At 39.7% G+C, this 72,089-nt stretch overlaps 1 protein-coding gene across 1 annotated transcript; it reads right to left on the reverse strand.

Moving 5' to 3' along the window:
* Positions 1–7,535: 7,535 nt before the first annotated feature.
* SLC27A6 (solute carrier family 27 member 6) lies at positions 7,536–58,902 on the reverse strand. Its single transcript, XM_054714935.1, has 10 exons — positions 57,747–58,902; positions 46,032–46,235; positions 41,170–41,328; positions 39,496–39,620; positions 24,735–24,929; positions 17,656–17,746; positions 14,477–14,675; positions 13,169–13,266; positions 11,839–11,969; positions 7,536–8,123 (listed from the first exon to the last, which is right to left on the reverse strand). Exons 1-10 carry the CDS (start codon positions 58,225–58,227, stop codon positions 7,947–7,949), a joined length of 1,860 nt encoding a protein of 619 aa, XP_054570910.1. The 5' UTR covers positions 58,228–58,902; the 3' UTR covers positions 7,536–7,946.
* Positions 58,903–72,089: the final 13,187 nt, after the last annotated feature.

Consider the following 72,089-nt stretch of genomic DNA (forward strand, 5'->3'; position numbering starts at 1 on the left):
AATTTTACCTCAGGAAAAAGTAAAACAAAACACAAACCCAGAGAACATGTCCTCATCATACTCTCCCCTTGTTATTGAAGATTTTCTGTTGTAAACCTCAGATGTTGCCAAATAGCATGAGAGGGAGTTTTCTTTCTCTCTTTTTCTTAAGTTGATATTTTTATATTGTTATTAAAGAATTACTCGTGTTTTTGCTAGAAAATGATTCATTTGACTACAAAACCCTATTTGATCTAAATGTCTTTTCATGTTTTCATATAGCACACAATTAGGTCAAGTATGTCTTCTTTTTGGATTTAAAGAGGCTAGGAATTTATTTTAATGCAAATAATAAACAATGGATCAATCATAGATTTTTAAAAGTTTAATAGTTGGTTGGCTTATCAATCATCAAAATATTTGAGTAATGCAGGATTAACAGGAGTAGTTTTTTTAAATGGAAGATTTATTTATTTTTATTTTTAAAAATTTTATGGAATTTATTGGGGTGACATTGGTTAATAAAATTATATAGGTTTCAGGTGTACAGTTCAATTATATGTCATCTGTACATTGAACATGAGTAATTTTGATTATTATCTGTGACATAAACTGATTAGTTCCTATTTCTCCCTTATTCATTTCCTTGATAACATAAAAAAACTGCTCTTTTTGTTTGTAAACTCAGTCTGGTAGAAATTTATTCATTATATTATTGCTCTTTTGGCATAAGCTTTCAGGTACCATCTTCAATATTTTAGCTTGTTTGCATGAGAATACTACAGCCCTTAATATATATGGAGAATTTAATTTTTCACTATATCATTGACAATTTATAAAACAGAAAATGGCAATTTTTTGACTCAGATGTCCACTTCAGATAATAATATGTTCAAGGAATAGCACAAAAAAGAGCTACGGTGGAAAAGACAGTGAATGAGTTACCTATTTCCTTTCCCAAATCTGGAAATGTGCTTTCACTGTCTTTTCCTTATTCAGAATTTTGGTTTCTTGATTTAATTTGACATTTAATCCATGTACACGATTCAACTCAAATCCTTCTAGAGATAGAAGCATTGCTGTATGGTTACCATCTGTGTGCTCTGTCCTCTTTCAACAGGGAGGCGACAGGGTTGAAAGTGTGAATGGGTTATCCAGTCAAAATACCTGACCTTGTGGACAGTGCTGGCTCCTCTCCTCAGAGTACTGTAGAAAGCCATAATCACCTTCGTCCCCAGCCTCTCTCAAGAGACAAAGGGCTCTCTGAGGCCAGGGTGCATAACAATCATTTGTGCAGCTTTTACTATTCAGATTCTCAAGTGCTTCCTAGCTCTACTGAATCAGAAACTCTGGATGTGAGACCCGGGAGCTTGCATTTTTAACAACTCTCCCAGGATTCTGAACTCTGGCTATGTATTACAGCCTGTTTTTCAAATTCTCATTCTTTAACTATCCCTGCTGCCCAGACTTTCCTCTGGACTCTCTTGGAACCCAGGTATGTATACACCAAATTCCCTATAAATCCTTAGTGTCTTATCAAACCCATCTGCCAATATCTGCCTGATTGGAAACCTGGCTCTCCCTCGAGGCGACCACTTCCCCTTTTGTCCACTAAAGCAGAGGCTGGAAACTCTCCTGTACCCCAAATATTGTGGTCAAGAGGTTGTGCACCTGTACCTCATAGTCCCTTCTGTATTATGCTTCCTTGTCCTGTGATATTGCTTTAACATCCTCATATCTTGGTGCCTCCACCTCAACCTCTGAAGACTTTAAGGGCTTACGGCTTCCTTCTCTTTCCAGTTCATGTCATCAGTCAATATCAATCTCCAATTGATTTCTCAGTTATTCTCCACTATATCATAACTTTCCCTGTCTTCCATTCCTCACCCACCCCACTACATTCAGCTGATGGCTCTCCTCATACTTGAGAACCTATAAGTCACCAGAGGGGAACACTGGCTTCAGGCACTGGTGGGGTCCCTCAGCCTGTCCTGCAGGGATCAGGCTGAAACCCACTCTCCGACATCCCCCAAGGGGTCCCAGATTGTGAGAGGGTGCAGGCCAGGTTGAGGGACCCTACCGGTGCACTATCCGGGCCTGGGAGGGACCACAGGAAGGCTCCAGGGCGTGTCCGGCCCATCTCGCTCAGTCCCAATAGGCTGGACCCCAGCAGCAAGCTAACCTACTAGTCAGAGCGTCTGCCCCCTGGTGGTCAGTGTGCATCATAGTGACTGATCCCTTTTCTCTTTTGCATTTAACCTCTCCTCGCTACTGGATTATTTTCCTCAGCAAATAAATAGGTTCTGTTATTTTCCATACTTAAAAATACTTCCCTTTTCTATAACTAAACAAGGTGATTTTAAAGTTTGTGTGGAAAAATAAAAAGGCAAAAATATCTAAGATAACTTTGAAAAAGGAAGAGCTATGAGGTTAAAACTATAAACTCTCAGCAATTTAAGCCATGTAATTGGCTCATAAATAGACAGATACCAATGGAAAATGGTCCAAAGGTTAAAACAAGGACAATAATTTAGTAAACAATAAAAGTGACATCAGAGTACAAAGATAACATTTTAAATAAATGGTCTTGAGATAACAAAATTACCACCAGGAAAGATACAGTTAAATTAATACTGCACATGACATATGAGGATAACCTCTAGATACATGAAATATTTTAATGTAAAAAAATTCCCATAAGAACACTGAAAGAAAATATAAACCAATTTCTTTATAGTACAAAGAGGCTAAACTTTCCAGCTTAAATAAAAATTCACAAACCAAAGAGGAAAGATAAAAATATTTGACTACATAAAAGAAGGAAAGGAAGGAAAAGAAAGAAAAAAATTTTTGAAAAGTTAGAATGGAAGAGAAAGAGAGGAGACAGAGAAAGCAGGTGGAAAAAAGGAGGGGAGAGAAATGGAAAGGAGGAGAGGAGAGGAGAGGGAAGGAGAGGAGAAGAGAAGAAGAGAAGAAAAAGTCTGCTTGGGGAAAAAAAAACTACAAAATAAATTAAAAATGAAAAAGTTGGGGAGAGAATATTTGTACTCACATCACAGATAAGGGATAATCTCTTAAATAAAAATCTCTCATGAAACATAAATAAGACAGAAAAGAAAAGACAATGGTAATAAGCACAAATAGTTCAGAGAAAATAATTCAAGTTTATAAAAATGTCCAACTTTATTCATAACTAGAGGCCCGGTGCACGAAATTCGTACACTTGAGCGGGGGTCCCTCAGCCTGGCCTGTGCCCTCTCGCAGTCCGGGAGCCCTGGGGGGATGTCCGACTGATGGCTTAGTGGGCCTAAGCCGTCAGTTGGACATCTTTAGCATTGCCACGGAGGTGGGAGAAGCTCCCACCACTGCTGCTGTGCTCGCCAGCCGTGAGCCCAGCTTCTGGCTGAGCGGCGCTCCCCCTGTGGGAGCGCACTGACCACCAGGGGGCAGCTCCTGTGATGAGTGTCTGCCTCCTGGTGGTCAGTGTGCATCATAGTGACTGGTCATTCCACCATTTGGTCATTTGCATATTAGCCTTTTATTATGTAGGATACGCTGTAGATGAGGCCCCCTAGAACCATAAGAAATGCAAAAATTTCACTGTTAACTCATTCTCGAATTGCCCCCATTTAAAATCAAAATGCCCCCCCTGGGAGGCGTGTGCTGCACCTTGGGAACCAGTGGGCATGACACTGTTCCTCTCTGAGCTTCATTCCTGAATACATACGCATATACCATGGGAATTATAATCTCTTCTCCGCCTGCCTCACTGGATTGCCATGAGGAAGTTCTGAGCTAATAAACCTAGAAATGTTTCATCAAGTAAGTGATGTCTAAACAGGAAGGAATTGTTATTTTTAAGTCCATGGGTACCCTCGCAGGTAGCAGGTGCTGATTAGGGGAGGAGGGCATGATTGTTTCCTGGGACTGGAGCTATGGAAGCTTTGCAGAGGGTTCTGCAGGCCTCGGAGGGGCGGGCTCTGGCCAGCATCCCTGTAGCGGTGGTCGTCCCTGGAGGCACTGGCAGGCGGCAGGGAGTTAGGGGGGCGCTGAAGGGGAAGTAACTGTCAAACCTTCCCGCTTGGCGCCATTTTTTAACCCTTTGCACTCACTTGCTTTTTTCTCGATTCCTTTATTCTACTCGGGATTTAATTTTTTAAATACCCCAGATTTTACAAAGCATGGCAATAGAATAAAAAAACTGGAGTTTCTTTTCATACAAACTTATTTATTTGGATTTTTTATATTTCAAATTATTGATACATTCAATACAATTCGACATACGAGCTGCTACCGATGCTAACCGTGTCGAGTCACACTCGACATCCGAGTGCAAAAGGTTAAATTGTATGTGGCTGTTTTGCAGCTATACCTGCTCAGGGCGGGGCTCCAATCTCCTGGAGTGGGGTGGGGGCCAGGCCAGGGCGGGGCCAGGCCAGGGAGGAGCCAGGTGGGCTAGGAGGGCGGGTTTAGGCGCACCCCCAGTGAGGTTCAGTGTGCTTCCTCTGCGGAGATGGTGCTGCTGCTGGGGGGGGGAGGGGGGGGGAGAGGGGAGCGGTGAGGAAGGGTCTGACCCTGGGGGGCCGCTCAGGCCTGCCTCCACCCTCTGGAGTTGTAGGGAGGAGAGGTGTGCCCAGCCCCAGCGGAGGGGGCCCTGGGTGCCTTGGGGTGCTGACGGATGGTCACCAGCATGCTATTGTTGTGGGCGTCCCTGGTGAGAGTGGCGGGGGAAGAGATCCGGGAGTGGGAGGTGCGGGCTGCAGCTACCCCCGAGGCTGGGTCTTCTCCCCATCTGGTCAGCCTCCCCGTCCCCCTGGGGGGTGCGGGGACTGGGGTAGGGTGTCCGTGCAGGGGGATTGGAAGAGATCCCCGTGGCTGCTCCCTCTTCCTTCTTTGCAGTCGGGGCTCCTGTCAGGCACTGTCCTCAGACCCCCGGGAACTTGGCTCCGGCCGCCTGCCCCCTGCTGTGTGCCCATCAATATGCAAATTGGTCGTTATGGGGACACCTTCATGGACAAATTAGCATATTACCTCTTTATATGTATGGATAAGAGAAACAAATACTAAAAGTACACTTAGCTTCTATTTTCACTTATCAGATTGGCAAGATTCAGGTTTCACAACAGTTGGCAAGGGACTAAGGAAACAGGCGCTCATATATGGCTGGTAAGAATGTAAAATTATGTAGCCCACAGGGATCGGGTTAGCTGTATCTATCTACATCACAGAAACAGGCCCAGCCCTCTCATTTCCGGGAAGTTATTCAACAGCTGCACCGGGACAGTTACCAGATAAATATTTTCAAGGTCATGGATTTGGGCACTATCTGTCGTAGCACAATATTGGAAACAATCCAAGATTGCATTAATAGGGGGCTACTTAAAGTGATACATGCAGCAAAAACTACTATAAAAATTAGGAAGCTCTCCATATACATTATTAAATGGAACACTTCAGGTACAGAATAGTATTTTATATGCTTAAAATATGCACAGAAATGAAAACATGTATTCTTATTTACTGTATCTTCACAAAGAAACACTGAAAGTTTCCCCAGGAAATGAATAAAGTAAAAAGTGTTTATCAAGGGTAGGAGACAGTCAGTATGCAACCAAGACTTACCAATGTATCTTTTCATCTTGTCTTATTTATATGTTACTTTATTTAAGTCAAGATGGTTTGTGTAAAAACAAAATATAAATAAAATATTTAAATTCTCTCTCTACTCTGCATTTGCCTCAAGGTTTTTATTTCTCTGTCCCTGTTAGTGCAAAATTTCATAAAAGAATTACCTCCACTTGCTCACCCATCACTCACTCTTCAACCTGCGGGATTGCTCTTGCTGCCTCCCCACCAGTCAAACACTGCTCTGGCCGAGGTCATTAATAACATCCATTTTGACAAAGCTATGCAACACTTTCTGACCTTATCATTCTACACTACTGACTACCTCCTTGATGGGTCGGTGACACTATGGTGCTCATTTTCCTCCTACTTCTCTGATTACTCCTGTTTCCGCTTCTCCCTGAGCTCTCACTGTAGTTTTCCTCACACTGGTCCTAGGCTCTCTGGGCTGGTCACGGGTCATCTTTTATTCTGCTACTAGAAGTTCTCCTCAAACTCCTGAACTCTAAATATCGTATTTATGTGGCACCAACATTTTGTCTCTGACGCAGACCATCCACTGAACTCTAGCATCCCATATTCACAAGTTTAGGTATACACTTGGCTATCGGTGGCTATCTCCATGTTAACCTGGACAACGCAGACTTGATTCCCACTATCCTCACCTCCCAAATACTTATTGTTCCCCAGTTACCTTCATTTCAGTAAATAAAATCACTACCCACTTAGTTGTTTAAATAGAAACCTAAGAGGTAGTTCACTTCCTTTCTCTTAACTCCTTATCCAATCTATTATTAAATCTAGTCAATTATACTTAGAGACTATATCTTGAATCTGTATACTTGTGGTTTTTTTTTTTTTTTTATCACTACTCCAATTTTATCTCTCGCATGCACTACAATAATAGTATATCAGTCAGGGTTCTCCAAAGAAACAGAATCAATAAGATTATCTATCTTTAAAAGGAACTGGCTCATACGATTGAAAGGACTGGCAAGTCAGAAATCTCTAGGGTAAGCTATGAAATACACATCTATACAATACATTCACAGCAACATCTGGACTAATGTTTGCCCAAACAACTAGACACACCATAGCCTACACATAAAACTCACCAAAACGAGTAATTCTAATTAGTTTCTTATTTCCACATTAACCTCATTTCCCAATCTGATTCCCACACAACACTTGGCATAATCCTTCTAATCGAGTCTCTTCCATGATTAAACTATTTCCATCGCTGCTCATTGCACTTGAAATAAAATCCAAACACTTTGCCTACAGGTTCATCTTCCAGCCGAATTTTCTCCTCTGCATTTACTACGCTCCAGCCACTTGGAGTACTGGCCTCCTCTCTGTTCACCCAGCATGCCAAATTCTTTCCTATGCTAGGAAATATTTAAATTCTGCATATAGTTCTCAGATGTGATACGGATTTGTGAAGGAATAAGTAACAAATAATCCCCTCCTGTGGAAGGTAGCTCACTTTGTTAAGAGTCATTCTCATGGTTCCAGCTTGAAGCAAACACTGGGGCCTGGTGCTTCCAGATTGAGGTAAGTACAGTTGTGCTAATTACACTGTCCTTGTAGGACATTTCCCATTTAACCACTCACAAACCTGCCATGCTCAGTGCCCATTCTGCCTCTGATCTTAGTGTCAATACCTGTTATTCTAGTCTATTCTTTCCATGTATTATTAATGGTTTCTACAGCTCTAGTTGATTTTATTGTGAATTTGATCCTGTTTATATATCTTCAAAAATCCCTAAATCCTTTGGACTTACCTGTTTTCCTGCTTTGAAGTTTTATATTTCTTCTACCATTTTAATGTGAGCTTAATATGAGGAAGATGGGAGTGCATGCATTTAGTCGGTCAGGTTCCTTTGACTGTAAATTTATCATTCAAAACATCAGAACAGAACCTCAAAACATATTAATGAAGATGGTTTTATTGAATTACAGGACAGGGCACATAAAAATTAAATATTTGAGTAATTTAACAATTATTCAAAACTAGAAACTTTAAATGTTAAAAAGTACATTTTTTAGTAAGTATCTAGACAATAGCTAATTATTTATTATTTAAGAATTTTGTGATTAAGGCAAGTATTTAGTTAGGCACTGAATCCCCATATTCCCCATATAGGTAAAAAAGATAATTAATTAAATTTTGTTATTAAAGCAAATTAAAGTTCTTAATTAAAGAAAAGCTATTGCATAATAAGGAAATACCGCCCAGGCTTAATGTCAGTTCCTTTCCTCCATTTCATGCTGAAGAACCACATACTCTCCTCTCACCTCTCCTAAGAAAGCATTTGAAAACGCTGTATATAAAAGAAACCTTAAAGTTTGATCTCACCTAACATTATTTGATCATAAAGTTCTTTGGTCAATGGAACATAAGTTTTTTTCAAGTTATCCATGAAGTAAAGTGGATCAGAAATTTTCAATGGACTAAATCCTTCTTGCACCAACTGAAACTTCTTTGGTTTGAATGTCCCTGTTGTTTCCATCTTTTCCTATAAAGCAGTTACCAGGATTAGTAGAATAATTTAATATTATATATAACACAAAAGTAACATGTTTAACAATACAGACTATAAGAGAGTTACAACATTTTCATACCCAATGGCCATCTCTATTTACTACTAATAATATAACATTAGAAATAAAAAATTTGGCCTCTAAACATTTAAATCTTTAGCTTGATTTAGCTGTGAACTTTATTCAACATATAAAAACTATGAACATAGTCAATAACTGATTACAACGGATTATAAATATGTCTAAGACACATAGGTTTATCTCTTCAATCACTGCCAATACAATTATGTACAGAGAACGCTATAAACACGAAGATAAAGGATGTAAAAGACAGGTATCTGTTCCATAAGGCAGGTTACTATAAGAATCAGGGGGAGTAGAGAATGATCTAAAACTTGAGTTTCCAAGCTGTACACTGAGGTGCACTGTGGTACCTAAGTGAATTTCTAGGGTCTCCACGGAATATTTTAACATTTCAAAATAAACCCAGTGACATCTGTCAGTCACCACTTGGAAACAACTAGCTCAGTATTAGTTTGTGTTACATTCATTTCCGTAATGTCTTATCTTTGTGAAACAGAGTTTTCAGTGGAGCTGTGATAGAAAGCAAACCCAAATCAACATGTAACATGGAATTAGGCTGGGCTTGTTCAGTCCAATCTAATTCCAAAGTTTGAGGAGTTGTGCAATACCAAACTTACACATCTTTATTTCTGTGGTTATTTGAAAATGAAATGAAAGTATTTTTCTTTCACTTTATGTGTATTATTTTTTTTCAAATGGCAACTAATTTGTTAGACCCAAATACTTATTAATTTGTTTTGGCCTAACCTCTGAATAAACAAATGTTTAGGTATTTTTTTTTGGTCCAAGAGTCTCATAAAATAATTACTGAGACACTAAAGATACCACGAATCTAGAAAGTTTAAGGAGCTCTGCTTTAAGGGACTTAGAGGAGATATGAGTGAATCTCTGGCAGTTTCAAGCATGGAGGAGCAACCTTGTTTTAAATCAGATGACAGGTGGAGGTCCATAGGAAGTTCTATGAGTAACCTGGTCGCTTTGATTTATACTTCTAAACAAATTCTAGACTCAACGTCTCTTTGAACCTCCTTCCCTGATCTCATGCATTCTCTCCCCTCTCCTACCCAACACTGTCTTCCCAGAATCTTTGATTACTTCCTAAGGATACATTTCTGGAAATAAAATTGCTAAGGTAAAATATATGCAAATTCTAATAGTCTGATCACATATTTAGCACATTGTTTCCTAGAGAGGTTATAACAATTAGTGTTTCAAAATGAAAGGATCAATTTAATTTCTTCCCGGCCATACTAAATAATGAAACATTTAAATTTTTCTTGTAAATTTATTGGCAAGAGAATTCTTTTAAAATTTGTGCTAACCATATTTTTAATAAAATAATTGTTTTATTCATTTTGTCAGAAGTTACTTATTATTTTGCTTATATCAGATCATAATTCATTTATTAAGTAAATATTTTGACAACTAAGTGTCATGCATTATTCTAACTATAGTAAACACTGTAATAAACATAACAGTCATGGCCCAAGTACTTTTAGGTGCTTAATGATGCTAAAATATTTTCTAAATTTGTATAACACTGATATAGTCTTCTAGAGTAGTCCTATGCCAAAATACTTCTTCTGTTTAATAACAATGAATTTAAGTAGTCCCAGGAGAAAATGTTTAAAATATTATGATTTCTCAACTTCCTATTTCATTAAAATACATTGCTTCTAGTGAGATAGGGAGGGTTAGGAGGGAGCTGGGTGTGGTCATAAAAGGACAACATGGAAGGATCCCTGTGTATTGAAATTGTTCATATCCTGGCTGTGGTCATTGATGCATAAAGCTACACAGCTGATAAAAGTGTATGGAACTTAAGACTGAAGGGGTTAAGAACAAGCCTCCCAAAGGTATGCCACTTTGGCATGTGAATTATTTTGAAGGCAAATGAGACCCTGAGGACTCATGAGAAAATTTATATCTCCCTTAAAGAACTTAAATTAGGGGCCTTGCCCATAGTAAGTTATCACCAGAAATAACATTTTATGACCTATCTATATGGCAGGGCAAATTTCTAACTACTGAATGCCTGCTCTTCCTATTGTCCCGGAAACGACCTTCCTCCTCTGTGAAGCCCCAATGCACCTTACCTCATCCTGAGCTCAGAATGCCACACGTCCCTCATTCTAACTTTCTGTCGCTGAAGCTCTCATGTACGTGGGGCCTCTGACGCTCTCAGGTATGTGGGGTTCCCAGATGTATGTATGCATAAAATTTGGTTATTTTCTCTTGGTAATCTGTCTTATGTCAATTTAATTAGACCAGCTGGAAGAACCTAGGCTAGAGGAACATTTCTTCATCCCCCACAACACACACACACGCACACACACACATACACCTCCCCCCACACATGCACATGCACATACACCCACCCACACAACACACACACACGCACACACACACACATGCACACTAGTACAAGTAAAACAGAAAAGTTTAAAAAGATGGGCAAATTGTATCAATGTCAATATCAGTTTTGAAAAATGTTACCATCGGAGGAAACCAAGTAAACAGTACACAGGATCTTTTCTGTATTATTTCTTACAACTGCATGTGAATCAATTAAAAATGTGTTATTTCTGCTTCATATTTACTTACCTTTAGTATTTCAGATGATATGAAAATAATCTGAGATGATGTATGTAAAAGCTCTTAAAAGAAAAATATCATGTAAATGGAATATGTATTTATGACAGGTCAGATGATATGTCTCATTGGCCAAGCACTGCCTTGACCATAAGGATTACTCAGCAAATGCTTTAAAAATAAATATGACCCCATCTATCATGCTATTAGAAATATAATAGCAATATGACAAATGTACCCAGAAAAATTCTGTGATTGGATGTTGAGAGATGATGAGTACTAGCTTTGGGAAATTTCATTTAAAGCACAATATTAAATAGATGAATGGCTGATGAAATGAGCAAGCAAAATTACCCAGTAGCTGAATAAATGTGTTTTTATTTTTATTGTGTTTTAGTCTAGTTACCGAACAAGAGAAAGAGCCCATTTCTCAAAACAAATAAGTGCAGAATGCCTCCAAAATATAAAATCCCAGAGGGGTTTTGTGGCAATCCTTATAGCCATGTCATTGCTTGGCCAATGGGACATGTCATAAATACGTATTTCATTTATATGATATTTTGGACAGAATGAGGACAAAGATTAAAAGCAAAACTGCTTAAAGCCAATTCCCTTTAAGTTCTGTACACCTCCTATAGACACCTTGAGGTCAGCTTGGTGGAACCCCATTTTAGGCACATAGCACCAAGTGTCCTCAGAAGGCACGTGTGAGATGTGGTTCTCGGCTTGCCGCCGTCTCTGGGACCATCATTTTTTGCTCTGAGATCTTGACTCAACAGGGAGGGAGCAATTCTACAACTGGGACAAAGACAAAGACAGCCTAGCATTTCATCACGCTCCCCCTTCTATAAGTAAGTGTCAAATGTGGCATAACTTAACATGCCGCGGCTTTTCATCGCTCTTCAAATTCTCTAATATAAATAAAATGCACATATTAGCTAAAAGACAAAATCTTATTTTATAATTAATCTCCTGGATGCCTGGTTTTTAAATTTAATGGGTAAGTAAAATTACCTGAATTCTTAAAAATCGTGGGCAGGCGTAAGCTGGTAGAAATGTTACAACTTGTTCATAAACTTTTTCCAAGTCTAAAGACTTATTTGGTTTTAAAGTAATAGAGGCCATTCCTGTTTTTCCTTCACAATCTGAAAAAGAAGTTGGAAATAGAGTCCATTTACAAGTACTAGGCGCATTTTAAAAATAGTCCTGCATACTAATTGTTGTAAAGGGAGACATTACACTTATTGCAGCAATGACAATGCGACAGTAACGTAAATGAGTGGGTCCTTCCCTGAGCATACGATATACTCTCTAGAAATAATTTAGGAACAAGGAAGTGCAGAGTCTAATCCTAAATATCTACACTACAATAATGAAATAGATGGAATGGAAAATACCATAAATGACCCATAATTTGCATCTTACCACCACTAATATAAAATATTAAGAAGAAATATGTATTAAGAAGAGAAATGTCCATAATAAGCATCAATGCAAAAAATAAAGGGCATGTCTTTATTTAGAGGCTGGTATTGTCCTAACTACATCCACAGATCGCTTCCTGCGTATCATGCCACCCATAGATGTTTCCAGGGGACTAGAGTCTCCCGCAGCATTTCTCCAGCACCCAGTGGCTGGCTATTAGAGTAAACACCCCTTCCTCTGCGCCCCTATACACACTCTCACCCCTACCCCTACATCCCCATGCACGTACAAACATTAGTTAGACAATTCTGTCATTAGTAAAAAAAAAAAAAAAAGACAGTGACGAGGAGTCCCGTGATTTCAAGTTGGTCACTTCTATTTGCCATTTCCACCATCACGATACAGTCCTCACATGCATATTTATAAAGATAAATGAGGCCAAAGAATTTAAAAATAATTTTTAAAAGGTTCAACTTAACTACAAGTCAGTGTTCTTAAACATTTAAACTAGAACATGTTTCTGTTTAGTGGCATGTATAAACTCCAGTCTCAAAGAGAAAAATAATAGACTGTTGAAAAGCAGTGAGTCACTGACCCGAGTGTTTGAGCTCTGCTTAAAAATAAACACATATATTAAAATTCAATGGGGAAAAAAATCAACCCACACTAAAATAAAAAGCAAAAATCATAAAAATTTCAATGGGTACCTTTCCCCTGATGTGGCCATGAAGTTGGTTAGCTTGCTCTAGGGCATTATTTGCCATGACAAGACTGAGATAACTATCAAAAATATATATATATATATATATATATATATATATATAAAATGTTGAATTAGTAAGAAATGTTGAATTGCAAAACTAAAAAAAGTTGGCAGTTCTCTCTGAGAATCCTTCCCAAACCCAAAATATATTCATACCTGGCACCGCCACACCATATACGTTTGATTCTTGTATGAAATCCAACATTCCAATAATATCAGCAACCTCCGTGGTTGCAATGTTTTCTCCTTTCCATCTAAATAAAACACAAGTTCCAGTTAGTACACCTATATCTGAAGAATTAGGTGCCCACTTTTAGTTTTAGTGCCTTGCACTTGGCTCTGTGCAAACACCTAGTAACGAAAAATAATGGCAGTTTTCAAAACAAAATACATATTCTAAGGAAGCACTTTGTTGATAATTCAGTATCTATTTTTTAGTTAAAATTACTTTATGTCTCATTGGTATAAATTGCTTACTGTAAAATGTTTTTTACAATATGTCATAAAAATAAAAACATGATAATCCTTTTTATTTTGTAATATAATAACAGTTAAGTAGAAAATGTCCCCTATCTCTAATGACAGATAGAAAACACTGAAAGGAAAGCTATGGTTGCCTTTCACTGTACTGAACCCTTTTGATTTCTAGGGATTAATCCCTTTGGCTCTTTCAGTGCATCTGAATAGATATTTTATTCTAATTAAAATAAATTTTAATTGATTTCAGGGGGGAAGGGAGAGGTAGAGATAGTTAGAAACATCAATGATGAGAGAGAATAATTGATCAGTTGCCTCCTGCATGCCTGACACTGGGAATCGAGCCCACAACCTGGGCATGTGCCCTGACCAGGAATTAAACCATGACCTACAGGTTCAGAGGCTGACGTTCAACTACTAAATCATGCCAGCAGGGCTTAAAATAATTTTAAATAGTGTGAGCTCCTAACTTGGTACAAGAAAGTGAGGAAGTATAATTCATTTATTCATTCAAGCAATTTTTGAATGTCTATTGTCTGTCCTTCACTGTTCTATAGTCATTGATTAGGAAAGTAAAATGTCATAAGCCTAAAATAACCGTAAGTATTAAGAAAGGAAATCTAGAAAGGGAAATGTTGCTGTTTCATTATTTTTATCACTAGGTCAAGAAGTAGACCATATTTGACCAAATTGGTTTTAACCCTACCATTTAGACTTCATATCTGTGTACCTGTTTTATGTTCTAAGAAAAAGGAGCTTACTAATTTGGACCAAATGGATTCATTAAAATAATTATTAAAATTGACATTAAAATCTAACTTATATTTCAATCTAGAAACAGGCGGCTGATAGATTTTTGAATGGGGAGACATGGTTGAGTCTGCCCTGAAGGTAAAGAGCATGTGGTCTATAATGCTCCCAGAGAGCCCTGCTCAGAGCACAGCTCACAATCACAGCACAGGCAGTGTAAGCGATGATGTCTCATACCTGAAAGTGTCTCCAATACGGTCATAAAAATAGAGAAAATTCTCGTGATCTTGGACCATTAAATCTCCTGTGTTAAAGTAAACATCTCCCTTCTTGAAAACATCACATAGCAATTTCTTTTCAGTGTGCTTTTTATTCCCAACATAACCAAAGAAGGGATTCTTTTCATTCACTCGGGAAATGAGAAGTCCAGGTTCTCCTGTGAGAGAAAGGCATCTTCAGTGATCTGATTAAAACTGTTATTATACACACCATGCACGCACCTAATTGACATCTGACCAACACAATAGTGTTGCCTATCTGCCTTTCCTCTGAACTCATTTTATTATGTTTAACATCATTTGCTCTGGGTGCTCAGAGTACAACCAGCACATCTTTTCACTGACTGCCACAAATGCAAATTACTTTGGGAAAACTAACAAAAAGGAAATGGAATGTGAGGAAAGTGTATTAAATTTATTTTACATCCTGGCTGGATAGAACAGTGGCTACTTTTCTTTTGGATTATGCAGATTTTACCACTGCTAATAATGGAAATTCTATAAATAACAACCATAATAATAATTTTAAAAAGGCGATGATAACAGCAATATTTACTGGGCACTTACTATGTAGCAAGCCCCAAAACTGCCATTTCATTTATTCTTTACAGAAATGCTTTGAAATTAATAATTATAATCCCTATTTCACAGGGAAGAAACTAGGGGCCAGAGTCCAACAGATAGACAGGAATGAACCTAGTACTCAAATGATGTTTGCAACCAGGTTTTTGTATAATACTATCTCTGATATAATTAATATGTTATTAGAAGTTTAGGAAAATGTTTTATTCCTCTGGCATGTTAGTCTGGTAACCCTCGATGGGCAAGAGATGAAACATGAAATTTTTTAGTTTTACTTTAGACACATCATCAAAAGTAATTTTTCAATAACATTTATTCCAATGAATCCAGATTTTGGCCAGCAATCTGCAAGGTGAGAAACTACTTCCAAGAGAAGGGTGGAAGGCAAGGAGAGCAGCAATCACTGCCCCAGACAATTTCAAGGCTATCGGTGACTTGTTTTGCTCCTTGTGAAGCGAGTGAACGTCTTTGTGATGAGTTAAATGGGTTAAATTCCAGCTTTTTTTTTTTTTTTTAAACTTTCTATTCAACTGCCAATTACTCCTATTCCTTCTGGACATTCTGGCTTCTAAAGGCTCACAAACCAGTGGCCAAAACAAGCCTGCTTTGCTACAGCAGAGGCCCCTCATGGTCACTGTCATTACCAACCCCATCATCATCATCATCTCTATCATTATCATCGTCATAATCAACTTCATTATTACACTTATTGAGCAATTTCTGGGTACCAGTCACTATTCTGAACACTTTACATATGTATCCCACTGGATTCTCATCACAAACCTGTAAGACAGGCCCTCCTATAATCTTCATTTTACAGTTGAAAAAACGGAGGAAGAAAAAGTAATTTGCCCAGTGTCACACGCAGCCAATCGTGGGGGTTGGAATTTTTAACCAGGACACCCTGACTCCAAAGCCTCTTCTCATTGCATATTCCATCAGTCTGCATTCCCTATAATTCAGAATTTTCAAGCCTCACCTTTCCCTCAAATTTTATGTTGTTTTTCTTTTTCAGGACACAAGTGACAGTTTCTTCCCTAAGAAATCAATTATTGCAAATGCTTGAAAGGTCATAGTGTATTCTTATCTGTCATTTACAGGCAATTTATGCAAGACACAATGCCTTAATGGGAAAAGAAAATATTTAGTAACCTTTAATTAGAACTGCAAAATAGTAATAAGCAGTTCTGGGATTCAAGTTCCAATATCAGATATTACTGCAATTGTAAAAAATACAATAAAAAAGAAACCACACACTAACTAGCAAGGTGTGTTGAAATGAAGTTCCTTAGAAATGGCTTTTCTTTTGAATACTATCTATAGAATTCATTTAGGGAAATATATTTGATAAATATACTCAGGCTTGAAATTCAGAGGATTGGGAAATCTGTGTTTTTAATAGATAAGGTTTATATTTTTTTCTTTACTTTCAGCTGCCAGGAAAAACAAAACAAAACAAAAATCAGTTTTGCAGCATTTACCTCCACATCTGAAGTAAAGATTTAAAGGAAATCATCTCTGAAACGTAGTTTAAACATATTCTGAGGCAGTAAAATGTGAGTTTGGCCTGATTTATTCAGTCTGGTCCGCTAAACAATTTTAAGTGCACATCTCTACATTTAATTTTCTAGATTGATGACATGCAGCAGCAAGTTAATTGGGGCACTTGCTTTCATTAAAATTTCTAACTAAAGCCCTAGTCGGTTTGGCTCGGTGGATAGAGCACTGGCCTGTGGACTGAAGGGTCCCGGGTTCGATTCCCGGTCAAGGGCACATACCTCGGTTGCAGGTTTGATCCCCATCCCTGGTCGGGGCATTGGCAGGAGGCAACCAATTGACGTCTCTCTCTCATATTGATGTTTCTCTCTCTCTGTTTCTCCCCCTCCCTTCCATTCTCTCTAAAAATCAATGGGAAAATATCCTCTGGTGAGGATTAACAAAACGAAACAAAAATTTCTAACTAAAAATTATAAGAAAGTCTTACCTTGGTGGAGGAGGAGGAGTGAAAGGGAGAAGAGAAGGGGAGAGGGTGACAAGCACATGCCTGGCCCTCTGGAGGGCTGTGCACACATCATCTCCAATAGCGGAAAACAACAAATGCACGAAATAAGTGTTGTCACCTCTACTCTACATATGAAGAAAATGAGACGCAGACAGGCTGGGTGACCTTCCCAAAGCAGTACAGTTTCTAAGTGTGAAAGCCCAGATTTAAATTAAAGTCTGCCTGATTTCCCACTGCACCTAGAATGTTAAATTAAGTCATTCATTTTAATGTTGGTGATATAGGACATTGGACATATGCCACTGTCACAAAACAGAAGTAAATGGTCGGTTAAGAAAAACATGAGGCCAACAGTAATCCCTTTTAAATTTAGCATCTGAGAGATTCATTTGTGGCCTCTAACATCTAATAATTAAACCATTCTACCTACATTGAAATTCCAGTTAAGTCATATTACCTATTAGAAATAATCATTCTTTCTTTTCTAAATTTAAATTTAAAAGGAAATTCAGAAACCTTGCCTGAGGTGACATCTTCAAATATAAGAATCTTACCTTTTTTTACGTGACTACACCAGCCCTGCTCATTTCTAATGGGCTCATCTTTCTGGAAATCATACTTTATCAAGTCAAAAGTGAAAAAAAACTGCAAAGACAAAACCAAACGAAAACAAGACTTAGTTATTTGTGCAGTGACATCTATGGGTAGAAGATTTTGTTGAAACAGTGAATTACAATGTGGATTTATTAAAACACAGACTCTTTACTGATGCAAAATTAAATATTTGAACATCAAAATTGAAGGTATTAGTAAACAGCACTCATGTGCTGGCATTTACTTCCATTTCTTTCTTGTTGCCCATTACACCTTGGCAAACATTCCTAACTTTAATCCTGAATGAGAGAATGCAAGTGATCCCTGCACTCAACTACATGCTCGGCTAACTACAGGGAGGAGGACCGCTGCCCTGCCTTCTCCTTTTTGCAGTCATTCAAAACATCCCTTGAAGGGGAAAGTTTTAATAGAACTAAAATGTAAACTATGTGAATATAAGGAGCTTATTGTCTATTTTTAATTTACAATCCCTTGAAAAGGGACAGGTGCCCAGAAAATACTTGTTATCTGACACTTTGATCTTTCCCCCAAGCCTTTCACCTAATGTCCCTAATGCAACACTCAGTACTTGTGTGCACTACTGTGGTGTGAGATGGCAAATTTGTTGGAACATCCTGATCACATTGGGTATCAAGCTTATTGGACAACTTTCCTTGTCCCCGAATATTTACAGCTGCCCCCCTCCTGAAATGGTCATTATTACCATGTCATGCTGATTCATAGATCCACTAAAATCTGACCTGGGAGAGAGAACTACAGATTGGTTCAATCCAAACCCCCTCATTTTATAGTTAATAAAATTGAGGTTTTTCCTGATTAATTAAATAAGCAATCTTATTAAGCTGAACTAGAAAATAGTAAACTAAAATAGAGGAAATAAAATGAATTTAGAAAAAATAGAAAGGAAGGACAAATAGGAGAGAGAGAAAAAGGAGGAGGGCTAGAAGGATGTGAGAAATGAACAAATCCTATATAATAAAAGGCTAATATGCAAATCAACTGAACAACCAGTCACTATGATGCGCACTGACCACCAGAGGGCAGATGCTTAACACAGGAGCTTCCCCCTGGTGGTCAGTGCACTCCCAAAGGGGGAATGCTGCTCAGCTAGAAGCCAGGCTCATGGTTGGTGAGTGCAGTGGTGGTGGTGGGAGCCTCTCCCGCCTCTGTGGCAGTGCTAAGGATGTCCAACTTCTGGCTTGAGTGGGCATAAGCCGTCAGTCGGACATCCGCTGGGGGCTCCCGGACTGCAAGAAAATGCAGGTCGGGCTGAGGGACCGCCGCGAGTGCACGAATTTCATGCACTGGGCCTCTAGTCCTATATAATAAAAGACTAATATGCAAATAGACCAAATGGCAGAACAACTGAAACAACTGAACAACCAGTCACTATGATGTGTGCTGACCACCAGGGGGCATGTGTGGAACATGGTGGGCATTGGCCATGGTGGGATGGTGGAGCAAATGAGTGGGAGTGCCAGACAAAGGCAGGGCGCTGGTTGCTATCATCGGGGCAAGCCTCTGGTGGTTACTGAAAATTCTTTGCTCCCGCATGCCACAGTCCTGCCGGGTGCTTGCACCTGCTGCCGATGCTGGCCTCGCTCGCTCCTGCTGCCAGCACTGGAGCCATTGCTTGCACCTGCTGCCAGTGCCTGGCGTTGGTCCCGATCACTAGGTGCCAGTCCTGATCACTCAGTGCCATCAGCGGTTGTGAGCAGCAGTTGCCAGCCCTGATTGCCCCTGAGGGTTTCTCCACCTCCCCCTGCTCCTGAGGGGCGATCGGGGCAGCAGCCGCTGCACACACCCACTGATGGGGCTGGCCCTGCTTGCACCCGCTGCTGGTGCTGGCCCCATTGCTCCAAGTGGGAACGACGCTATTAGCGCGTGGGAGTGGCGGTGGTGGGAGCGGGGAGGCTGGCAGAAAGGGGGCTGGAGGTTGCAGCAGGAGGGGCCAGGTAGGGGTGCGGAGGACCTGCCCCTGTGCCTACCACAGCCTCTCGGCCCACAGTTCCTTTCAAGGTGCATGAATTCATGCACTAGGCCCCTAGTCTAGAATAAGAGGGAAAAGATGAGTGAGATTAATAGTATTATTTTTATCAAAGACTAAACATTAATATCTCTGGTTTTTAATCTTAGTAAAATCAGCATGTAACTAGAATCATAATTCATTATTTGAATTAAAATATAAATGAGAACAACTAATATTGACTTACTGTACACCAGCCATTGTGCTAAGGAATTAAGAGCAGTTTTTAATTTAATCATTAAATCACCCTATAAAGTAGAAATTAGTATTATCCTATTTTAAGATGAGGTCCAATGAAAGAGGTTGCAAAGCAAAACATATTGTTATTCCAGACATAAAGATTCTTTATTAAAATGCAAGCTTGCATCTTGTTGGTCTTTGTCTGTAATTGAGTAACTGGATATTGGCCACTTGCCTAATGACTGGTAATAAGGAAGATTCCAGAAGTTCCAGAACTGCATTTGTCAATTTGGCCAAATAAGAACAGAGCCCTGTTCATTATCCAATCTCTTCTATCCTGTTTTAATATGCTTTCTATTTTGAAAAATTTGCCCAGCAACTGGTGTTATTAGCTTTAGTGTTATTTCTTTTAAATTAATTTGGCAACTACCTGCATGGGTGACATTCACTCCACACCAAATCACTGTTCAATGTGCCTGTTGTCAGATACAGGGGACTTGATGGTCAGAAATTGGGTAATTTCATGATATAAATGAAATTTAAATATATCACAGCATCTTCTAGAAGTCGCCAGGATCAGAGCATTAAGTCTCAGCCAGAGGGATTTTTATATTTCCCTTGCCTTCAAGAGGCTCCACACGTTACAAAAAATGGCTGTTATAACACAAATAAAAAAATAGGTGCCACACTTTATTTCCTAAGTAAATATGCACATGTACATTTTCACCCTACACTATGTGTATCCTTTGCTTTTTCTGCCTCAACATATCCAATGGTTCTTTAATTTACGTTTGATATTTTCACCAGGATATATTTTTCAGATGACCATTCTGTACCATATCCCTCTTACCCCTGGAATAAAATGTGCTCTTTTGCTAATGATTCAAATCGTTATTTTAAGGAAGTTTTCTTCTATTAGGTTTCAAATAATTATTATCTCTTTGATTTTTTTTTTCTTGCAGGAACACAAGTTAAGCATATATCAAGTCATTGTTTTCAAAATCTATCTTGTTAATTTATTTTATATTATTACTAGAGGCCTGAGGGCACAGGATCTGTGCACTGGTGGGGGGCATGGCCTGCAGGGATCCGCCCGCTGTGGGGGCGCTGCTCATCCCGGTCTGCCAAAAGGCTGTGGACCCGCCCTCTGAGCGGCTGCTCCCTGGTCCAGCATCTTCCATGGAGCTGGAGCACTCACCTCTCCAGGGGACCCGGTCGGTCGGGGCCGGGCCCAGGGACAATAGCACTGAGAGGCGGCAGAGTAGGCCTCAGTCCCATGGTCACGAACCTGCCTCCAAGCCTCCGGGGTCAGTTCTGCGAGCCTGGTGGCGGTCCTGCGTGGCCTGTGGGCATCCGGAGGAGGCAGCAGGGAGTGAAGAGGAGGAGCCTGGGGTGAGGAGGTGATGATCGCAGCCTGGGTTCCTGCCTGTTGGCCCAGGGTTTGAGGAGGGAGCAGCCATTCATCCCAGTCAGCCAAGCGGCATGCCCACTGTGGTAGTGCACTGACCACCAGGGGGCAGACGCTCAACACAGGAGCTTCCCCTGGTGGTCAGTGCACGTCATAGCAACTGGTCGACCGGTTGTTCTGGTCGTTACGCCGTTTGGTTGCTAGGCTTTTATTATATAGGATATGAATACTCTTTTTATTGTTTGTGTGACCCCTTAATCCCATTCATCTTGCTCCCTAACAATGTTTACAGTCCTGTTTACTTTTAAGTCCTTTTATGTGGTGTTAATCTCTTTAATATTTTCATTTTTTTTCTTTATTGATTTTTTTTTTGAGCTAAGTATGCCTATTTTCCAACTCCTTTTGTTAATTTATGTTTTCCTTGAAATTTCATCTGCTTTAAGCTCTTTATTTTTAAGGAGAATATTAATGCAATTTTTGAACCTATAGAAAATTGTTTTTCTAAAATTTTCTTGGCCATTTTGTTTCATATAAATTTTGGGAGAGTTTGTTCTAGGTCTGTGAAATATGCTGCTGGTATTTTAATGGGGACTGCATTGAATCTATAGATTGTTTTAGGCAGTATGGACATTTTAATGATGTTGATTCTACTAATCTATGAACACGGTATACTCTTCCACTTGTTTATATCTTCCTCTATCTCTTTTTTTCAATGTCCTGTAGTTTTCCGAGTATACGTCTTTTACCTCCTTAGTTAAGTTTATTCCTCGGTATCTTAACTTTTTTGTTGCAGTGGTAAATGGGATTTTTTTTTTTTTACTTTCTCTTTCTGTGAGTTCATTTTTAGTTCCGGGCCGTTTTGGAGGACTTATTATTTTGATGTTCATATTTTTTTCAGTTGCCTTTTAATTTAGATTCATTCCCCACCTCCTTTTCAAATTTTATTTCCCCTAGGGATTTCATATTTGTTCCTTCCCCTGGTGTAGAAAAGAAGGCAGTCCATAACTTTTACTTGAGTTTGTTTTTTTAAATGAGTTGTCACCAAATTTTTTATATTGTTTGCTTTGGGAGCATATGCGGGACACATATCCCTTCAGTCTCATGCATTTAAATAATAAGTATAGCATACAAGAAGGACATTTGGTTCATAGGAACTCTGTGTTGCTGCTTTATCTTTTTCTTTCACTTATAAAATCCCATTTCCATTGAGAGGCTGATTCCTCTCTGAGACACACTTATCAAATCTCTCTACACAATTATGAAAGAGTTACTGGTCTTATTTTTTCTGATCGCCTGCTATGTAACAAAACAATATGTGAATGAAGTGATAAAAGACAGAATTCATGTAATATTAGGTACTTTATTTTCATTTCCAAACTGGAAAAAAAACCCTAAATAAATGGAAAAACAGAAGTTTTCTAAATAAATTGGAGACAATCATGACTGCCTGCATTATTGACATTACTAGAGGCCCGGTGCATGAATCCATGCACATTGAAAGGAAATTAATTAGAATAATTTAGAGGCCCAGGAGAAACCATGGGAGGTTGGCTCCAGGGCATGTTGACCCCTTCTAGCTCAGTCCCAATCGGCCAGACCCCAGCAGCAAGTTAACCTACCGGTCAGAGTGTCTGCCCCCTACTGATCAGTGTGCATCATAGCAACTGGTCGAGCGGTCAACCGATCAGTGGGACACTTAGCATATTAGGATATATAGATTATAGTCTGACAGGGAATTTGAGATATCAGGAAATTAAAATTAAGTCAAGCCAATAATAAAATACAAATATTCTTCACTGTAATCTGTGAGATGATTACTTTGGAGTGACTCAGCTTCACTAAAGAAGCTTTTAATATAATACCAATTTTTTAATGGAATTAGTTCAATGAATTGAGAAAATTAACTGTAAGGGATGTAAAACTCAGTTAATATTAGCACTTACTTTCCCCAAATTACTTTTATTCAGAATGCAAATGCACTTCTGGCAGAACTACAAGACCCTTAAAATCCCAAAGAATGCATTAACCTTCTTTAGGTTCCAAACATTAGAGCAATTTATATTAGTTTTGAGTCTATTTTTTTACTTTTTAAAAATTATGTATTTTATATATTAAAAATTTTTTCAATTACAATATACATTCAATATTATTTTGTATTAGTTTCAATTGACAGCATATTTTTTATCTCTTTTGACACTAAATGTTTTACTATGTTTTAAATTTATGATTTTTATTATTTCCTTCCTTTTAATTTGCTGAGTTTGTTTTTTAAAACTAACACTATAGAAATGGATATTTAGCCCACTAATTTTCAGCTGTTCTTATCTGAGTCTATCCATTTGAAATGTAACATTTTCATTATGATTCAGCTCAATTTTTTTGCTAATTTCTGATATTTTGTTAAGTCATGAAAATGTAGAGATGTTTTGTTTCCAAATACATAGGAAATGATCTAGCTGACATATAAAAAATATATTTTCACCTTCATTAAACTGTTGTCAGAGACCATAATCCATATAAATTAAATCTTTTGAAATTTGCTGGAATTCCCTAAGTGGAACAATAATCTTTGTGAATTTTCACAAGTGCTAGAAAAAATGGATACTCTGCAGTTTTTAGATGTAGTGTCCTATATATGTCCATTAGTTCAAGTAGCTTGTTCATTGTATTATTCAAATATTCTATATCATTGACATTTTTTGTTTGTTCTATAAAATATTGAAAAAGCTATAAATACAATATTCTACTATGATTCTGAACTTATTTTCCCTTGAGGTTATATAAATTTTGAGACTATTTTCAATTTTATTCTTTAAAAAATATTGTTGAGTACAAATTCTATTTTGACAATTATTTTCTCCAAGTCAGTTGAAGATATCTGTTTACTATTTTTTGTGTTCCATGGTTGCTGTTGAGAAATCAGCTATGAGTCTTTTACTTTGAAGAAGGTGATTTTTGGGCTGCTTTTAACATTTTAGTGGTATCTTGATAAAGTTTTAAAATAAACCATATATTAGAAGCCTATACATAAGTTTTGACTGATATAAAAATGAAAGGCAAATAGAAATAGTGGATTGAAAATACTCAAAGAAAATGGAGTCAAATTAGTATATATCAGAATCTATGCTTACTATTTATATTGACATCATTAAATCTGAAAACTGAACAAAGGAATTAGGTATCATTATCCTCATATGAGAGGGAAAACATGGAAGGCTGAGGTTTTCATAATCTCCAGTACTATAGTTCGCCTAGAGGCTACTACTTTATTCATAGAAGTTTTCAACTTAATAAAAAACAACACACACACCTGGCAATACTTACCATAATGTATAAGCACAAAGCTAGAAGAGAGGTCATCAGGTCTCAAAATATTTCTTTTGTAAAGAAAATATGGTACTTACTTTGTAAAAGAAATTTGTTCTCCCGACTGCTCCAACTTTCCCAATGTGATTCATAAAACAAATGTTCCCTTCAGTAGCTCCATAAAGCTCACACATCTTGATGTTTCCAAATCTGTCTAAAAATTCTCTCCATACATCACTCCGTACACCATTTCCAACTGCCAAACGCACCTGATGATCCTTTTCTCCTTCTCTCTGTTAGAAGAAAATATTTCACTTGTAATTTATTAATTCTAGGTTCCCAATTCTTTCTTTCATTACTATTACTCAAATGGTAAGTACCTAGAAGCTGTGTGTGTGCAATGAAAGGAAAGTAAAAAAAAAAAAATAATGTAAATCTGTTGCAGAATCATGTCCAAAAGCTAATGAAACTAACCTGGCCCAGAGTAATAAACCTTTATTTCCCCATATGTGAGAAAAGCTCTTTCTAAACTCCAGCTTATTGAAACCTTATTTTGGTAAAGATCAGGTCAGGAAGAAAGCAGATTTCGGGGGGGTGGGGGTGGGGAGGGGAAAGCATTACTTAAAAAAAATATTAAATATATTTGAGTTTGTACTCGCAGTTCTATCATTTATTATCTATATACCTTTGAACAAGAGGTTGAATACTATTCTGCTTCTCAGTTTATTCATTAGCAAAAACTGATAATAATATCTATTAATCTCACCTATACTATACTGCAGTACACAGTGAAGCTCCATGCCTAGCATATAGTAAACAATAAATTGAGGTCATCTAACCACTGTAATATTTGGTTTGCAAATATATGATTACTACTTGTAACTATTATATTTTTGAATGTGCAATATTCTTATATTTTTACTTATAAATAATATGTTAGAATTTAAATAACTATATATTTTATTGTACATTCAATAAGCAATATATTAATTAACATGAATTATACAGTAATCAAAAATCATAACCTCACACACCTGTTAGAATGACTACTTTAAAAAAGACAGGAAATAAGTGTGAGAGAGGAATTGGAGAAAAGGGAAACCTTGTGCACTGATGGTGGGATTTCTAGAGTGGATTGCAACCACTATGGAAAACAGTGTGGAGTTTCCTAAAAAAAATTAAAGACAGAACTACCAAATGACCCAGCAATTCTACTTCTCGGTATTCATCTGAGATAATGAGAACACTTATTTGAAAAGACACATACATCCTCATGTTCCTTGCAGAGGCAAAATATTGATAGCAGGAGGCTACTGTTTATCTTGAGAGAACTACTCAATAAACTAATTTGATAAAATAAAAATGAGGTAAGAGACAGCTAAGACTGTGGATACACTGGAAATAACAGTCTGACTTGCTGTTGCAGGCGTAGGCCCCACACCAATGGAATTTAAGGTAAATATTTTGCAGATAGAGGAAAAAACTCACTCAGAGCAGCAGCTCCTTCCAAAACAGAGGATTCTTTTCTACCACTAACGAGAACTCTGAGGAGTCTGCCCTGCTCCCACCTATGGGCATGCCAGATACTGCCTGCCCGGCAGGAACTAGCTCTTGGACTTTCCATTGCATTTCCTATATAAAACACTAGTGTTGCCAATCTAAGGATTCATTCTGCCTGAACAGAGAACTCTTTAATATGGAATAACTGTTGGATGCTTTTCAGGTCGGAGGTGAGTTTTAGCAAGCAATATTATTTATAAAATGTGTTGGCACACTCTGGAAACCAGTAAGAAGGTGATTTATAAACCAAGTCCCATAGACGTTAACCTGTGTGGGCTTTAGCTACACCAGTTTACTAAATAAGAATAACCATTCATCCAAAATGATGTAATTGGTATAGAAAATCCAATTATCAGAACTAAGATAAGGCTTTTGCCAAGAAATATAAAATTCATTTATTTAACTCTCAAGTTATTTTTATTCTACTCTCCTCTCCTTTAAAAGAAAATCCAGAATATCATGCTTTAAGGGGTGTGAGAAAAGATGAACTGGTTTATTATTTAGTGTTGTGGGAAAAAGAGAATTTATATCTCTATGTTGAAATGTATGCACATGATAGAAAATTTGGAAAGTACAAAAAAAAAACAAACAACAAGAGATTAAAAACAAGCTGTAATCCTACCACACCAACATTATTATTTTTATATATCTATATGTATACATATAAAAAGTTATAACCATACTACATATAGAACTACATACTATTCTACTTTATTAATATAATATTACATTCTGAACTACTAGCTCTTATCTTTTAAAAACATGATTATATAATTTTCACAAAATTATATCACAATTTATTTACTACCACCTATTTTTGGATAGCCACACTGTTTATAAAAATTCATTCTTATAAATAATACTGAGTGAATATCTGTTTATAAATCTTTGCATCTCATTAGGATAGAAAGATTCCTGGAAGAAGTCAATAGTTGTAAATATTTTTATGACTTTGTTACTAAATTGTTATATAAAAAGAATATCCTATCTACATCATACCTCCCCAATTAACTAGAACTAAGGATTTCCATTTAATTTAAAACACTGTTGATTTGATAAGAAAATGTGTTGTATTATTTTTTTAGATTCAATTTTTTTATTTCAGACAAGTCAAATATTTGTCATATAATAATATATAAATAAGATTAACATTTTATTTTAATAGCATTAATTTCCTTTTATTTTTACTATTTTCATTCAGTGTTTATTTTTATAATTAAATATATTATTTATTTTCATAATTATATTAATCTCTGCTCTTGTTCATGTTTCTTCTTTATGATTAAAAGTCTCTTTTCCCATCTCATAGGCAAAAAACCCCCCCACACAATACGTTTTCTTCTTGATACTTAACTATTATATTCATCTGGAATTAACCTTGTGAGAAAGGTATAATGTTTTTAAAAATTCATATAATGACATTATTCAGGTTTTTGTTTGCTTGATTCAAACCATGAGCCAGGTAATATATATATATATATATATATATATATATATATATATGTAAAAATAAATATATATAAATAAAAATAATATATAAATAATAATGTAAAATTTATTTGAAGCCCTATTGCCCAAAATATATCATTATTTTTGGTACAAACACACACAAAAAGAGAGAAAGGAAAGAAAACCCAGAAGTTAAAGAAAATAGTTTACAAAGGAATGGAAATTTTACCTAAAAGATACATATAATAAGATGTTATAAAATCTAAATCAAGGGTTAGCAAACTATAGATTGCAGGGGCCAAATTTGGACCACCTCCATTTTTATAAATGAAGTTTTATTAGAACTTAGTCATACTCATTTATATGAATTGCCTATTGCTGCTTTTACAACAGAGGCAGAATTAAGTAGTTGTGACAGAGACTGTATGACCCACAAAACAGATAAAGCTTTTGAACCCCCGAAGTAAAAAAAGCAACAGTTCTTAATATTAACACACGTCCAGCACCATCTGGTTAATGGACAATACATTTGTGTCACACATATCGGGTCATTAAGCGTTCTCATTCAGATCCCCACGTATGTTCATTTTATGTTTCTTTCTTAGGAAGGGATTTATCTCACTGGAAATAACTGGGAGTTTGTTTTGTTTGTAAAAGGGGTGAAGAGTTTCTTAGGCACATTGAACGTATTGGTAGGCGGGCAAAATATTCGTCAGATGAGCCTTAAAGCAAAACAAAAACAAAGAAACCCACAACTACCTGCCTAGTGATGTTGTGAAGTTCTCTTGTGGCCCTGGAAGATGACTGGAAGCCAGGGGAGGTGTAAAAACATTTACCTGGCAACTGGCATGATGGATGGGGAGGTGGGCAGGGGTCGAGAATATTGGCTGAAGTGATCCAGGTAAAAGATGATAAGGGGAAGAACCTAGGTTATGGTCAGGAGAATGAAAAAGGAGAGTCAGCAGAATGACAAGGGTGAGGAAGAAAAAAATCATCAGAATTGGCAAAAGGAGCCTTAAAAAGTGACCCTGAAAAACATGGAAATTGAGAGGAGGGTCTGAAGGTTCCTAATTATATTTGGTTTTATGTGTCCATTTTGAAATTGCTGTGAAACTAGCAGTGCATCATATAAAATAGAACCAAGTCTTCATAACACCCCTCTATAATTTTAAAAATCCCCTTCTCTGTTCATCAATTCCCTCGAGCTTCCTTTAGAACAAATTCCCATTCCCTTTAATTCTCCCTGAATCCTGAGGTTACTACCTAAATATCACTGGGTATCACTGGGAGTGGAATGAGGAGAGCATGCATGCATAAATACGAGCACAATTAAGTGAATGAATGGATATAAAACACCTGCATATACACATACACAATGGAAAGAAACAGTGTGGCAGAGACTGAGGGACAGAGACACAAAGGGATGGATAGAGTCAGAGAGAGTGCATGAGAGACACAGACAAACTGAAAGCAGGAAAGACAGAATGATAGTGAAAGAAAGCGAAAAAGACCAAAAGAGAAAGCTAGCAAGAGAGACACAAAGAGCAAGAAGAGAGACAGAGTGACAGAGACTAAAATACAACAGTGAAACGGAGGAAGTACATAGGAACAGACACGTAGTGAAGTATGCACAGACCCACAGTCTACGAGGAACAGAGATGCAGAGAGACACGCACACGCTCACACAGGGATGCCAAGTGAGGCACATTCACAGAGACAGAGACCCACACACTGAGAATGATGAGATACAGAGACAAAGACATATTCACATAGGGAGATATTCTCTCTCTCTCTCTCTCTCTCGCTCTCTCTCTCACACACACACACACACACACACACACACACACACGCAGAAAAACAAAACAAAACACATACACCCCAAACAAATCTGGACACAGAGAAAGATATTGGAAGAGAGAGCCACACCCAAATATGCTGACACAGTTGCACAAGTATTGAGACACACAGAAAGGGATACACGCAGACAGAAAGACATACGAACAGAAATCGAGATAGAGAGAGAGATCAAGAAGGAGAGCAAATACAGAAATCCAGAGTGCAGGCTGTGCGGGACAGGAAAAAGAAACATGTTTGCAAGCCCGATCAGGAAAAGCAATGGGAGTGAATATGTTTGAGCTCTATGTCCAGGAGCTCAGGCATTATCTCATTTGAATCACCACGATACCCTATACAATAAGAAGCATTATCCCCCTTTTGCATATTGAGCTAATGAAGTTCAGGTCCAAGATCACGTGCCAAATAGACAGAATTTGAATACATTAAAATGTAAGCACTATGTGGGCAGGGACTGTTGCCTGTTCTATCCTCTGCTGTATCAATTGCCTAGGACCATGCGTGGTGCATAAGAGACGTTCACAATCCATTTGTAAAAGTAAGAAAGAAAGGTAGGGAAGGCAGGTTCAAGAAAGAAAGGGAGGGAGGGAGGGAGTGGGAGTAGGAAGAAAGGATGGAAAAAAAAGAAGGGGGGTAAGGAGAAAACCAGCTTTAAAAAACCCTTAAAACCCATGCTCTATTTTTTCAAGCATTTCTCCATGATTTCAGTAATAGGAAGCAATCAAAACATGAGTTTCTAATTCAGTAGTTAGTGTTTAAATGTTGACACACTCCCACACATGTATAGAGTAAGCCATTTTATGATATACTAGAGGCCTGGTGCATGGATTTGTGCACCGGTGGGGTCCTTCAGCCTGGCTGCACCCTCTCGCAATCTGGGACTCCTCGGGGGATGTCAGAGAGCCAGTTTCAGCCTGATCCCTGCAGGACAGGGCCTGGGAGGGACCGCAGGAGAGCTCCAGGTTTTGTCCAGCCTGTCTAGCCCAGTCCCGATTGGCCAGACCCCAGCAGCAAGCTAACCTACCGGTCGGAACATCTGCCTCCTGCTGGTCAGTGTGAGCCATAGCAACTGGTTGAATGGCCGAACAGTAGGAGGGACAATTAGCATATTAGGCTTTTATATATAGATAGATAGAAGGTACTAATTTTTAAAAAATATTTTATTGCTTTTTTACAGAGAAGAAGGGAGAGGGATAGAGAGTTAGAAACATCGATGAAAGAGAAACATCAATCAGCTGCCTCCTGCACACCCCCACTGGGGATAGGCCTGCAACCAAGGCACATGCCCTCGACCGGAATCGAACCTGGGACCCTTCAGTCCGCAGGCCAATGCTCTATCCACTGAGCCAAACCGGTTAGGGCGAAAGTACTAATTTTATCTTCAGCCATTTAAAATCCCATTTACTAGTAGAATTTAAAAGAGAATTTGCTGAATGGGTCAGGGGTTTTAATATTGCCCCCAAATTTTGGATTTCAGCAGACCAGTTTCCTTCTGGCTTTCAGTGCCTGCCATGTATCAAATTGATGTGACAGTACCAGTAAAAGAGTCATACTGATTTGAACTAAGGCTCTTGTTTCTTCAAAACCTTTTTTGGGACCTGTTGACCAGTTATATGTGATGCAGCGATTGACCTATAGTTACCTCCTACTGTGTCACAGATTTCTTCATTCAGTGGCCAGAGATAGCAGGCCTCTAACAATGCCCTGCTAGAAACAAAGTCTCTTTCTTCCAGAATATGTGCTTATTCCCACTCATAGAATCTATAACAACATCAAGCTGAATGGCCTCTTTCTATGTCTATGAGAAGTTGAAACTCCCGGAAGTTGTTTAAATACAGGTAATTTTGTATCAACTTTGATTTCTCAGTAAACAAAGACTGTACTGTTTGTTAACAGATGGAAAGACAGAAAAGAAACATAAATTCATAGTGAAAACAAAGGGGCAAATCATTTCTACCTTCAACCCTGGAAAACTAGCTGCTTAATGCCCAAAACAAATGTATGATCTAATTCCTAAAGGATCATCTAAAATATACTAACAACATATGTTAGGGATTATAATTCTTTCATCTTGATTCTATTTAATGTAAGACCTCTTACATTAAATAGAAACTCACTGATAATTACATACGCACACCAACATATCCCATAACAGTAACTACACATTCCAACAGTTCGCTTCCTTCACAGACACTAATATGCATCAAAAACATATTGATAGCAAGCCAAGTAGGTATTACAGAATAGATACAAAATAACATTAAATACAAATAGGGTATCAGAGAATCCTGGGGCACCCCTCCCCCATACAAAATAGCAGGATTTCTTATACTGAAGCCGGAAAGGCATGGTCGTGGGAGAGGGTGGGGGCCTCTTTGGAGAGAGGGTGGGGGCCCAGGACATAAAATGAGAAGCCTGCCAGGCTAAGCCAGTGCGGGCCCCGGTGTCCCCTGAGAGTCTCTGTCATGCTGCCTCTGCAGCCTGGGTCTGGGCAGGCCGTGGTTTCAGAGATGACAGCCATCGGTTCACAAATCATCTTAAGGCATAAATAAGAGTTTGAAAAGACCTCTGTGACCTCAAGTGTTAACAGCAAAAAGCAAGCACACTGTGGGCTTATCTCACGCTCATTTTCTAGCTGTAATAGTAATGGTATTGCCGTTTACAGACCACGTATTCTGAACAGGCGCTTTCTCTCCTGGCAGCCCTGGGGAGGGCTGAGAGTGGAAGGAAAACAATGCTTCAGACCAGAGACATTTCAAAGTTGCCTTCGAAAGAGAGAGAGCAGCCCTGGCCTCTAATCTGAATGGCTGTGCTGACTCACCTGAAAAAACAACCACCACACACTGTAGACTCCGAGGGAGCTTGCTCTTCCCTGGAAACCCAGGAAAAGGGTCACCTGAGCCCCAACCACGATTCATGAATGAAATGTTCTGAAGGTGCAGGTGCCCATGAGCTGTGAGCTGGATGCAGCAATGGCCTGGCTCCCTCCATGCGATGATGCAACTCTGATAGATCTAAACTCCCTCTTTGCTTCTGTCCTCCCCAGGAACTCCGACTTCCTGCTTATAACCGACTTCCCTTGCAGGTCTAGGACTAGGGAAAGATTGGGTTTGCCCTGAGCACAAGAGTCTCCCAGCAGCTGGGCTTGTTAGAGCACTTCGATTTCTAAAATATAATTCTACGAATTTTCATTGAGCACCTACTATATGCCAGACACCACTGTCGGTACTGAGGATACAATTATATAGAGAAAAAAACATGAACTCTCTGCTTTCCTGAAACTTACAGTGTGTGGGGGTAACGTAGGGGTAATGTGTAATGGGCTAATAACTTACATGAGGAAAAATAAAGCCGTGAAAGAAGACAAGGAGACACGCATTGTGGTGAAGAGTCTGACTCCGTTCTCGATGTGTGACTACTGATGACTTTCCAGCCACACCCGTCAGTCCCCTTTCCTCTCTGCCCACATCTGGCACGCTAACGGGAAAGCCCCGTCCTCCTCCCGTTGGTGCCACAAAGCACACAAGCAGTTCTGAATGCACAGGACCCCTCGCCCCAGCGCTGCCTGCTCATCACAATGAAAGCTGAACCAGTCTCTTTCAAGGCATTTTTGGACATGCTTGGGATCCCACCCTGCCTTCCCCAGAAAGCCCTGTCACGTGAGCAGTAAGCCTGTTCATATTCCCCTGGTGGCATCAGCAGAACAAATGTAGCGTTTGGGGTCCATCTGAGTGGGTGAGGTGACCATACCAGACATCAATGAGGGTTGTGGCCAGACAAGGCACTTGCTAGGAGGGTTAGAGGGTGAGCCACACAAATGTCTGGGGGAATGTTCAATGGGGTGAAACTGACAGTCCCGGTGCATTGAAGGGAAAGCAAGGAGGGTGGTGAGGGCGCAGCAGCGTGAACAAGGAGTAGAGTGTGTGTGGGGGGTTAGAGTGGGGTGGGGGCGGGGCGGGGGGTCAGGGGAGGTCCCAGCAGGGGAGCAGATTACTTAGAGCGTGTGGTCCATGCTAAGGGAATTGGGATTTTCTTTCAAGTAAAAAGTCTGAGGGAACTGGGTAGTGAAGTAACATAATCTGACTTACACTTTAATAGAATCATATCAACTACTATTCCAAACGTGGAATACGGAAGAGGCTATTGCTAAAATCTGAGGCAGGAAGTAGTGCTGACTTAGATGAGAGTAGCAGGTAGGTGGTAAAGTGAGGTTTGACTGTGGATATATTTGAAAGTAGGATTTGCAAGGTTTGCTCATGGATTAGACAGGGGTGTGAGAAAAAAGAAATTTCAAGGGAATCCCAGAGATTTTGTGACTGAGTACATGGAAGGATGGAGTTGTCATTAACTGAGAAGGTCAAGGTGTCAAGGAGTACATTTTAATGGAGGTGGTAAAAAGTTAGGCTCTCGCCATTTTTGACAGAAGATGTCAATTAGATTTCTAAGTGAAGCGATTAAGTGGGAATCCAGGCATCTACAACTTGACATCAAGAGAGAAGACAGGCCTGGAGATGAAAACTTGAGTTAAGTTGTGGAAGGTATTTGCAGCCAGGAACATGTTCAGGGAAGGAGGGAAGAGAGAAGAGAGAAAATGTGTGATTGTGGAGTCCTGGGCTCTCTAACATTAGAGATGAGAAATATCGAGCCATGGAGACAATTTATTTTTGAGCCTGGTTTATGTGAGTCAATTCTAAAGACAAGCACTGACTAGATGGGGTTGTGAGCCTGTCAGGATGAAGACTATCTTCAATTTCGGCATATTCACTAAGATGAAACCACCTTCTGAGTCTCCTGGGAGAAGGCCCTGCCATTGTGGTCAGTCTGTCTCCGGCGGGGCCCATTTTGTCAAAGTTTTAATGCGCCGTAACGGAATAATCCAGACTCATAAGGATCCTTTCTGGTCCCCGAGAATCTCTCAGATTTTAAGAAAACAGAATATAAAAAAAAGGGATATAATTTACAGAAAATACGTATAGGGTGTCCCCAAAAATGTATACACACACTTTGAATAATTATAAAGGCAGTGTTTATTAAAATACACTTCATTTCAACATGGAGCTATCAGCTGTTAAAGTGTGTATACATTTTTATGGGACACCCTGTCTATAGCCTAAATGATAAAGTATGATATTAACTTGAAAAGTAGGCTTCACACATATGCGTGATTTTTTTTAATTAGACCCTGCCCGCACTATACTCTCTGGGGTCCAGATTTGTACATCCTTTTTTACTTCCTCACATGGGTGCCTTATTAACATACCAAACGTAACAGGTCCAAAATAAACTGAATTTCACTCCTCAAATCTGTTTTCCTTGTTTCTTCAAATGGTTCACAATTTAACTAGATGTTTGAACCAAAACTCTGGACTCTATTCCTGATTTTATCCATTCCTTCACTCCCTATCCCTGAACTAACATGTCCTGCCATCTTTCCTTCAAAACAGATCCAAATTGGTACAGCTTTTTACAATTTGCTTTTATCTTTTCTCAAATGCTCTGATGGAAGTAAAATCCAAATTCCTCTCTATGATCCTCCGAGCCCTATAAGATCTGGTTCATGAATGGGCCAGCCATTCTTCTTCTCTTCAAACATTCAGGCTGGGTCCTGTACGGGTCTCTTAGTTTTTAGTTCATTCTGTGAGGACTGCAGTCCCCCAGCTTTTCCAGCTGGATCCTACCCGTCCTATCAGTTCCTCATCTCATAAGTGACCACTCAGTGAAGTCTTCCCTGACCACTCCATCTAATTAGCAATGTCCCACTCCCACCACTCATCATTCTCTAGCATCTCAACCTGTTTCATTTCTCCATACTTGTCATTGCAATGAGTTTTCTTCATATCTTTGCTGGTTTATTTTCTCTCTCCCCAAACTAGAGTGTCAGTTTCATGAGAAAAGGGGTCTTATTTGCCTGTGTGCCCCACCCCGCATACTCAAACCAACAATATTACTTGAATGACATGAGTGACATATATGACTCTATCCCTAGATATATCCGGATGTAAGTACGGTTTACTACCGACTTCCTTAAGAATTATTTAAATAAGATATACTCTATAGCAAAAGTTCCCCAGATACTGACATCTAGAGTTTTACCATGTTCCTCACCTATCATATTAAATGCAGCGTTAATCTTAAAAATATATATATTAGATGCAATCAGAAATTGTATTGTGCTGCTTCAGAAACATAGAAAACTTGGGAGATTGAAAGGTTGGAAAGAATTCGCCTGGCCAGTGTAGCTCAGTGGTTGAGCATCTATCTATGAACCAGGAGGTCACAGTTTGATTCCTGGTGTGGGTGTGCAGGAGGCAGCCCATCAATAATTCTCTCTCATCATTGATCTCTCTCTCTCTCTCTCTCTCTCCCTTTCCCTTCCTCTCTGAAATCAATAAGAACGTGTGTGTGCGTATCTATATATATAAAATCCTAAGTGACTGGCCAACCATTCAGTAGCTATGACATGCATTAACCACCTGGGGGCAGACGCTCAATGCAGGAGCAGAAACCACAGGCATGGAAACATGGAACAGAATGATGAATCTCAGAGGGAAGGGGGGAGGGTGGGAGGAGATTAACCAATGGTCTTATATGCATACTAGAGGTCTGGTGCACAGATTCGGGCACTGGTGGGGTCCCTTGGCCCCCGCAATCTGGGACCCCTTGGGGGATGTCGGAGAGCCGGTTTCGGCCTGATCCCCACAGGCCAAGCTGAGGGACCTCACCGGTGCACAAATCTGTGCACTGGGCCTCTAGTGTGTGTGTATGTGTGTGTGTGTATGTATATACATACATACATATATATATATATATATATATATATGAAGGTTGGAAACAATTGCTCTCCTAGTCTCAGGGGAAGAGAATAATTACCTCACTGCTCCGTGAATAAGAGGAGCCAGTACCTTGGCTTTTTTTTTTTTTTTTTAAAGAACAGTGCTGCTGCCACCAGTTTGGCATAAACATGCCAAATGTTTATGCCAAAGGAACTTTTGCAACTGGAGCTTTGAAAAAGAGAAAAAAGTCGGGATTGGGTGTGGGGTGGATAAACATTTTTGCCAAGGAAAGCCAATCCTAGGGCATTTTTATGCATCTACTATATATATATAAACACTCAACTCAGACTGATTTTCCTTGCAGGTAAATCTCCTTTGGAATATATTACTTACCCTGACATTCACAACAAATCTGGATCTATTCAGAGAATGTGTGGTTTTGCTTTCTTTTACTTAAGCATTTATTTTAAATGAGTGTCTATGGTACTTCAAAGCATGGCTTATGAGACATCCGATTTTAATTCATCGAGGGTGTGGACCACATCTCTCGTTCACTCTCTGGCCCTACCCGAATCCACTGCTGTTCTAGTTGCACAGTAGGCACGACCCCTTCCCAGAAGCTCATAGAAAGGAATGAATACTGGACAGCAAAAAGCAAGTTCTTGAAAGGATAAGATGTCATAACAGAAGACTCTCCTTGGCCTAAACTTTAATGCCAAGAACTGCTTGTACTTGTTCTGTGTGAGCCCAACAAAGAGATTAGGAATACAATGCATCTCTGCACAGGAAAACGATTAAGCTTTCCTTTGGGCAAAGCTATATTTATTTCCCTTGCTCCTGCCTACAAGTGAGTGCTTAGAGATTATTTCACAAATACCGTCTTTCCTTCAAATAACTTATCTAAGAATTAAAATATCTAATTAACTAAAGCAATCAGGAATTCTTTTTCAATTCTCAGTTCTCTAAATTATCTCATTTCCTCAAAATTTGTGCATTACAACTGTAAAGAGGTAAAAGAGATATTTCATTTCATAAAAAATTCAAAGGAAAACACCTTGAAAAAGATTTATAGAAAATATGACAAACTATTAATATCTTTATTAACACTATCATACCTTGCCAGTAATCTTAATAAAGAAATTAAATATATGATTATTTCTAGCCTATAAAATTAAAGTTAAATAATCTTTTCCCCATTAAAAAAGCAACAACCCAAGGCATTCTTTGTTAAAATAAACTATTATTAAGAAGCACAAGCAAACTGGGCTTTATCCACCCTATTTGAAAGGGTGGGCCATCAGGACTGGCTTATTTCCCCTTTTCCTTCCTTCAGACACTTTTGAGGAAGCTTCAGGGAGGGCTGAGTTCTCTAGCATACTATTTTTGCTGCCCCCAGTACTGATAAAAGACTGTGCAATAGGCATATTTCCACATTGTTTAGATTCACTTCAACCACTTTGAAATGCAATCTGGAAATATTCCATAAAAATCACCAAAATATCCATGTCTGCTGACTACTTTCGCTTCTGGAGACCCTTGTACTGACTATATTGCATGAAGATACTAATTGCAGCATTATACAAGACGGTAAAACTTTAGGACAATAATAAATGCATGTATTCGACCATTCAATAACTACTTAGTGAGCAAAGGACCTTGCAAAAGCTAATGTTTCTATTAAAGGATGAGAGGAAATTGGAGTGCCTGGGGGAACACTTGGAAAGGCCCTGGGGGCGTTCATTAGATAGTGCCTACTATGTCCTATGGCTTTTATCTTACTGCAGGACATTAATTCCTTAAATTAACTCAATCCAGAGATCATATTACCAAAGAGTATAATGAAAACTAGAAGAGAAAATATGCCAGGTTGTGGCATTATAATTCTTCCATTGGGGCTCTTCAGGTAAGATCACAATCCTGATAATGGCAGTCTCCCTGGAGAGAATAAAGGTAAAAAACCACCTAAAACATTCCTCTGGGACTCCCTGTCTTAGCTATGGCTCCAGGAAATCCATAGCTGCCTAAGCACTCCTGACCAAACAAAAGGAGTAAGATAGGAGGCTTCTGCCAGAAGGAGGTAGGTCAGGAGCTAGACAGGAGGTCTGTCCCTAGTAAACTCCAAGCTTAAGGTAAATAAAAGCCTTTTGTAAATAAGATTATCCAGTGTCACATTTTTTTCTGTGTTTGTGTCCCTTGTACAATCCCATATCTTTAATAAAGTTTTATTTAAATGCCTGCAATCTCATTTCAGCTGTGCTGTGGGTAAAGGAAGGATTCCTTATTTTAGCTGACCAGAGAGGACATCTCAGTCCGCCTTCCATGCCTTAAACTGGGGTGATGATGGCAAAGATGATGAGGGAGAAATGCCCTGGTCTGGGAAGGGAGTTTCTCAGAGGCACAGCACAGGGCAGGCTGTCTCTAAGGGGAAGCATTCTCTGTCACCATTCTTCAAGGGATGGTGTTGACTTGATTACTGAGTCACTTCTTTGTATCCTCAAAAATGTTTAGAAATTCAGACTGGTAAAAAATAAGCATCTTGAAATACAGATGAGACCAGGAAAATAAAACTAACTCCTGAAGGCAACAAAGCAAACAAATTAATAAAGACAAAATTCAGGCTGTTGCAATTCTCTGCCTGTTTACTTTCAGAAGGGGGCATTTTATCAAAACTCTGTGGGAATGATTGCTTTACGTGGGAAGAGAAGTGTAAGCCAAAGCAAAATTTCTTTTTTACATTTAAAGCAAAACCAAACAAAAAGATATTCTAATATAATCACTTATTCAAAATAAAACAAAAATAGAAAAACAAGTAAAATCAGTGTTGTTAGTTGTGTTTTTTTAAACAGCATTTAGAAAGATTATTTAATTCAACCTTGGAATAATTGCTTTCTGTAAACATAGCATGCATCTCTTTTCATAATCAGATTTATGCTATGTACACGGAGATTGCCATCAGTCTAAACATGAAGTGAACTGGATTGCAAGTCTGTCTTTTCTGCCACAATATAGAGCACATTAATAGTACACTCCTCCATAACTCTCCTTTTTATTTTTTTCTGATTTGTTTTGTATTCATTTTATCTTGGGTTAAGTTATTTTATCTGTGTAAGTCAGCTAAACTATGTTCTGGAAGAAGATAGAGTATAACAAACAAAAATTACGTTTTCTCTCAATACTTTTCTTTCTGGATTTACTTCTTCTCCATGAGAATGATTACTCTTACCTTAGGTTGTTTGCAAAGGTAACGACAAATTTCTCCAATATACTGAAACACAGTCACATTATACTTTTTGCAGTCATTCCAAAACTGGCTTGCTGAGAATTTCTTCTTTAATACACAAGTAGCTCCTATGAGAAGAGGCAAAAAAGGGTACTACGTAAAAAGTTCAAGGGATTTTATAATCCAGCAGTGGCCATTTATATCAAGCTCATTTGAAAACATTAATCTTACAGTCCATATCTTGAGATTGAGGGTAAGGGGGCTAGTAAGACAGCTCCAATAAAAAGTTCACTGATGACTGCAGAACCTAACTTTAGCGACACTGTAGGTCACATGAATATGTCCAAAAGGAAAGCTCTAATGATTTGACCTTCATCTTTACTTACTGTGGACATTGATCCTATTCTAAATATGCTACTCTACGAAGTTACTTTATAGTATTTTAGACATGTAAACAGTGGTAAATGATCTCTATCCTACATAATAAAAGCCTAATATGCAAATTGTCCCCTTGGGTGGTCATTGCACTGGGAGTTCGACTGGGAGACCAGGAATTCAACCACTTGCTATGACGTGTGCTGACCACCAGGGGGAAGCGCGGAACATGGCGGACATCAGTGAGGTGGCACTGGCAGCGGGCAGCAGTGGAGGCACTGTGGGCCCCAATGGTCCCTGACGAGAGTGGGACCGCAGCGGGATGGTGGAGCAGGTGAGCGGGTGGTGCCAGGCCAAGGTGGGTGCGAGCGGGGGACTGATGGCCCCACCGTTTGCCCCACAGATGGTGACCAGAGGTGACGGCGGGGGGCGGGGCTGCCGCCCAGCTCCCAGGCACTGAGGGAGCTCTGCAGAGGGTCCTGCCCTGATCGATCTCTCTGCAGGCAGGATGGTGGAGCAGGTGAGGGTGGGGCACCAGGCGGGGCTTTGGGGCTGCGAGCCTGGGGGCATGAGCTGGGGCCCAATCCCCACAGGCCACCTCGAGGAACCCCACCCATGCACGAATTTGTGCACCGGGCCTCTAGTTTATATATAATTTCAGGACGAGCTGGTAACAGACACATAACCTCAGCATGTTTATGAGTGGGATCTACTGTGTCACAAGCACCACCAACTGACTTATTTGGCGTGTGGGGCACACTGCTGGTGAAGACAGCCTCAGCAATGCTTACTATGCACTTACCTTTCCAGTGTAAGTTTGTCATGCCTCCCTTCCTGAGACAGGGTCTATTTCCCAACCCTTCAGTTTCTGAAACCAGATTGGCTTGTGACTTGCTTTGATCAACAAAATGCAAGTGAAATGATCTATGTGACTTCTAAGGATAAGCCCTAAGAGCTGTGCAACTTCCACATTCACTCTCTTGAAAGGTTTCTACCACCATTTAAGGAGGCCAGGTAGACTATTAAAGAATGAGCGACCCCGTGGAAAAGAAAGCCCAGTGAACAGCCAGCTCCATCCGCACGGCCAAACCCCTAGGGCACTACCCTTTCCACTTCAGGAATACACTGAGCATATCATGAAATTGTGTACTTTTAATAAATTGTATAAATTATTAAATGGTATAATTGCATAATATGCACACAATCATTCTGAATTCTACTGGTAGAGTTTCAAAATTTAAAAATACAAGTTCTAATTATTAGGCATTTTGAAAATGTATCATACAGAAAATAACAACTTACCTAACTCAATACATCCACCAATTCCCAGGATAGCTCCAGAACTATGATACAGAGGAAGGGTTATATAAATGATGTCATCACTAGTACAACCAAAAGCCCCCAATCCAGCAGCACCCTTTAAAGCCTGCATCTGGGTAATCACAGCTGCTTTTGGTAGACCTGGGAGAAAAGAAAAAACATACATCTGTAATAGGAATGAAGTATGGTCTCTCCTAGACATCCTTGAGGCTACCTAACCAAGGCCAACATAGAGGCACAAAGAAGGGAATTAGAGATGACAGCAACAAGAAGTAGGAAAGCAGATGGATCACTGACACCATCCACTCAAGAAGCTGAGAACTGAGGTGAAGCCTTGAAAAAAGCTGATTAGCCCCCACAGAACCCCAAAAGAGGCTCAGAAAGTTGCTTACCATGTACCTCATGGGACAGAAGATTATTATGGAACTATAAACAGGGAGCTTTATAGAAATTCTGTGTATGAAGCAATTACATTGACACAGAATCTATATACATAAACCTTACCTCTTGTTCATCAAGATACCACATAATGTCGTAGGTCCCACAGACGTTAATGGTATGAAAACTGATCTTAATTCTTTTCTTAGTCAAATACACTCTGGATTTGTTCCTGGGTCCCAGAATATAATATTTTCATGGTCCTGGGCAAACAGGACTTGGCAGCAATAAGAGTGGTAAGGAAATATTCAATATCATCCAAAGGGCTCCCTTATAACCTACGGAAAGGGCCTGTGAGCAGACTCTACTCCCATCATGTAACTTTTTAAATCCTGACTTGCTACATCACTTCCTAACTTGCACCAACACTTTCTTCATTATCAATAGTATACATTTATTTTTTTGTGAAAAATCTAATGATTTTTATGATATTAGGTGACATACTGATTGATGTAAATTCTCATATTTATTACCATTATAATCATTTAATTCAGTTCTGGGTTTGAGTTGTAAAACATCCCATATAATAAAAGCCTAACAGGCTAAGTATCTGGTCATCTGGTTGTCCGTTCAACCAATCAAAGTGTAATATGCTAATGATATGCGAAGGCTGCTCAACCACTCGCTATAATGTGCACTGACCACTAGGGGGCAGGTGCTCCAACTGGTGGTTAGCTTGCTGCTGGGGTCCAGCCGATCAAGACTGAGTGAGACAGGCCGGACATGCCCTGGAGCCCTCCCCTGGTTCCTCCCCAGCTGGTCAACCTCCCACATCCCTCCCTGGCCCTGATTGTGCACCTGTGCCCTCTCACAATCCGGGACCCCTCCAGGGGATGTTGGAGAGCTGGTTTTGGCCCGATCCTGCAGGCCAGGCCGAGGGACCCCACTGGTGCATAAATTCGTGCACCAGGCCTCTAGTCAGTTTATATTAGAAAGAGAGAAAGAGAAAGGCTTTTTATTAAAAAAATCAATTAAATCCTTACTGAGGCTCAATGTGATTTTGTTACATTCTTTGATAGCTTTGTATTCATAAAGCATGACATTATCTGTATGCCTAATTTTGTATGTTGCTCTGTTCTGGCCTCAATAAGACCTCATGGTGCTCAGGACTTTGAGCTAAAAAAAGATATTCGAATAACTTTCCCTGTATAATAGGTCATTCCCAAACTAATTGTGCAAGAATGTCAATATATGCTTTTGATATTGGTTTTAAAATTCAATAAAATAAAATAAAATTACAGTCCCAGATTGCTTCCTTCACACTGGTAGATGATCTGAGATTTATTCTCTGGAAAAGGTAACTCTGGAAACAGCAGGAAAGAGAGAGACTGGACAAATAGGGGGAAGAAGGGAAAGTCTGCATACACCTCCAGCTCCCTTTTGACCCTTACCTAGTTTTATCCTTCCAGATCCTTGTCTGAGGAATCTGAATAGCCCACAGTAAAAGCTAGGACACTGACAGTCATAAATCCCCCAACAAAGTGTCCTGGACAATGAAACCACCCAGTCTACAGGTCCCACCAGGCACACAGAGCTCATCTAGTCAGCATGTGCTATGTTTTTTGTGTGTTCTGATGTCTGTACTTTAAGTATTAACTGTCAGTCAAAAGTCACCAGATATTTGAGGAAATTCTCTATGGTAAAGGTTAGAGACCAATACAAACCCAAAACAAAAGGATGATGAAGAAAATGAAGACAAGGTAAAGAGGGTAAGTTTTCAAAAAGTTATTATAATTAACATTCCAAGAGATATGAGGATATAAAATATCAATACAAAAATAGCCAAAAAAGGAATATTAAGAGAACAATAGGGTTAGAAGATAAATCTCTCAAAAAGTAAATCAAAAGATAAGAGAAGGAAAACAGAAAAAATAGAATTAATAACTCAGTCCAGGAGGGCCAATCTTCAAAATGTTAGAGTTCTAAAGATAAAAGAATAAACAAACAAGCAAATGTACTAGAAGGAGGGAACGAGGAGAAAGAACAGAAATAGAAAAGGAAAGAGAAGGGAAGTAGGACTTAAACATTTTTTTCAAGCTACTAGAATTGCAAGACATGAGTTTCTATACTAAATAGGTTTACAAATTTCCCAGCAAAAAGGATGAATAAGACCAGTCCCCCTATAACTAATTAGTCTATTAGTTATAGACTAATGAAAACTCATAAAAGATTCTAAAAATCCTCCAAAAGAAAGAAAAAGAATACCAGTTTGCATATAAAGAATAAGAAATCAGAAAGAAAAAGACTTCTTAATATGTATACTGAGAGTCACAAGATAATAGAGTATGTCTTCAAACCCCTGCACAAAAATCATTTCTAATTTGGCTTCTATAAAAACAAGTGTAAGGGTAGAAAAAAGAAGACATTTTCAGGCATGTGAGGATCAACCCTACCTCCTAAACACTCTTTATCAGACAGCTACTGAAAGCAGGACAATGACAAAGTGAAAAGTAAACCAGGAAACAAACTTAGTATCTAAGAATTAGGGGGTCAGAAAAAAAGAACAGAGTTGAAGGGAATTCCTGGGAATACGGCGAAGAATGAAAGCAGGACTGTAAGAGAGTAACTGGTCAAGACTGAAGTAGAGTGAGGAAGGCTCTGGAAAAGAGAAGGCCAAGATCATGGGCTGATAAAATACAGATTATCCTTTCAGTTTCAAAGGTGAGTTACCTTTTTGACAAAGGGGTGAGCATGAGCCAGTTATATGTGTATAGGAAACCAGGCTAGCAGACAAAAACAGTGATTAATTTCAGGGTGGAAGGAGTTTTATGTGAAAGGAAAGAAATATACTTATGCTACACTGTAGAGCTCAGCAAGAAATAGTGTTTAGTAAGTTATGATACTGATACTAATAGAGTCAATTTTTATGGTGAAACAATATTAGTGTGATGGTGGGGAGAGAACGTGCAGGCCCCCGAGAGAAAGAAATGAGCGGAGGAAGAGAGTGGTGATAAAAGAAGACAAAACCCTCATCCTCCCATGAGGAAAATCAGTAGATGCTTTTTAGTATGTATCTATTTATGTGTCTAGTAAGATGCTGATTCTATTTAGACATATGGAGGTGTTTATATAAAGAAAGATACAAAAGTACTCAGTGTAGTTGGTTTGGTGAAGGAGACTCTAAAACTTTTAAATTTTCACCTCTGTGCTATATAATTTCAATACAAATAAATACCATACGAAAAAATAGCAATGCTTTTGCTTTCAGCCTGTTGTGCAAATGTATAAAACACGCTGGTTTTAATCCTGAAGAACAAAAGCTGTTCTCTTTGGGCTGGGGAGGAGGCTGCAGGGGAGGAGCAGTGGAGAAGATTGTTTAAAGGCCAGAGTCACTTTCAATTTTTTCACAAGAAACGGGCATAAAGATAAACCAGTTAATAATCTTCTGCAGGAATTTTTCAAAGTTGATCATTTCTAGAGTTTCATTGTCTCTTTCAAAGTCCAAGTCAGACTGAATTTATACTGACAAATTGGTACATACTAGCATTTTCCAGTTCATTTATCAAAGCTTGTAAACATAGTAAAAATATATAGTCTACTCTCTAACTTGAAAGAGATCATTCTTAGGTTCCAAGTAGAAATAAAATAAAATGTAGGAAAAGAAAGGAAGGAACAAAGAAAAGGGAGGGAAAGGAAAGAAGAAAAAAGTAAAAAAAAACTTATGCAATCGTAGTTTTGCTTCCAATACTACCTGTGCAAAAGAAATTAGTAACAGTATATTTTTAATATGTCTCATTCAAACCCCCAGTCATCTTCGAACTAATTACAAAAGCTTCTTTAGCCTCTGAAATACTATTCGGTTTTTCCTAAGAATCAATTAAGTGTAACATTTCTTTTGAATTCTCAAGCAGTTTAATTATTATTATTATTTTTTTGGTGTGTGCATGTTATTATTGTTTACCTAAAGAAGGGAGAGTTTAGTTACTTGATTCTGTTTTGTATTTTCTCCCAAACCTGCAATGCCTTCAAGACTTCCTGTTTGTCACATGTTCCAGTCACCTTAGGAGAGTCAGCAGAGCCAGCTACAGGAGCTTAAATTGCAGCGACAGCTGAATTGTTTTAAGGATTTAACATTTTAAACAAGAATATATAAAACTGTTTTAAAGTAGACTAAGGGATTTTTTGATCCAGCAGGATGATTAGAAACTATTTAAAGGAATCTCCCCATTTTGTATACCAGGAATCTAAGGAACAGAGAAGCTAGCCAAGATCTTGCCAAAGAAGCTGGTCAGGTCTTGGGACAGTCCTTGGCCCTTCCTTGGTGCTATCAAAAGTGAACGTGGTGACTTGCCAGGTTCAAGTTAGACCGAGTTCAAGTTAATGCCATCACTCATGGCAGAAATTTGCCCAACACTGTTGCTTTCTTTTTGGGTATTAAGAAAAAAAAAAAAAAAAATGAGTCATACCTGTTGTTCCAGAGGTGAAAATATAAAGAGACGGAGTCTTGAGGTTCGAGACAACATGGTGGCTGCGTGGCAGCGGCTTGTCAGATGCTGTCCTCAGTTTCTCTGTGAGTGAATTTACGCCTCGTGGAACAGAATCTCTTACCGCCCAAACACTCAAGTTGTCGGGGAGGCTGGGGAGGATTTCTTCTACAGCTTCAAGCAAATCTAAAAACCAAAGGATTAGGAATAGGTAAACAAAACAGAAATCTCAAACCATCCACGTTGGGTTTTCTTGGGCGTGTTGGAATAGAAATAAAATGTAAATACAATGCTAATTTCATTTTCATGTTGGGTAAGTAACATCAAAGTCACTTTATTATTCTGTTTCAATGGGATCAACTGAAAGGTAAATCTAGCCATCATTTAATTTAATCAATACAAATAGGCCAATACAAATTGAATTTTGAAGAAGTTACTATCCAGACTATGTTTTTTTTTTCCAATTAAAATAAATGTATATATATTTTTTAGAAAGGGGACAAGATTTGGGGTTAGACTACCCTGGATTGGACCCCAGCCCCACTATTTACTGACTGGAGAGAGAGAGAGAGAGAGAGAGAGAGAGAGAGAGAGAGAGACATCAATTGGTTGCTGTCTGCACATGCTCTGACCAGGGATCAAACCCACAACCACAACCTGGGTATGTGCCCTGACCGGGAGTTGAACCCGCCACCTTTTGGTGTACAGGACTACACTCCAACCAACTGAGCAACACCGGCCAGGGCTTAAATTAAACTATTTTTAAAACTCTGCTTGAAATCTAAATTCAGGACACTGCATTAAACATTGGCCTTGAAATCCACCTCAGTAGCTCCAGAAAGCCATCTGCCTGTCACTGTCTAGTTCAACCACAATGAAGCACACTTGGGAGAACCCCTGATCGCTATGGAATCACAAGATCATTATGAGTCAGAGACCATTTCAGAGCCCAAAGTGAAGTGAGGAGATTTAGAGATGTAAAACATGCCCTGGTCAGAATGCTCACGTGCATGCAAATATGGACCTTTCCACCTAAGCAATTATATTTATGCCAATGTTTTTTTTTGTGTTTTTTTTTTTTTAAAAAAAACCATATATTTTTATTGATTTCAGAGAGGAAGGGGGAGCGAGAGAGAGAGAGAAACATCAATGATGAGAGAGAATCATTGATTGGCTGCCTCCTGCACCCCCCTACTGGGGATCGAGCCCACAACCAAGCAAGTGCCCTTGACCAGAATCAAACCTGAGACCCTTCAGTCCGCAGGCTAATACTCTATCCACTGAGCCAATCTGGCTAGGGCTATTCCAATGTTTTAACAAAACTTTAAAAATAATCACAAGATATATTCTGCTTTGAAGCTGAATCAGGGTCCTGCATTAAACATTTTCCTGGAAATGTGAATCACTATCCAGTTATGTAAAAAAGCCATCTGTCAGCAATTGTTTAGTTCTACTATAATACAAGACATTTGCGAAAAACTCATGATTTCCTTCCTCAAAATCTATAACCCAGATTGATCCCAAAGAGGCAGCAACAGAAATATGTCCAATGGGACAAGGCCGTTCACAGACAGAATCTGCAGGAAAATGAAGGAAACACAGGAAACGGTGAGGAGTTGATATGTCACAGGTGGTAGGCAAATTGGGACTTGAATTTTTCTTTTTGTCTCCCAAGGATATTTTTCCTATTGCTTTTCAGAGAGAGTAGAAGGGAGGGAGAGAGGAGGAGGAGGAAGAGGAGGAGGAGGAGGAAGAAGAGGAGGAGGAGGAGGAGGAGGAGGAGGAGGAGAGAGAGAGAGAGAGAGAGAGAGAGAGAGAGAGAGAGAGAGAGAGAGAGAGACTGATGTGAGAGAGACACATGGACTGGTAGCCTCCCGCATGTGCCCCACTATATATTCTTTTTTCTTTACTTAGAACAAACAGGAAATGTTGCAATGCTTGTATATCATTTGAAAAAGTATACATAATTACATTCTTTGATATATATATATATCAATAATGATAATAATCTCTTTCATTTTAAAGCAGTTTATAAATTTCAGTGTTTTCCCATATATTATCTATGGGATCCTCACCACAGCCATATCCTCATTTTAAAGATGAGGAAGGCATAGTTACAGGGGGCAAGTAATCTCCTCCAGCTCAGCCCTCTAGGAGAGGCAGTGTGGGGATGCAGCCCAGGTGTTCTGATGCTAAATCATAGAAGCTTGTTGGGTGCACTTTTGTCCTCCTGTCTGCTCCTTTTGATTCCCTCATCTCCATCTTTTCCCTTCCTCTCCCCTTCCCTTACTACCGCCCTCACACTGTTCCTTTTCCTCCCCCCTCTCTCACCTTCCATCTGTCCATCTGCTTTCTTTCAGCACCTTTCACACCTCAGCTATGCTATGATTCACAGCAAAGCAATGCAATGGTAAAATTTTATTAGCCAATTTACAAATAGATATTTGTGTGGCTTTGGGGAATAGGCCAAGCACGGTAATGTAACCTCTTTGAGCTGAGAAAGTTTGTTTTGTTCACTGATACAGTCTCAGAATTTAGCACAAAGGAGATGCTCAATAAATAATTCATTGCCTGGATGAGTGAAAGACCTAACAAAAAACTTTGAGGTACATATGGGCATTCAGTAACATTTTTACTTACAAATTTTTGCCAATAAATTGTCCCTCTACTGTGTATTTGGTAACTGATTTTGAGAATAGATGTATCAATGGAATTTCTTTGTTATTTTATATCAATGTTGTTAAGTGCTAGAAGCATGACACCCCAAAAGTACAGTGTTTTAGACACACTAAGCATCCACAACCCAGGTACATGCCCTTGACCGGGAATCGAACCTGAGACTCTTTGGTCCCAGGGTCGATACTCTAACCACAGACCCACACTGGCCAGGGCAGGACTTGAAATTTTTAAAATGTTTATATCTATAACAAATCCACACAAAAGAAACTGTAAGAGTCCAGAGAAAGTATCCAGTTCTAGTGAGCATACACAGGAAGCTGCCACATACACATTGCTCTGCTAAGACAGAGAAGTGAAAAATCACAAGGAATGCTGGAAGAACAAGTCCCAAATAAATGAAAAAGCAAGACATGCAAGTAATCTAGACTTCCTATTTTCCTTTAACTTTTAGTACTAAATTTTGTTTTAGTCACTCTCTCTGGCACTTTGCCCTGTGTAAGTACAAGTCTCTGAACGGACTCATTTCATTATCTTAATTTCAAATCTCTCACCTGGAATTGTAAATTAGCAGCATTCACTTCTATATGTTCTGAATGACATGTCTATATAAATTGGCAAAATAAGTGCAAATTGAGTTACACTACGATTCATTTAAATTGTGACCCCAAATCTTTGTTGGAATTATTGTCTAAAGAAACAGTGAGCATTTACAAAGAGTGATGACTTTTACAGGAAAAAGGAAGCAAGCAGGTTCCTAAGAATCTGAGGAGATACAATTTAACTTTCTTCATACGTTGAAAGTAAATTGACCTAGCTGAGCTTTTTATTTAATATATTTTATTGATTTTTTACAGAGAAGAAGAGAGAGGGATAGAGAGTTAGAAACATCAATGAGAGAGAAACATCGATCAGCTGCCTCCTGCACACCCCCCACTGGGGATGTGCCCGCAACCAAGGTACATGCCTTGACCGGAATCGAACCCGGGACCATTGAGTCCGCAGGCCGACGCTCTATCCACTGAGCCAAACCGGTTTCGGCCCTAGCTGAGCTTTTTAGAATTTTCAAGTAGAATTTTATCTAACAAAAGCATTCCTGCAATAGTGGTAGGAAATGTGGGTGAAAATAGTGAAGATTGAAATAAAAAAGTGAAATATTATGTAGGTGATAAAAGAATTATTATTTTCTTATCACTGTCAATCTTTTATAGTAAGAAGAAAAGTTTTAGTGTTATTTAGAAATTAAGTTCTGAATATTAGGTCTTGACAAAAAGTAGCATTTTAAAAAATACTTCAAGGAAACTTGGCCATGTTTCATGAAGATTTACTCTTTAGTGAAGTGTACCGCCATTGAAATCTCTAGAACTGTAAGCGCCTTGAAAGAATGACGTGTGCTCTCCTCCATGCTTTGGCTGATTGCCCCTGGCCACATACACCATAGGGCCTGCATACTGGTAGATATCTGATCAGAGAATTGACCTCTGCTCCTGGGATTCACTGTACGTGCAGATCTTGAGAGTAAACTACCATAAGAAAACGAGATAGCTGAGACCTTTAACAAAGTCTACATTGCAGGAGAAGGCTCAATCTCTCTTTGCAAAGTAATAGGGTCTTCCATTGTTTCTCACATTGTAAGGCACTATGTTAGGTGGGGTTGCAGCACCAAACCAGGTCTCTCCTTACAATCCACTAGTACTTTTTGTGTATTAATTTATTCCCTCATCTCCATCTTTTAGCTCACACATTATTTATGATGAAATGAGTTTCAGGCCTGATGTGAGGTATTAGTATCTACATCACCATATGAACTGCTTTTGCTTACTTATGGGTCAGTTTTCTTAGAAACTGTAGCCTGCTCATGCATTCCATGAAAAACCTAAAGTGTTGCTCTAACTAATAGGCTGGTAGTTATAAGTATGTGGTGAAATTGTAATTTCACTGTGGATTCTGAATATTAGGTCTTGAATTAATTTCTTGTTTCTACATTATTATTATATATCTTATTCAAATTTATGAGGCTATAAGATCAGTGAGTTACTCATATTGTATTAAAAACTCTTCCAATTACCCTGTTCTACATAAAACAAGCTAATATTTTTAAAGGTATTGCTTGTAGCTCTTAACACATTGCCAAACATTTCAACTTTAAAACTTTATGCATTAATAAAACTAATATGATACTCAATTACAAATGGTCAACTTGAGTTTTCCATTATTGCAAAGCAATATTCACACAGAATCCACAGTGAAATTACAATTTCACCACATACTTATAACTGCCAGCCTATTAGTTAGAGCAACACTTTAGGTTTTTCATGGAATGCATGAGCAGGCTACAGTTTCTAAGAAAACGGACCCATAAGTAAGCAAAAGCAGTTCGTATGGTGATGTAGATACTAATACATCAGGCCTGAAACTCATTTCATCATAAGTAATGTGTGAGCTATTTTTACAAACATGAGTTTATTAACAATCATCATAATCCCAGGAAGTGCACAGAAGCACGTCTTTCAATTGTGATTACACACTGTTCCTTGAAACACTTTTATTAACCTCCCTGAATACATGCACATAAGTTTGTAAGTTTGGTTATGTGTTTTCCTCTCAGCTGTTCCCACATCTTTTGGGGAACAAGCAGGCAAAAGTGTACAAGAAAATAAAAAGTAAAACACTTCGTTTGATATTATTTATAATACATTGATTGCCAATGAGTAATTATTACTCAAATTGGAGCACAATGACATAATGTGCCTGGTTTACCATTTTTCAATGACAAAGTAGTGAAAATTAGAAAAGGAAATCCATAAAAAAAAATCTCTAGGCACAATTAGATTAATTAGTACATAAATTATATCTTTTTAAAAAGGCACTTCCAAGATGGCATTTTTGTAAGATTCAGACCCCAACAGGGCTATCTGCCACACGCCTTTTGGTAATAAATGAAAGAATCCCCCTCTTCTTGGCCAGAGAATAGATAACCATCTAGCTCCTAACCTGTGTCTGAGAACATTCCAGCCCTGGTCTCTGAGGGCTGGGAAGCAGATATGACTACACTGTTACTAGGGAGGACAGAACTGGCTTAAAACCAGTTTACTCGGGTCATGTGACATGTGCCTGGATCTTCCTTCATACAGCCTTCTGCCCACAGCAAATCCCATACTAGGAGACTCGGGAGCAAAGACTTTGCATATATGTCTCCTCGGGAGCAAAGACTTTGCCACTGTACAATTAAAAATAATTATGGTAACCATTTACTGAATATATACTATGGGTCAGGCACTCTGCTGTGTCCTTTATATTTAAAGTCACATAAGACCCAATGATATTCATTGGTCATCAGCAATGTGTTAGCAGTCCGTCAATGGCAGAGTTAGGATTCAAGCCCTTGTCTGTCCGAGTCCCAGATGGGTATTTCTCCCAGTTAGCCTTACAGCTTGTCTGAGGAAACACAGCCTCCCTGTAAATTGTTTTGCTCCTGCCAGTACTCAAGCATCATGCCCTTACAGTAAATACAAGGCCAGCAGATATTGCAACTAAGAACATCAGCTCAAGTGTCTCTATGGTCAGTAAAGAATAAATGGTGCATCATCCGTGCGTAGAACACGGCCTTTGCCAGCTTGTGAAGCATGAAGCCACTTAAACTGCCGATCAAAGTCAGTTGTGTTCTTTTGGAATGGCGGTAATTCTTGACCTAGCTGAATCTAAAACAGAAAAAAAAAAAGGCAAAACAATGATTCATTCTACTAAGTATAAGAAAAAGTACAGAAATTCCCTGAAAATGAAAATAGATTTATGTCAGGATATCATAGTACATGGATAAAAAAAAAAAAAAAAGAAAAGTCTACACAGGCCATTTTATCTATCTGAATATATATTACTCTCTATAAAATTTAAAGGGTCTTTATTTTTCCTCTAACTCATCCTCTTGGTCTTTAAAAACAGATGACTTTATGGTTAAAAGTCATTTGAAGAATTACAATGGCCCAATTGTTAACTGGAACATTTGTCCTGCACATTCTGAATGCAACAGTTCACAAAAACTAAAGGGCAGGGCTTTGTGCCTTATTTTAACTTTATTGAGCTGTCACAGGATTTTTACTTCTTGTGAACAGAAATCCAAAACCCTTCTAAACATGTAAAGACACAAAATACTATTGAATCTAAAGTAAAAGACTTCAGGGTAACATGAACATAATTGCTTAGTTATATGTAATTATGACTTAATATGTGGAATATTGACAAAGGAGAGACAAATATATATACCTGGAAGTACATCTGAAATCTTGTGGATGCCTAGTGTGTCTAAAACACTGTACTTTTAGCACTTAGCAACATTGATATAAAATAACACAACAAAGAAATTCCATTGATACATCTATTCTCAAAATCAGTTACCAAACATACAATAGAGGAACAATTTATTGGCAAAAATTCGTAAGTAAAAAAGTTACTGAATGCTCATATGTACCTCAAAGTTTTTTGTTAGGTCTTTCACTCATCCAGGCAATGAGTATTTATTGAGCATCTCCTTTGTGCTAAATTCTGAGACTGTATCAGTGAACAAAACAAACTTTCTCAGCTCAAAGAGGTTACATTACCGTGCTTGGCCTATTCCCCAAAGCCACACAAATATCTATTTGTAAATTGGCTAATAAAATTTTACCATTGCATTGCTTTGCTGTGAATCATAGCATAGCTGAGGTGTGAAAGGTGCTGAAAGAAAGCAGATGGACAGATGGAAGGTGAGAGAGGGGGAAGGAAAAGGGACAGTGTGAGGGCGGTAGTAAGGGAAGGGGAGAGGAAGGGAAAAGATGGAGATGAGGGAATCAAAAGGAGCAGACAGGAGGACAAAAGTGCACCCAACAAGCTTCTATGATTTAGCATCAGAACACCTGGGCTGCATTCCCACACTGCCTCTCCTAGAGGTCTGAGCTGGAGGAATTACTTGCCCCCTGTAACTATGCCTTCCTCATCTTTAAAATGAGGATATGGCTGTGGTGAGGATCCCATAGATAATATATGGGAAAACACTGAAATTTATAAACTGCTTTAAAATGAAAGAGATTATTATCATTATTGTTGCTAAGTATATCAAAGAATATAATTACATATTTTTTCAATTGATATACAAGCATTGCAACATTTCCTGTTTGTTGTAAGTAAAGAAAAAAAGAATATATAGGTAGATGACAACCTAGGCAGCGGGCATTACTAACAATAATAATCAGAGTTGAAATATTGGGGGAAAGGAGTAGGTTTAATCTAAGACTATTGAATTTTCTATAAATAGTGAAATTTTGCAGGGAAATTTGAAATGCTACTTGCCACATCTTCTAAACCAAATTACACAGATATAAAACTTTTTTTGCAAGAATTTTTGAGTCTTCTATGAAAAGAAAGGAATACTAATTATAAACATTTGATTGTTTTCTAGTTATCTGTGTATTGAAAACTTGATGTCTTAATATTTGCAACTTTTGCTTTACTATTTTTACATAAATGGGATGCATATATTTGTCATAGTTATATCCTAAGGGGATTGACAGCCATAGAAACCTCTGGACTATACAGACAGCAGATCTTACATTGGAGACCAGGTTTTGAGTATTTGCTCTGAAACTTACTAAGTTGTGTCATCTTAGTCACTTAGGTGAATTTCTTTCCCTCTCCATCTCCAAAATACACTTCTGCATCTGCCTCACAGAATCACTGGGAGTGTCTTTTACAGAATCAGCCTCGAGTAAATGCCAACAGTTGGTATTTTTGTTAATGATAATAACAACAAAAGTAAATACATTTTCAGAATTTAGCACAAACAGAGGCTCAACAAATATTCATAGCCTGGATGAATGAAAGACGTAACAAAGAACTTTGAGGTACTTATGAACATTCAGTAACTTTTTTATTTACAATTTTTGTTAACGAATTGTCCCTCTGCTATCTATTTGGTAACTGAACAAGTTTTTTCCTTTGGCTTGTTCCTGGAGACAGAATTACTAGACACCTGCCATGACTGAAACTTTACCTATCACTATGAACATTACCTGGCCTGTCGGTAAAACCTTTTTGAAACTGGTTCTATAATACTTCTAAAAAATAAAACTTTGCTAAGACATGCCAAAGTACAGTGTTTAAGGTCCTATTCCAAACAAATTCCTTACTAGTCTTTCTTATAGCTAACACCAAATTAGGTTGTAGCAGCAAAATCCAAATGAGATCCCTTATCAAAAGCTTGGATGACTACATAATAACAGCAATTATTTCAATTCACTGAGGATCTAGTTAGTACATACCAGGCACTCAGCTAGCTACTTTACAAAAACTATGTCATTTACTTTTCAGAATTACACTGTGAAGTAGATAGTATTATCACCATCAACTAAGCAAATGAGCCCAGGAAGCTAATCTTTTTAAAAAATATATATTTTTATTTATTTCAGAGAGGAAGGGAGAGGGAGAGAGAGATAGAAACATTAATGATGAGAGAGAATCATTGATTGGCTTCCTCCTGCACGCCCTCTACAGGGGATCGAGCCCCCAACACAGGTATGTGCCCTTGACCAAAATCGAATCCGGGACCTTTCAGAGCACAGGCTCTATCCAATGAGCCAATCGGCTAGGGCCAGGGCAGCTAATCTTATCTTTGCTCACGCAGCTAAGAAGAGACAGACCATAAATGAAATCCAATTCTGGCTTATCTCTGTCTAAACCACAAGATTGGTCTTTCTACCTCCATATACTTACTCTCTCTGGAGATATAATTATTTAACTGTTCATCTCAATCAGAAATATCCAATGATAATCTAAGGCTTCTTAAATTTATTCTAAAATCTATATGTATACATTGTTCACTGATTACACTCAAGATGCCAAGAATACAGTGTTTTTAGGGTAAGAGCTTCAAATACAGAAAGTGACTGTAATCTAAGCTATGTCTTAAAAAATATTGTGTAACTAATCAAAATAGAATTGTCCCATCTTTGAGAAACTTGTAATTTATATATTTTGAAGGTATGCTAAAAAGAGCCGTTAGTAAGATTTAAGGTTGATTTCTCCAGCTACCTTCTTATTGAACAAATTGACTAAATGGTTCTTTCTTAAAACTCCAGCATCCTGAAGTGGCTTTGATATCTAAAAAATGAAATCAGTTATTGGAAAGCAAAAGAAAAGCAGGCACAAGTAAAACTGAAAAAATTAATTGGTCCTAATTAAGCAACAACCCAGTCAACAGCAAAGCTTGAATACTCTACTTGGAGAGGTAACCAGGCCTATGCATGTTAAAAGGCCCTCAGGAGATGCTATGAGATATTTCTCGGGTTGGCCTTAACATCGTGGCTTCAGAAATCTTTTCAGAGATACTGTCTTGCTTTTCTAAAGAGAATTTGTGGCTTTATCAATTTTTAGCATAATTTGAGGTTTAGATTTTCCCCAGAACCTGCAATCTAGATTAGAATGATACATAATATGGGAAGTGGAATACATCAGAGTATATCCAGAGATGAACTGTGATTTCTTTCTCCTGCTGCACTCCCATTATCACTTGTCCCTGCACAAGTGGTAAACGTTGTTTCACCAAGTTATCAAAATTGTGTGACTCATTTATACTACTTATTGCTACAGTTCAGAGACTAAGTATCATTTTTCATAGTTTGATTTTACTTTATCATGCAACCCATCTTCAGTAATTAGGCATTCAACCAAGACTTTTCTTCTTAGATCAGTGTCAACATGTATCGGTACATCCAAAGCCTGAATCCAAACAAAGGGAGGGGAAAGGAGGTTAGAACTTACTGGAAGCAAGCAAGCAAGCAAGCTGTGGTACATTTACACAATGGAATACAATTCCGTTGTTAAAAAGAAGGAAATCTAATCCTTTGCGACAGCATGGATGGACCTGGAGAAAATGATAAGCTAAGTGAAATAAACCAGAGAAAGACAAGTACCATATGATTTCACTCATATGTGGAATCTAATGAACAAAATAAAGTAACAAATAGAAAAAGACTCATAGATAGAGAACAAACTGAGAGCTGTCAGAGGGCAGGGAAGTTTCAGGGCTGGATGAAAAGGCTAAGGGGTTCTACAAACAAACAAAATAACTCACAGTCACAGATAATAGTACGATTATTAACAGAGGGAAAGAGAGGTGGGGGAGGAGGAAGAGCATAAAGGGTGGAGAAATAAATGGTGATGGGAGGAAACTTGATTTGGGGTGGTGAACACATAATACGATACACAGATGATGTATTATAGACTTGTACACCTGAAATCTATATAATTTTATTAACCAATGTCACCTCAATAAAAAAATAAAAAATTTTTCAATAAAAAATTGTGCTTGCTATTTTTCTAAAAAAAGAAAAAGAAATGATATACAGATGGGGGCAGGGGAAGAGAGAAAGAGGTCTTAGAGTCTGCCAAGAACCCGCCCACTGGCTGGTAGGCGGGTGCCCAACCTTGCTAGGCAAATCCTAGCTTGCAGGCAGTGCAAAATAAGAGTAGACATGAAGATAGGAATTCATGCACCTCAGATTAAAAATATTTGTTCTGCGAATACAATCAACCTTGACAATGTTACTATTAGAGGCAGGTAGGTATTCCACAATGAAATCAAGGTATCTTTCCTACTCATCAAATACTTTTTTTCAGATCTGATCAAATCTAGAACTGACGGAGTTCTAAGTCTCTGTGCTTTTGCACTCAATGAGTCTATACTAAAGAGCAGTAAAATTGTCCTCTTCTCAAAATAGAAGCAGAGATTTCATAAGTTTTCCGAAACTGTCTTGATATCTACTAATCTACAACAGAGTAAGTGGGAGAGGAGGGTATTAAACCAGCAGTGGTAGAATTGTAAAATTCTTTTGTAACATGCAAACTTCATCACACCACACCCAAAGTATTACTTGTGCACTGTTCTAACAAAAGAAGGGCGGCGGCGGCGGGGGTGGAAGGGGGGGGATGGCGCGGAGAACAGGGTGGGAGGGGCTGACATTCTGCCGCAGAGGACACCCCATACTCTACCTGCGCCCACCACCAGGGCCCGAGGCTCACAGCTGCGGATGCAGTGCAGGAGGGAGGTGGACCGGATGTTGGAGTTGAGGAAGGCCACCACGCAGCCCAGCTTGGCCAGGCCAAACCACACGTGGACAAAGTCGGGCTCATTGCTCATCAGCAGAGCCACGGTGTCCCCCTTTCCCAGCAGGGAATGGCTCAGGAGGACGTGGGCCACTCTGCTGCTCCTTTTGTCCACATCCTCGTAGGTATAGGTGTCTCCCTCATACACGATGAAGGGTTTCCGGGGCTGCTTCCTGGCCTGGCCCAGAAATGTATCCAGGACAGTGACCAGCTCCCCTCTCCGACGGTACAGCTCGACCCGAATTCCACAGCGGATCACCTTCAGCAGGAACCAGAGGTCCTTCCAGAAGTAAGGGAACAGCAGTTTCTGCAGGAAGTGCAGGAAGACCATTCCCGCCCCTAGTCCTGATACCCATGGCAGGAGCATGGGGGCTGCAGGGCCAGGAGGCCGCTCGGATCCCAGCCCTGACAGTGGCCTGCTCTTCCAGCCCAGTCCTCGGCGCTCAGGACTGGTACCTGCCGCTCTTACCAGCCTTGGAGGGGCGGGGAGCTCCTGAAACAGAGTGAGAAGTTTGCAGAGAGAAGCCTGCACGGAGGGGATTCCGGGAATAAGGCTTGAGACACCTGGTGGCTGCGGAGAGCGCGCTGGATTCAGGCGAAATGCCCCGCGCCCTCGCCTCGGCGGCCCGGCGGCGGTCCTCCCGCACTTGCCAGCCCTCTGTCCGGCGGCTGACCCTGAACCAGCCCCAGCTCAGGAGGGGGGAGTCCGGGAGCCAATGCTCTCCTCGGAGTAGCTCTTCCAGCGACTGCGACGTGGAGGCTGAATTGGAACCTGGAGAAACTGGGGTGGCGACACAGCTGAGAGATCAGAGGCTTCTGTCCAGACGCGTCCGATTCCGAGGAGGGTTTCGGGACCGCGCCACCGTCCCGCGTGTGACCCCAAGGCCCATGGGACCCCGGCTCTGGAGCGCCGACTTCGCTGTGCTCCGAACTCCCCTCGGACGCACCGCGTCTGGGCGACCTGCTCCGAAGTCAGCGCCGCGCCGGCTGGAAGGAGGTGCCTCGGTTCCCGGCCGCAGCTCCCCTCCCAGTGACCTTGGGGGCTGGTTTATCTCTGCTCCGAACTGCGGCGGGGGTGTCGTCCGCCGGCCTCCCGCCTCCTGGCTCCGGGCCAGCCCCCGCTCCTCCTCGCCTCCGGGCTGGAGGGAACAGGACAGTCCCGGAGGGAAAGGCAGGGATGCCAGAGGACGTGACGAAGGAGAGGAGAACCAGGCTGCTGGGGGACAATTACAGAAAACAAAACGAGAGGGAGGAAGGGAAGAAGGGAGGGGGGGGGGAGGGAGAGAGGAGAGAGAGAGAGAGAGAGAGAGAGAGAGAGAGAGAGAGAGATATGAATGGGGCAGTCGAGGAATATTTGAATTCTTTGTTCATAAACCACCCCAAAGTTGGTTTTGTTCTACAAAACGTATCTCTGAAAAAGGCTGGTATTGACATTTATTTTGGAATTCAATGCTTAGAGTGCTTTTCACAAAAAATTCCAAAAAACATTGATTGATGTGGTAGCTTCAGTCCATATGGACATCCATATTTTTTTTAAAAAAAGTATAAAATACTGACTATTCTCTGTCCTTAAAAATAAGATAACACTTTAAAGTTAGATCATTTAAAAAATTCTCAGACTTCAAACTAAGGATTCTAAAAGGGGCAGAAGGAGGTGGGGAGGGAACAGGTAATTGCAAAGAATAACAGCAAAATGTTGCACAATGATGAAATTTTACCGAAGACAAAGGACAGGGGCATTTAATTATACACTGTTTTCCTTGCAGACACTCATCCCAGCTCTCTGCTTTTAAGATTAATTGTGCCTATTGAAATGATTAAGCACTGTCTCACATTATCAGCTTCTGCTTCTTCTGTCTTTTGTTTTGCAACTGGGTTCTAGCTAACCTCAGATTTTCTGATCAAGAAAGAGCTGGTAACTCCAAAGACAGATGTCTGAAGTGATTACTTGCAGTCACAGTGAAGAGCCCGCAAGACGCTCTTCAAACCCTTTTGTGTCGATGAAGAAAACACTTTCTAAATTGGCAATTCAGAAAGATCTTTTTCAGGTAAAAGAAAAGTGATAGCATCAAGTGGTTCACAACTGGGAAAATCAGTTTCAGCTTGAAAAGCATATTTGAAGTTCTCTCCTTTTCACTCCTAGGCCTCGTCTGGTGGCAAGGACCATTAGGCCAGGTATAGAAGGTCACCAGGGAGAAAGCCCCAGGGGCTTAGCAACTGGCAAAACTAGGAAAACAAGGACTGTGCCTTGTTTTCTTCCCCCTAGCTGCTAGGGCCTAGCATATTGCTGGTCATGCGGTTCTGTCCCTCCCCTGACCTTTCTTCTCTAGGCATGTTCCTAGTCATGTAGTAGACCCGCCTAGAGGGGGAACAAGGGGACCAGAGAACAGCCCTTCAGCATTAAGCTTCCCAGACAATGAGGCTCTAACCGCATCAAATACATCTAGGCCTCAGTTGTGTTTCAGCTCTAGGCCCAGATAAGCAGCAAAACCACACAAGTGATGCCGGAGCTGACCTCAGGACCAGCTGCGGTCACTAATGACCCCCAATCAGTGAAGACCACGATACTGAAAGGATACACCTGGAAAGCAGAGATCTATTGAGACCATCTCCTGGGATGCCCCCTAAAACCCCAACCTTAAAAGCCCTTTGGACTGAGGACCCAGTTCGTGCTCTTTCTCTCTCTCTCTCTCTCTCTCTGGAGCATGCCCATGCTTTTCCCCTCCCTCTCTTCTTCCCTCCCACGGCCTTTACCTTCCTCTCTCCTAAGCTCCAAGGACCCTTCTTTTGCCGCTGTAATTTGTTTCCTGAATCCATTTCTTCTGTACTCACTTCTTCTACCTCTGGCTTTCTAAATAAACTTTCTCTTATAGTATGAGTCTTGGTTCTGAATTCTTTCCTAGCCAGAGCTCCAGCACCTGGGTCACTAGACCAAGGTCCAGTCTAACACCTAGTGGCATTCCAGCTGCCAACAGTCTGCTTCAGTCACCTTCTAGAAAACATTTGAAGCAGGGAATGGAATATGGAACAGCTGGTCTCAGACATTTGCTTTACAATACAAGTCTGTCCTCCTCTAGTGGAAGAAAATGAGAAAAGAAACACGATTTCCATCTTTTTATTTTGTTAAATTAGAAACAGTAAGCACACATTAAAACAATTACTATCTACTGTCACCACTGTTTCATAAAGGGAGGTCTTATTTCAACATTAAAAAGAAGGAAGGGCATAACATTATAATAAAGGACCATATTTCAAAATAAATAAAATTAATTTCATGAAAAACTCATTGTATTGCACTTACTTTTCTTATCATGGTCCTGCTAACACTACCCCAGGGCATGGAACTAAATTTTCATCAATTACTAATGTGAGTCAAAATATATATCTGGCACCATAAATGTGAGACAATCTGACTTACTGGGAAAACTACAAGCATATGTTGCCAAAATTTATATTTACCAAGAACAACTTTGTGTCTGAAATCTTACTATGGAGGAAGGAATCTGAAAATCTTGGGATGTGTGCATTGTGTGCATTCCTGCATCAACCCAAGTGTCTGTTCCTATTTTTTTCCAGAAATTTTGTATTCACTTTCAAATAGTGCCAAACACAACTGAGTAAATAGATATAATTATTAATTATAATTTTCAATTATTGCAAAATGGGCGATAGACATTAAGCTAGTTATAACTTAGTAAATTTATCATTTAACTAAAATAAGGAGAAGTAACAACATGCAAATAGTCTAGACATTTGTTAACATTACTTTTGATCAGGGACAATGCAGTGGTTCTTAGGTTCCTCTTTAGAAAATGTAGAAATTTTGTGTTTTTAATGTTATTTGAAAATATTGTGACCATGCAGATCAATGCAAAAAGAAAATATATCTACCCTTTTCCCATTTCTGATTTGAGTTTTCTCTCGAATACAGTCCCAATTCCCTCTGCACCCTCAGTTCTGTTGAAGATTAACTGTTCAGTGAGTAGATCAAAGTAAGACTGAATGAATTGTATCATATGATAGATCCTGACTTGTCTTATGCCCATAGGATTTTACCACTGTAACTTGGTAATTCTGACTTTATACAAACACATTACTTGTGTGCAGAAGAACTCTGATGAAATTCTACGGCAGTCACATTTCAGAATATGGGAGGTTTGGGTGAGAAGGATGATATTCAGAAAGGACCCAAATGATGCTATGTTGGTACCAATACATGATGACAAATATGTGCAATGGGCCAAGAAGCCATAAGTACCTAGACTGCAGCTGGCATTTCAGGAAGGGGATAAGGGTGGAATGGATATGTGAGGGAGTAAATAGCTCTAAAAATGAGGGTCAGATGCTCAATGTAAGACTCATCTACTTTACAATTCTGTCCAGGAACAGAGTCGTGTTCAGGTTTTAATCACTATTTTAGTCTCTGATCATAGCTTGGTTTTTGATGGGAAGCTTACTCCTCCTACGATCTGTTTGCATTAATGAGCAATCATTACCCAGAATATTATTCCTCACAAGGACTCATGAAGCAAACTCAACATTAAAGATGAGGGCTGCTGTTAGAGGGTAGGGAGGGGTTAACATTACTACATGTCTTAGACACATCAAACACTCTTGAAATATAAAAATTTTATAGTACCAATAAGTGATCCTATAATAATAGTCTTGGGGAACAATTGTCAAACAAATTAAATATTTAACTATCATTTTTGCCATAGACTAAAAACTATGTCCAGAAATTTATGACAATCAGGCTACTGACAATATTTTACACATATATTTTATTCATGGATTTAAAAACAGCTTTCTTATCTCCAGATACTTCTGTTTATGAAACTTCCCCTTCCTCAGTGTTGGTGAAATGTACTATTTGGAAAAGATCTTTATGTCAAGTTTTATCACTGACTCTGAGTCCTCAGGGAAGCTTCATTTCTATTTTACAAGTCACCTAGTGTGTGAATGGGCCAAGAAGTCATGAGTACCTAGACCACAGCGGTCATCTGATTGTCAGTGAGATAAATCAAAGAAACTACTGATAACTTTTATTGGGCATTAACAATATTCCGAATATGGCAGTGAATTGGTTCCATGGGCCACTACTTGTACATGTCTTATGAGGCCTAAGATTTAGTCTTATTTCTTGTGTATCTCATTTCTTGACACATCATGCAAGTTTATAGTACTTAAAATTAAATTTTCTCCTCAATGGCTTTATTATGATATTTATTTCCCCCTTTGGGGTCAGACAGTCCAGTGCTGGTAGGTGCAGGGCTGACATGACTCTGCCAAGGTCAACCTGTGGCTTCCACTCATGGAGTCTAGGCAGCTGCTTCAGCTCTTTCCTGACACAAGTCATCAAGGTGGGGGATGGGGCACTAGGGAAGCCAGTCAATTGGTAGTTCTTGGTTTCAGTTTTGTTGTTTATCTTTTTATTAAACGAAAAGTTTCAAACATACATAAAGTTATAAATAATAAAAACGACACTCTCCACTCATCACCTAGATTTCATGATTAACATTCTGCCCAATTTGTTTCAATGATTTTTCTGAAATATTTTAATTGCAGACAACATGACATTTCTACTTCAAATACCTTGGTTACATCTCTAAAAAAGGACATTTTCCTACCTAATCACCATATCATGATCACCTCTGGTAAAATTAACAACAATTCTTTAATACATTAGTCCATATTTAATTCTTCCCAAAATGTCTTTATTTTATTATTATTTTTTAAATTTCTTTATTGATTAAGGTATCACATATTTGTCCTCACCCCCCATTCCCATCCCACACCCCTCCCCACACATGCCCCCACACCCCTGTTGTCCTTAACCGCTGGTTAGGCTCATATGCTTGCACACAAGTCCTTTGGTTGATCTCTCTCCTTTAACCCCACCCTTCCCTACCCTCTTTCTGAGGCCCGACAGTCTGATCCATGCCTCCTTGTTTCTGGGTCTGTTCTTGTTCATCAGTCTATGTTGTTCATTATTTCCCCTAGATGAGTGAGATCATGTGCTATTAGAAATACACTTATAAGAACCGAAAATGAGACAAGCAATAATGGTTATGGTGACAGGCAAATGAATCAGTCTGTAGTGAGTTTCTTTCTGGGCCAACAGTTCTTTTGAGACCCAATTTCAATGTCCAACAGTTCCTTATGTGTACATGTCAGCACTGACATTTCAGTTCTGGATGGTGGACAAATGGTGGTAATGCAGGTCCCTCGACAGGACGACTCCAGCCATGAAGACAGAAGAGAAGCAGTCCAGAGACGTGCCCCGGCCAGCGGGGTCTTCTAACGGGGGTACCGAGGCCGCGCACCTAAGAGAATGAGAGACAGACAAGGGACGTAAAGAATGGAAGCAAGACAAAGGGGTTTCTGATCAAGCCTCAAAATTTTATTTTTTACAGCGTTCCTTATATGTGGTTTCTAGAGGGGTGGATGCCTAGGAGGGGTGGGGGCTGACCTAGATAATCGGTTAAAGTCGTAAAGGGTGCTGACTATAGATAAAGGGTGTGGCGGTTGAAGGGCAGCTACAGAAGGAATGCTTTGTCCTCAGGCAAGAGGAAGTGGGCCTAGTTTCAGTAACTTACTGAAGGTCAGAGTTAATCCTTTGACCAACTCTTGGCACCTGACATCTCCTCCCTCTCTGTTTAAGAAACGGGAGTGGGCATTAATCGACCGAGGAGACATTGACCTGGTTCCTCCCGTGGGCTTTGCATACCCACTGTGTGTGGCTCTTGACATCTTTTGGGGAGGAGAGGCAGAGCCATTATTTTTATCGATGTCAACCTCTATGCAAACCAGGTATACTCTCAGGGAAATCCAGAGGAGGTTGGAAAAATATCCCAACCTTCCCTTGCAATGCTTTGCTCTGCACTCGGTTCGATACCCATACCTCTGGCTCTGGCTAGAGCGTAGGTAAGCATCCCTCTGGTTAAGATGCTGTCCCCGTAGGGAAGGAGCGAGTCTGGGTCCGGAGGTGCTCGCACTCTTGGTAAACCAAGTCCCACCTATCGGCCATTTCCAGGCGTTGATAATGAATCTGAATGGGTTTTGCTAAAGCTGAATCTATTTGCTGTTTTACGAGGTCGGTTATTTTTCTAAATGCCCAAGGGCCAAATGTAAGAATAAGGGGAAAACCTACAAGGGGACCAAGGATGGGGAGGAGGTAGGGGAGGAGTCCATTAAGTCCACTCCAGAGCGGGTTCTCAAATAGCTCTTTTCGTCTCTTGACAAGATCTTCTTGTCTTCTTGATCTTGTCTCGGATGATGCCAGACTTGTTGGCGTAGAAGCAGCATCGTTCCTGTAGAGCCAAACATCCCTCCCTGTTCTGCCGTGAGCAAATCTAACCCTCTTCTATTTTGTAATACGACTTCTGCTAAAGAATCAATTTGGTCCTGAAGATCACTAATGGTCCCTGAAAGAGCTTGGACATCATCAATTAATTGATTAGAGAGTTTTGTGTAGGAGTGTATTGCTACTCCTAGACCTGCTGTGCTGGAAGCTACGGCTCCAGAGATCCCTAGACCAACGAGTAAGGGGATGAATTGGACAGCCTGTTTACTACGCCCAGCAATGTAATCAAGACTGGGTAAGGGAACAGGCTCATCCCCTGGAATAATGGAGATGCCTGGGAGAATGTTAGCTTATAAGCAAAGTCCAGTCCAATTTGTTGGCAGGGCTATATAGGCTAGATTCACAGGGATTGCCAAACATTTTTAAGAGTAGTTTCTTATGGTTAACTGGAGGTCCAAAACCGCTGTAGGTCATTGGTATTAGGACCAGCAGTAGGACTTCAATAATTGTTTTCATGACCTGTAGAGAGAAGATAAATTTGTCTCAGGGATAATTTCCCTGGATGTGAGATTATTTTTCTTTTGGGGGGTTAATTGGCTTGACGAGGCGTTCAGGTAGCCATCGCGGTCCTTCCTCTTGTGTATCATAGACACAGGCGGATCCTCGTCCCCAAATGAGGACCGGATCAGGACCATGCCACTTAGAGGTTAGTGGATCTTTCCACATAACCTTAGCATATTGATTTTTTGTTTCTTGGTGCCAAAGGCGGTCTGCAGCAGATTTTCCATTTCTATCTAGTTGTAGAAAATTGAGGGTAAATAATGCGTGATTAAGGATATTGCGGGGAGAGCCTTTTGTAGGATAAATGTTGTTTGTTTTGAGTTTAGTTATGGTATTTTTAAGGGTTTGGTGAGCCCACTCTATTATTCCCTGCCCTTGAGGGTTATAGGGAATGCCAGTGACATGTTTGATTTGGAATTGATGGCAGAAGTTTTGGAATGCTTGGGAGGTATATCCAGGCCTGTTGTCTGTTTTAATTTTTTGAGGTTTACCTATAGTGGTGATACACTGAAGGACATGTGCTATGATATTTTTAGAAGCTTCGCCGCTATGGAGAGTGGCGAAGATGAATCCACTATAGGTATCAATGGTTACATGGACATATTTGAGATTGCCAAACTCGGAGATATGGGTAACGTCCATTTGCCATATTTCATTGGGGAGTAGACCTCTTGGATTAACCCCTAGATGAGGGAGTGGCAGGAGGGTAACACATCCTGGGCAGTTTTTAACAATCTGTCTGGCTTGTTCTCTGGTAATTTTATTTATTTATTTATTTTTTGTTCTCTGGTAATTTTAAATAGAAGGCGGAGCGTATGGGCATTAAGGTGATGGAGAGCATGGCAGTGCTCGGCCTTAGCAACAGAATTTATGGTGAGGGAACATATTAGGCGGGTGCTTTTATCTGCGAGTGAATTACCTTGGGAGAGGGGGCCGGGGAGGTCGGTATGAGCTCTTAAATGGCCAATGTAGAAGGGAGTTTGTCTTTTCAGGATAAGGGATTGAAGTTGGTGAAAGAGAGGGACAGCATTAGTAGACGGTTTAATATAGGGGTCTGTTTCAAGTAAAGGGACTGAAAGTGCTATGTAGGCACTGTCTGTATAGAGATTGAAAGGGGTATTATCTAGGATTTTAAAAATCTGTAAAATGGCAAAAAGTTCTACAAGCTGGGCAGATTGGAATGGGGATTTAGTGCTGTAGCACTGTGAGTCTATAACGTATGCTGCCATGCCGGAGGAGGACCCATCAGAGAAAACCAAGGAAGCTTTTTTTAAAGGGGTGATGGAGGTTACTTTAGGGATGATGAATGGATGTAGTCTGGTAAATTGAAGGAGTTTATGAGAGGGGTAGTGATTATCAATATTACCCTGAAATGAAGGGAGGGATATAATCCAATCATCTTCATTTTGTGAAAGCCAGTTTATCTGTTCCTTGGTGTAGGGGAGAATGAGTTGGTCAGGATCTCTGCCGAAATATTGGCGACTTTTTTCTCTACCTAATTTTATGAGTTTAGTAACTAAGAAGGGATATGTAGTAAGAACTTTAGATGGGGAAGAGGGTAGGTGGATCCATAAGAGGGGGTTGTCTTGCCATAGGACTCCTGTAGGGGTATGGGGTGTCGGGCAGATGATGAGCATAAAGGGTTTATTATAGGATATGAATGTGATTTGTTGTTGTTGAATGGCTGTTTCTATGATGTGGAGTGTTTTTTCTGCCTCTGGAGAGAGTTGGCGAGGGGATAAAGGATTAGAGTCTCCTTGTAATGTATCGAAGAGGGGTTTTAGTTCTTCTGTTGTTAGTTTAAGATAAGGCCTGAGCCAGTTAATGTCACCTAGGAACTTTTGAAAGTCATTGAGGGTTTGTAAATGGGATGTTTTGAGTTGAATTTTTTGTGTGGTGATTTTGTTTGTGTTTAGTTCAAAGCCGAGATAATAGTAAGGGTCTTTTAGTTGAATTTTGTTTGGGGCAATTTGTAACCCAAGAGAGGAAAGTCGATGATTTAATTCCTGACTACATTTAAGTACCTCGAAGGGGGCAGCCCTTGCTAATAGGATGTCATCCATGTAATGAATGATATAGATAGAGGGCCATCGAGGCCTGAGAGGGTCTACGGCCTGTGCGACAAATTTCTGACACAGGGTGGGGCTATTTGCCATGCCTTGAGGGAGAACCTTCCATTGATAACGTTGCATAGGGCCTTTAAAATTAGTGACTGGGAGGCTGAATGCAAAACGTTCTCGGTCTTGGGGGTGAAGAGGGATAGTGAAGAAACAATCTTTTAAATCTATAATTATTTTAAAATGATTAATGGGAATGGCAATAGGAGAAGGGAGGCCAGGTTGAAGGGCTCCCATTGTGAACATGGTTTTATTAATTTCTCTAAGGTCTTGTAAGAGACGCCAAGATCCAGATTTCTTTTTAATTATGAATATTGGAGTATTCCATGGAGAGGTTGTAGGTTCTAGATGTCCAGCGGCCAATTGCTCCTGTACTAACTTTGAGGCGGCTGTAAGTTTCTCGTTAGTTAATGGCCATTGATCTACCCACACAGGGGAATCAGATTTCCATTTGATCTTATCTGCGTGGGGTACAGGAAAGTCAATGACCGTCATGGAAAATGTTGATTTCCTAGTCCTAATCGGTCATTTTTGGGTGTTATAGAAAGTGGTTTTTTGATGCCTTGATTATTTTTTCCTAGTCCTTGTCCTGGTAAAAAGCCTTGGTTAAGCATTTGTTGGGTAATAATTTCATTGGGGCTACACATAATGAGCTTTAATTGAGATAGAATGTCTCGTCCCCATAGGTTAACAGATAGTCCTGGGACAATATAAGGTTGGACTTGCCCTGAGTTACCCTCAGTATCTTTCCAGGTTAGGATTTTTGCGCTCTGTTTTGGGTTGGTAGATTGGCCAATGCCTTTAAGATGTGTTACAGAGGCTTCACAGGGCCAACTGGGGGGCCAGTATCGGGTTGATATTACCGTGGCGTCTGCCCCTGTATCTACTAAACCTTTAAAAAATTTTCCGTCTAATTCAAGAGTGAGTAGTGGCCTCTCAGTAGTAATCTATTGAACCCAATAGATATCAGAGGAACCAAAGGCAGAATCCAACCTAGGTTGTTGAATATTACTTTTATTGGTGGAGTTTAGGGGAAGTAAGGTAAGCTGAGCTATTCTTTGTCCTTTGGAAATGTATATGGGCCCTGAGGGGGCTGAAGCTAGAATGGTGATCTGCCCGGTGTAATCATTGTCAATGACCCCTGGGGTAACCTGAAGGCCGGCCAAGGACGAACTACCACGCCTAAGATTAAACCAAATGTTTCTGGAGGCAAGGGTCCAAAAGCCTCAGTGGAAATAAGTTGAATGCCTTGATCTGGTATTAATATTGTATCGGAGGCGGAACAGAGGTCCAGTCCTGCGCTTCCTGGGGTGGCGCGGCAGAGGGAGCTGATGCCTGGGCGGGAAGAATCTGTTGCGGGACGAACCTGATGGCCCCTTGGTTCGGTACCGTGTTCGGGGCCGGGGGCTGGCCCCTCAAGGAGTTTCCCTGCCGGGGTGGAAGGGCTTTACCCTCGATATCTGTTTTTGAGTGACATTCATTAGCCCAGTGGAGACCGCGTCGGCACCGAGGGCAAGCGGTCTTTGGGGGAGCCCGTGGTTGTTTATGAAGTGTGGGGCAATACTTTATGAAGTGTCCTGGCTGTTTGCAATTAAAGCAGGTTTTTTGTTGTGTATTTGGCTGTTTTCGGGTAAAATTTTCTAGAGCCGCTCCTATAGCCAATCCAATGGCGTGGGAGGTACCTATACCGGAGCAAAGTTTAATATAATCAGAGAGATTGGGTGTGAATTTAAAAGTTTTCAACAAATATGCATTAGATTTTGTACACAAAGCATTTAGTCTGAAGTCTCTTGTGCAACGAAGATGGTTGAAATGTCAAAACATAATGCTCCAAAGGGGAAAGCAACAATGGAGTTTAATGAATTAGCTCCTGTCTCTTTTTACTTGGGTATGCCTTGTACCAACCCTTTTGACTAGAACTGTACCGAAATTGAAGTGCCATCTGAATGAATCAACCAGGAGAATTTATACTGGCCATCTAGCCTTTGACAGGGGGGGTGGGGGGAGGAAATAAAGTGGATCTCAGAGTCTACTGACAAAAAAAATTATATATATAATTTTAATTATAGGTGACTGCTCATGGGTATATATATCTATATCTACTCACATATATCCAGGACTGGCCTCTTGCATGTGAAAGGCCTGATTTAAAAAGGGGCCACATATTAAATGATACAAGCTTGGAGAGGCCTGCAGGGAAGGCTTTGCAAACTCAGAAACCAAAAGTGACCACAAAGGATGGTCTGAACGTAAAACTTCCTAACAAAAAAAGCGAGTGATGGTGAATAGTCAGGTCCTAGACCTGTGGCTTCGTTGACAAAGGTCAATCTTGACCTTAGCTAAACCTGTTTATTATCTTTTTGCGTCTAAGACGACACGCCTTTGAAATGTCAGTGTAATCTCCTTTCCCAGCCCCTCCGGGGGACACCCACTGCTCCGAGCACAGAACCCCTCGTGGCTGCCTTGTCTCCTGAATACCATCTCTGTGTGCTATAAATGTTAATTATAAAGTACCCAGGACCCACCAATGTAAAGGAAGTATGTGTCTCTCCATTCTACTTTGTATCCAATCCCAGAGATTTCCCCCAGCTTTGCTTCCTCCTGCCCTCTTAATCTACCACCAATGGATTTCCTATGTCTCCTTTGATTCTAATGTATTAATTAAGCTGCAAAACTGTCATTCTCCAGAGCATTTTCTCAATCAACTGAGATTTGGCTTCCTGGCAATTGTCATTAGTTCGGTTCAAATTTATTCTTACGACTTTTTCTTGGGCCGGGCATTCTTTCATTGACAAAGGCTATCTCAGGGAGTGACCCTTATGGCTTGCATTATTACCCAATGCTGCAACGAGGGCTCCCTTCCACTTCGTTGCCGATGGCTGCTTTCCTTTTCTCCCCACAGAATCTTGGTCTTTTGGTCCCTCACCCCACCCCAGCGTTTTAGACTGTAGGAGAGAAAGAATGCGGAAGCTAGCTGACAGACTCCCAGATGGATTCTTCCTCTTCTTACTGTCTCATGGGCTAGCCACATGCTCCACCTCCCAACCAGACTTTCACCTCTCCCAGTTCCCCACACCTCTTCACTGGAATTCTAATACATTTTTGGAAGAAGTTGGCAAGGTAGTCTTTTGCATAAAGCAGAGAACAAATCCCTAATGTTTAATTAAACCAGAGGGAATTTGGTTGCAATTGACTGCAAACATGAGAAACTAGCTTACACTATGCAGGTTGAAACAAAAAGGGAATTGCCAGAAAGGCTGGAGAATCAGACACAGGCAAAGCAAGAATCAAAGGAGGCTGGGTGTTGGGTAAACTACACCACCCAACACCATGTGGATGCAGACACTGCTACTGGGTGCAGCATCTGGCACCCTAGTCCACTTGGCACAGAACGGAATACAGTGTTGCACCATGCTGATTATGGCCAACAGTAATTTGTGCTGCCAGTGAATTCTTGTTGTGCTCATCCCTCACTTCTAGGGGCTGGAGAAGGAGGGTGTTTGCACAGGGGAGGTTTTGTAGTAGGAAATGACCCTTGTCTCCCCAAGTACTGCATGGTGGAGGGTGTTCCAAATATAGGACGGAGCTTCAACACCTAAACAGCCAAAGTAAATGTCCAGTGCTGTGATATTTTTGAGAGGACTTGAAATTTTGTGAGTTTTCTCTTATTTTTTTAGTTTCAAGCTGTTGGCTTTTTTTTTTTTTTTTTTACTTTTATTATTAAACTTTTTTAACTTTCTAATAAGGGCTCTTCAAATGGTGGGATGAAACCTGTAAATCAGATGTGAAATCAATTTAGTGAGCTGTGACTAATATATATATATATTATTGATTTTCTACAGAGAGGAAGAGAGAGGGATAGAGTCAGAAACATCGATGAGAGAGAAACATCGATCAGCTGCCTCCTGCACACCCCCCACCGGGGATGCGCCCGCAACCAAGGCACACGCCCTTGACCGGAATCGAACCTGGGACCCTTGAGTCCACAGGCCGACGCTCTATCCACTGAGCCAAACCGGTTTCGGCTAATATTTTTTAATAGAATAGAATTGAGTAAAAATGATCAATGTGCATATGACCTAATATGATGAGTTTTGTTCCATAAAACTTTTGTTTCAGTTATATAAAGTAAGTATATATATTTATTTAATTACAATGTAAACTGCTTTTATTACTATGGGTCACAGTTTTAAAAATTTTGAAAACCACTTTGATCCAGGGACTTGGAGACTAGAGAATAACTTTAGT

Source organism: Eptesicus fuscus, chromosome 4 (genome assembly GCF_027574615.1).
Source record: "Eptesicus fuscus isolate TK198812 chromosome 4, DD_ASM_mEF_20220401, whole genome shotgun sequence".
NCBI lineage: Eukaryota > Metazoa > Chordata > Mammalia > Chiroptera > Vespertilionidae > Eptesicus > Eptesicus fuscus.

Bases quoted from the DNA above. Each gene is read 5' to 3' on its own strand.
- SLC27A6 (XM_054714935.1), bottom strand. From the start codon at position 58,227: ATGCTCCTGCCATGGGTATCAGGACTAGGGGCGGGAATGGTCTTCCTG. The intron at 39,621-41,169 runs GTAAGTTGTTAT...CTCTTCTCATAG, and splicing joins TGGTGGATGTATTGAGTTAG to GAGCTACTTGTGTATTAAAG. The intron at 14,676-17,655 runs GTAAGATTCTTA...TTTCTCTCACAG, and splicing joins GTGTAGTCACGTAAAAAAAG to GAGAACCTGGACTTCTCATT.